The sequence below is a fragment of the Hippocampus zosterae genome, chromosome 4 (genome assembly GCF_025434085.1).
Source record: "Hippocampus zosterae strain Florida chromosome 4, ASM2543408v3, whole genome shotgun sequence".
NCBI lineage: Eukaryota > Metazoa > Chordata > Actinopteri > Syngnathiformes > Syngnathidae > Hippocampus > Hippocampus zosterae.
This window is the reverse complement of record NC_067454.1, coordinates 17,043,774-17,115,862: the sequence shown is the minus strand read 5'-3', so window position 1 is coordinate 17,115,862 and position 72,089 is coordinate 17,043,774. Positions and strand designations below refer to the sequence as shown.

At 42.4% G+C, this 72,089-nt stretch overlaps 1 protein-coding gene across 2 annotated transcripts; it reads right to left on the bottom strand.

The window, feature by feature from the left end:
• Window positions 1–24,137: 24,137 nt before the first annotated feature.
• On the bottom strand, window positions 24,138–58,771 carry lmo1 (LIM domain only 1). 2 transcript variants are annotated; one of them, XM_052063686.1, is made up of 5 exons: window positions 57,973–58,771; window positions 43,962–44,021; window positions 38,425–38,638; window positions 28,169–28,294; window positions 24,138–24,920 (listed from the first exon to the last, which is right to left on the bottom strand). In XM_052063686.1, the coding sequence occupies exons 1-5, from the start codon at window positions 57,992–57,994 to the stop codon at window positions 24,815–24,817; spliced, it is 528 nt and encodes a 175-aa protein (XP_051919646.1). In that variant the 5' UTR covers window positions 57,995–58,771; the 3' UTR covers window positions 24,138–24,814. The 2 variants fall into 2 exon arrangements, with proteins under 2 accessions (XP_051919646.1, XP_051919647.1); XM_052063687.1 differs by lacking the exon at window positions 43,962–44,021 and having other exon boundaries at window positions 57,973–58,761.
• Between the last annotated feature and the right edge of the window lie 13,318 nt (window positions 58,772–72,089).

Sequence of the window (72,089 nt, the reverse complement as noted above, 5' to 3'; positions counted from 1 at the left end):
TCTGGGAACAGCGAATGGCTGCCCTTGTCATTTTCCAATCCGATACTAAGTCTAATTACCGGAAATATAGTGAAAAACATACACACACACAACTAAAACAGGAAGCAATGTTTGTCGAAATGTTCAGCTCATCTGTTTAGAGTAGAATTTGTAAGTGCACATTAGACACACAAAAAGTAACAAACAACATCAAGGGAACAAAGAGCAAAACTGTCAAAGTCTCAACAGTACCGAAGTGGACCCGTCTGGTGCATGGTCACTGAAAATGTATATTCTCAATATTCTCAATTGTCTTAGCAACATGGGGATCATATCCTAAAATTAAAGCGTTTTATTTTTTTTCAGCGCAAGACTCGTAATTACAATTATGGCTCCTCCAATTGAAAACTCAACACATTCAGTGGATATAAAATGTTAACACAAAATTTAATTTTTGTAATCTTAGTTTCTTCATATCACAAAAACCTGACATTTATTTAGGCATGTGTAATTTTTTTTTGTCCAGTGTACATACAAAGCATAATGATAAAGAACGATGAATCAGATAAGCACTAATAATGTGTTATTAACATGAATCCATGTTCTGTGAATGAATCCATTCTGTGATTTTCCAAGAAAACAGGTTTTCTGTATGTGCCTGTCAACCAGGAAAAGCTTACAATACATTGAAATACACGTGTGCTGTATTTTGAAATTATAATAAACCAATGTTCTATGCAGCATTTAGCTTTTTTTTTTTTTTTTTTTGGATGGCAACAGTAGCACTTTTAACACTCTTTTTCATGACACCTCCCCAGCTGTTGTTTAACTCTTTATCCGCATGAAAGCAAAAGCAATCTTGAAAGCATCAATTTCCCGTGATGAATTGACCGTATAACTTGGAGTAATGATCCCATGTCTCCGTTGTATGGAAATTTGGTCTCATTACAATAATTTTGCCTGATCCACTCGCTAGCCAATATTAAGCGCAAGGGCCTACAGACATCGGTTGCATTATTGTGCTATACATCACAAAGTGCATTAGGCTAATAAAAGCTGTCAACAATGAGAGCAGAAAGTTTGTTCGCGTGGTTTGCTGGGTTCATACATCTTTTCACAAAGACCGACTGCATGTGTCAACCAATTTTCTTCTTCGCCAATAGCCTACAGATAGAGGATGGATATTGGAGCTTTCTGTAATCGACGCTAATGCTGATGAAGATTTTAGTAGACAATTCTGTAATGCACAACGTTGAGTTGAACTATTTATGAAGTTGAACTGCACATCTTGATCTACTGAGCAGTTAGGCAAACCTTACAAGCAGAAAAGACCACGGTAACTGGAGATGGTAAACTAAATATACAGAAAGGGAATTAAATCAAATCGGCTCCAGACTTTGCAGTGTCGTGTTGTCATAACACAATGACACCAATTTGAAAGGATGACATTCAGTCTTACCCCCTTCCTGAGCTTCCGATATGATTCCAAACTAAGCTAAAACTTTGCATAAAACACAGCTTTTGATAGCATCATTTTTATTTAATTTTTTTAATCACCAATTTTAGATGTGGGAAATATGGATCTCATTTTCCTGTAACTGACGTTCCTTGATGGAGACAAAGAGCAAACCCATATGGCCGGCAAATGGACTGTCCTCCCTGTTCTGAAGAACAAATGCAGAACAGAACTCACAGAGTGTAAGGTAATCGTTTAGCAGACTGCACGTCCAAGTGAATGCGTGGCGCTGAGACCCTTCTTTTTCACTGAGCTTCGAGCTCTGGAGATGGTTTGATGGATCCTGCAACAATCAATTACAATACATTCCCCACCCTGTCTTGGCACTAATAGCTCCTGTCTGTGCACATGGCGAATCATGCCCAGTAAATATACACTGTTTTCCTTTTAAATGTCTTATAATATGCATGGGGAACACAGAGACACACTAGCATGGAGAGGTTGAGCATCAACACTCAAGAAGCAATTCAGGCGAGTTTTTCTGTCAAAGAAATGAGAATGGAGCCATTTGTGGCTTTCCTCCCATTAGCCAGATTGAATTACTGTGTTTTACTTTTAAGAGCCATCTGTTCTGCTTTAAGTCATATTTCTAAATTTGCCATGTTGTGTGTAAAGAGCTTCTCTGATGGGTGGCAACAGCGGAGGCTTGAGATAAAAAGGGCATGTGGGAGGGGGGGGCGGGGGGTGGAGTCTAATTGGGACGGGCAAATGTTTCCTGGTCAAGTCATACGTTTGCAGGTAAAATCCCATTTGAAGATTTGAATGACAACCTTTAAATGAATGCATTCATTGTTTGTGTTTGTTTCTCTGGATATATTCATGGATCGTATTTGTGGTGCACCGAGGATGAGGTTAGATGTCGTGATTGATGACTTATACTGGGATGCTATTTCACTTGTGATTGAAACAGCACAATTGTCAAATACATTCACAGTCTGACAAAATTGAACACTTTTGGCGGACTGTATTGATGGTCGTTTGTCTGTCAGGCCACTTTCGGGTTCTTAGAGGATGCATTAGTGCATTTTTGAATATGATATTGGTATATAAAATAACTCGCATAACAGATGTGACTGCTCTAAAATCTATTCCTAAATGAAAAGACTGAAGTACTTTTGTATCATTAACCATAACATGCAACTTGCAATGACCAATATAGTACCGTATTTTCCGCACCATAAGGCAGACCTAAAAGCATTCAATTTCCTCAAAAGCTGTCAGTGTGCATTATATATGGCATTACAGTCTCTTTATATTCTCCATTGAATCGTTTCCCTGTAAGTGTGCTTGTGCCACCTAGAGGCGATTATTATCAAGAACCAATTGTAACCTAAATGGGTTCTGCCCGACACTAATTGACATGTGCATTCGCCAACACACACTCAAACAGACAACTACTGTGTCAGCTTTGCGCAGCCATTATGAAATGAAGATAATACCAAAAACATAGTTAAGTACCGATCAAACGAAGGAAGGAGGAGACAGGCAAGACTTCTAAGCAGCCCACGAGATTTGTGTGCATTTTTGTTGAATGAATTGTCGTCATAGCTTTTGTCTTTCATGTACTGTTTTGTCATGCCATTTGTATTTACGTTTCATGTCCGTGTTTCTGACCAGTTCTCGTGGCTTTGTTATAGTATAGCTGCAGCAGTTGTGAAGGCTCAATGTAAATAAAGCTGCATTGTATTCCCTTTAGTGTAGCTCCATCTAGTGGATGCGTAGCGCAACCGCAGCCACTATTGTAGCTTCTATGCACCTTATAATGCGCCCAATATATGAAAACAGTTTAAAATTAGGTCATTTATTCTAAGTGCGCCTTATAATCCGAAGCGCCTTATAGAGCAGAAAATACGGTAAACTATAGAACACTCAGTCGCTGTTATTGACGGCTAAAGAAGTCAAACATCCCTTTTAACTGGGCGGGCTGGCAGGAACTGAATTTTTAAGATCTAGTCTCGTCTAAATGATACGTGGTGAGTACTTGGGTAAGTGCATAATGCATAGGTGCAGTCAGTCACTCAGTCTCGGTCTCTGTGCAATGGCGTTTTGGTAGAGTGTAAGGAGGAATCGTTTATGGAGCTATTTTCCATCCATCTATTATCTACCGCTTATCCGGGGCCGGGTCGCGGGGGCAACAGCTTTAGCAGGGAAGCCCAGACTTCCCTCTCCCTAGCTACTTCTTCCAGCTCTCCCCGGGGGATCCCGAGTCGTTCCCAGGCAAGCTGGGTGACATAGTCTCTCCAGCGTGTCCTGGGTCTTCCTCGGGGTCTCCTCCCGGTGGGACATGACCGGAACACCTCACCGGGGAGGCGCTCAGGAGGCATCCGAATCAGATGCCCAAGCCACCTCATCTGGCTCCTCTCGATGTGGAGGAGAAGCGGCTCGACTCTGAGCCCCTCCCGGATGACTGAGCTTCTCACCTTATCTCTAAGGGAGAGCCCGGACACCCTGCAGAGAAAACTCATTTCAGCCGCTTGTATCCGGGATCTCGTTCTTTCGGTCACGACCCATAGCTCGTGACCATAGGTGAGGGTTGGGACGTAGATCGACCGGTAAATTGAGAGCTTCGCCCTTTGGCTCAGCTCCTTCTTCACCACGACAGACCGATACAACGTCCGCATCACAGCAGACGCTGCACCGATCCGCCTGTCGATCTCTCGCTCCCTCCTGCCCTCACTCGTGAACAAGACCCCAAGATACTTAAACTCCTCCACTTGGGGCAAGATCTCCCCCCCGACCCGGAGTAGGCATTCCACCCTTTTCCGACTGAGGACCATGGTTTCAGATTCGGAGGTGCTGATTTTCATCCCAACCGCTTCACATTCGGCCGTAAAACGCTCCACTGCGAGTTGGAGAGCCCTGTTTGAAGGAGCCAACAGCACCACATCATCTGCAAAAAGCAGGGATGTAATACTGAGGCCCCCAAAACGGACCCCCTCAACGCTTCGGCTGCGCCTAGAAATTCTGCCCATAAAGGTTATGAACAGAATCGGCGACAAACGGCAGCCTTGGCGGAGTCCTACCCCCACTGGAAACGATTCCGACTTACTGCCGGCAATGCGAACCAAACTCTGACATCGGTGGTATAGTGACCGAACAGCCCGTATCAGGGGGTTCGGTACCCTATACCCACGAAGCACCTCCCCGAGGGACACGGTCAAACGCCTTCTCCAAGTCCACAAAACACATGTAGACTGGTTGGGCGAATTCCCACATACCCTCAAGGACCCTGCTGAGGGTGTAGAGCAGGTCCACTGTTCCACGGCCGGGACGAAAACCACACTGCTCCTCCTCAATCTGAGGCTCGACTTCCTGACGGACCCTCCTCTCCAGCACCCCTGAATAGACCTTACCAGGGAGGCTGAGGAGTGTGATCCCTCTATAGTTGGAACACACCCTCCGGTCCCCCTTTTTAAAAAGAGGGACTACCACCCCGGTCTGCCAATCCAGAGGCACTCTCCCTGTTGAACATGCGATGTTGCAGAGGCGTGTCAACCAGGACAGCCCCACAACATCCAGAGCCTTAAGGAACTCCGGGCGGATCTCATCCACCCCTGGGGCCTTGCCACCGAGGAGCTTTTTAACCCCATCAGTGACTTCAACCACAGAGATAGGAGAGCCCACCTCAGAGTCCCCAGGCTCTGCTTCCTCCAAGGAAGGCGTGTTGGTGGAGTTGAGGAGGTCTTCGAAGTACTCTGCCCACCGGTTCACAACGTCCCGAGTCGAAGTCCGCAGCGCCCCATCCCCACTGTACACAGTGTTAGTGGTGCACTGCTTCCCCTTCCTGAGACGTCGGATGGTGGACCAGAATTTCCTCGAAGCCGTCCGGAAGTCGGCTTCCATGGCCTCACCGAACTCTTCCAACGCTCGGGTTTTTGCCTCGGCGACCACCGAAGCCGCGGTCCGCTTGGGCAGTCGATAATCGTCAGCTGCCTCTGGGGTCCCACAGGCCATAAAGGCTCGATAGGACTCCTTCTTCAGCTTGACGGCATCCCTTACTGCTGGTGTCCACCAGCGAGTACGGGGATTGCCGCCACAACAGGCACCAACCACCTTACGGCCACAACTCAGATTGGCCGCCTCAACAATAGAGGCACGGAACATGGTCCCCCGCCTCCCCCAGAACATGGGAAAAGCTCTGTCGGAGCTGGGAGTTGAAACTCCTTCTGATAGGGGATTCCGCCAGACGCTCCCAACAAACCCTCACTATACGTTTGGGTCTGCCAGGACGGACCGGCATCTTCCCCCACCATTTTAGCTTCAAACAGAGAAAAGTTTTGGGATGTTTGAGGAAAAAAAGTAGAGCGTTACAGCAACACAACAAACATTGTGAAAATGTCATCAGGCGCCGACAGGTATGGCAGCCTCGGTCACACGCTCCCTAGTATTATCCCTGTTTTTGTCATTTTCGTTTGTTTTTGGCGACCCTGAGCGGCTTACTTACACGAGGGAAAAGTTGCTGCGCATTGGAGAGTCTACGCTCGGTCTTTTTTCACCAGCACACGAAAATCCACAAGGTTTTTCGGAGCTAATCGCGAGCGGAGCGGCTGCGCTGTACGGAGCATGGAGACGCCGCCGGAGGAGGGGGAAGCGAGCCGGCGTGCTCGTCAAGCTCAGGCAGCGCGGATTTCGAACCCCGCTCCCATCGATCCATCTTGCTAATCTACGATCTCTGCCAAACAAGATGGATGAACTTCTTCTCCTCACAAAGACCAACAAAACATTTGCACGTTCTGCTGCGCTCTGCTTCACTGAAACCTGGCTCAGTGACCGCCATCCAGATCCCGCGCTACATCTACCCGGCTTCCGCCTTCTCCGAGCCGACCGCGACACGGAGCTATCGGGGAAATCGAAAGGTGGTGGGATTTGCTTCTATATCAACGAAGAATGGTGCACTGATGTCACGAAGCTCGACGCAGACTGCAGCCCGGACCTGGAGTCGCTGTCTTTAAACTGCAAGCCATTCTACTCGCCACGTGAGTTCACCTCCTTTTTACTAGTCGGTGTTTACATTGCGCCACAAGCTAACGCTAACACGGCGATACAAACGCTAGCCGAACAAGTAAACAAACTCGAACTAAAATACCCAGAGTCACCCCTGATCATTTTGGGCGATTTTAATAGAGCACATCTTAACCGTGAACTTCCCAGATATAAGCAGCACATAGACTGTTTCACCAGAGAAGGCAACATTCTAGATCACTGCTATACAACAATCAAAAATGCATACCGATCGGTCGCCCGCGCAACATTGGGTCTTTCTGACCACAATTTAATCCACTTAATACCTACATACAGACAGAAACTCAAATGTGTTAAACCGGTTGTTAAGACTGTGAAAAAATGGACAGATGAAGCAAAGCTAGCTCTACAAGAATGCTTAGACTGCACTGATTGGGGCGTCTTTGAAACTTCAACGGGCACACTGGATGAATACACAGACACTGTAACATCATACATCAGTTTCTGTGAGGACATGTGTGTACCAACGAAGTCGTTCTGCTCCTTCAACAATAACAAGCCATGGTTTACTCCCAAACTCAGGCAACTCAGGAAAGAGAAAGAGGCCGCATTTAGAAGTGGAGATCGGGCACTGTACAAACATGCCCGAAACCAATTGACAAAGGAAATTAACATCGCAAAGAGAAGCTATGCAGAGAGGCTGAAAAACCAGTTCTCTGCTAACGACTCTGCATCTGTATGGAATGGCCTGAAAGCAATCACTAACTATAGAATGCCATCCCCCCAAACAGTGAACAATAAGGGTCTTGCTAATGAACTAAACATGTTTTTCTGCCGATTTGAAAAGGACACCCCCATTTCCCACACACACACACCTCTACCAGAAACCACTCTACCTAGCCCCCCACCCTCTTTTTCTCCACTACAGATCCACGAACAGGACGTGAGACGGCTCTTCAAGCAGCAAAAGATCAAGAAAGCTCCGGGGCCCGACAAAGTGTCCCCCTCCTGCCTGAAAGTCTGCGCTGACCAGCTGGCTCCGGTCTTCACACAAATCTTCAACAGATCCCTGGAGCTGTGTGAGGTCCCATCCTGCTTCAAACAGTCTACCATCATCCCAGTTCCCAAGAAATCGGCAACATCGGAACTGAACGACTACAGGCCTGTCGCCCTGACGTCTGTGGTCATGAAGTCCTTTGAACGCCTTGTGCTGAATCACCTAAAGAACGTCACTGGACCCCTGCTGGACCCTCTCCAGTTTGCCTACCGGGCAAACAGGTCTGTGGAAGACGCAGTCAACATAGGTCTGCACTACATCCTCGAGCACCTCGACAGCACAGGGACCTACGCAAGGATTCTGTTTGTGGATTTCAGCTCTGCGTTCAACACCATCATCCCGGAACTCCTCACCCCCAAACTACTCCACCTCGGTGTGTCCCCTACGATCTGCCAGTGGATCCTCAGCTTCCTGACGGGACGGACACAACAGGTGAGACTCGGAGCAACAACATCATCAATACGCACTACCAGCACTGGTGCCCCACAGGGATGTGTCCTCTCGCCACTGCTCTTCTCTCTCTACACAAACGATTGCACCTCAACAGATCCAGCTGTCAAACTCATAAAGTTCGCAGACGACACCACGGTCATCGGTCTCATCAAAGACGGCGACGAGTCTGCGTACCGCCAACAAGTGGAGCAGCTGGAGCTTTGGTGCGGCCGACACAACCTCGGGCTGAACACGCTCAAAACTGTAGAGATGATCGTGGACTTCAGGAAACATTCTTCTCCTCAGTTGCCCCTCACACTATCCAACTGTGTCAAACGTCGAGACCTTCAAGTTCCTGGGAATCACAGTCTCCCAGGACATGAAGTGGGAAGTCAACACCATCTCCATCCTGAAAAGGGCCCGGCAGCGGATGTACTTCCTGAGGCTGCTGAGGAAGCATGGCCTGCCACAGGAGGTGCTACGACAGTTCTACACGGCAGTCATCGAATCAATCCTGTGTTCTTCCATCACGGTTTGGTTTGGGGCCGCCACAAAAAAGGACAAAATCCGACTTCAACGGACAGTTAGGACGGCAGAAAAAATCGTTGGCACCGCCCTACCCACTCTTGAGGACTTGCACACTGCAAGAATCAAGAAAAGGGCACGGAAAATCCTCCTGGATCCCCCGCACCCTGCCCACCACCTTTTTCAGCCACTCCCCTCAGGCAGACGCTACAGATCTATGCGCACCAAATCCAGTAGACACTTAAACAGCTTCTTCCCTCTAGCCATTAACTCCTTAAACAGTCACTGACAGTCACTCTTCTTGCACCACAAAATGGTACTTCAAAACTAGTGGTTACTCTAAAATGGTTCAATGATTTTGTTGTTTACGATGATACTAGTGCAGCGTGTTATACCGGAGACAAATTCCTTGTGTGTTCTACATACTTGGCCAATAAAAATGATTCTGATTCTGATTCTGATGTGTGCTTCCTCTGAGTCTCAACCCTGCACGATCCCCGCAGGTGGCGACTTGTGGGTCATTATGTCCATAATGCGAGCCGAGCCGAGCTTGTAAATCAAGCCGCTGAGATACCGGTCCAAAGCAGCATTGTGTTCATCGTAAGGCCAGCGTTCTCCATATGGGTTTAACTGGCAATTGAGCACCATGTTTGCTCAACTCCTTGGTCCCACTTGTTCTCCAAAGTGTATTTCGTGTCATCAAAAAAAAAACTTCAGGCGCTGCTTCTTTCACATCAAAAGTAGAATCCGTTGTTTCGGGATTAACATTATCCATTCAATGTCGCTGTGTGTATACATCATTGGTCAGTGTCGTCCAAAGTTGACACACATGGTTGTCTGGTGACGTGTTCCATGAACATGGTGGCCAGCTACAACATATTGAAATTTGTTTTTAAAGTTATTACATCTACGAAGTACATGAAAATGAATTAATTGATCAAATTCATTCCAGACAAAATATAAACTTTTGATTTCTGCAAGTGGCGTACGTATGTGAAGTATCCCCTTAATAAAAGATGGAATCAGACGAGGAGATTACCGTGTCGTTCCTTTGCTGCTGCAGGCAAAAACTATCCAGGTATAGAGTGAGAAATGTGGAGCATTAGCGGCCCTAAGCTGTTGCAATTGTTTGAACTCATAAATAGTTATGAAACGAAGTAAGAAAATCAATTCGTGCTTCAACAAATACTGGAGCTGCCTGAGCTAAATTTGGAGTAATAGTATGCGTATCACTGACATAATCCTACACTGGCATAAGTATACTGTAAATATGTTTTGCCATTAAACTACTGTTTACAACCTTTTGACTCATGTTGTCAATGTATGTTCCTCTACTAATTTGAATCAGCTACATTTGTTTTCTTTGCTTTTGGTTGTGTTGCCTTGTGTTTGAAATCTGCTATATACTGTAAATACATTTGCCTTGCCTTGTACAATTATTGTGGCATTCATTTCATTCATCAAACACTGACAATTTCAATTTAAACCACCCAGTATTATAGAACTATATAGTGTCTGACCGCAACCACAATATAGTTTCGAATGTATTAAACAAATAAACAATAACCAAATACATTACTCTGATGTCTAAAATTCTATATGATGCCATGATTTTAAGTGTACTACTTTTATTAGAATTACCAGATACAGGTGTACTTTCATAAGGTATTGCTATCATCAACACCAAAATGAATTTTACTCAAAATTGAAAGTGAAAGAACTCGATGGAAGTAGACATCACTAAAAATACTGCCTTGTTACTCACAATGTTGAAAAATGTTTGAGCACGTTATTTATATTGGTTTGTCAGTTGATATTTGCAGGCCACTTCCCAGTTCGCAGAGGATAACATAAGATGATGGTCCTTCATCAATTTTAGTTCTGGGTACCGGCAAATGTTCCATCGTGACTCTCGTGAGAACATGAGACAATGAATTCCTTGAACAAACGTGGAAAAGATCACGGCAGGACAACAGGGCACTTCCTGCTTGTTGTGAATCGGCGCAAAAAAAATAAATGGACTTGAATCTGTTTAAACTCAGAGATAGATAATTACATCTTCCTGGCTTTATCACAGATGGAGTGATTATATAAAGCTGTTCATCTCAGCGACACTCGTTCTGACAGAAACGTGTTCCTTTTTTGTTCAAATAGCAACGAATACATTGATGTGTAGATAGCAGGAGAGACTTGGTGAGAGAGATAAAGGAGGGATGCGGTTGCCTCAAAAGATGAAGTATATGGGAGATGAGATCTCACAGAAATGCAGTATGAAGAGATTATATTTCAAACGGCCAACAGAATTAATTACTTTGTTTCATCGTGTATTAGGGCTGGATCGAAGAACTTTTACATATTAATTAGACGACTGTCAGATTCTTGAAGTAGGACGTGTGAAGACATTGCAAAGTCTTTTAGGATGGTACAAGCACGGCCCCCCAACCCACACCGCTCCAAAGGAAAATGGATGTCAGATGTAATTATTGTCATACCAGAGAGTATTTACTCATACTGATGTGATTCAACATGAAAAAACATGATTTATGCCATTGTATTCCTTCCACGTTTCTCCAATGGTCCATTCCAACTTCAACATCTTCACTTCAATCGAGACATCTGGGCACGTATTTTCCACATTGCTAATATTCCCACTTTTCTAGAAATTTCCCCACACTGCCTAGCCCAATACCCCTACAGCTCCCCAACGCCCCCCCTCCAAAATAAATAACTAAAGTGAATGGCAAATTTTAAAAAATAACATCTTTACGATTCCAAATTCAAACCATCCATCTCATTCAAAACATACTGGAATGTGAATTATTTCCTACTCTTTCCAAATTCCACACTACTCAAAATTCCCAAAGTAAAACAATTACCGGATTTTCCGCACTATAAGGCGCATCGAAAAGTCTTCCATTTTCTCAAAAGCTCACAGCGTGCCTTAAAATCCGGTGCGTCTTGTGTATGGTCATTACGGTAATATGTCGACCTCAAGATGGATCCTTGCTGGAGACAAGCTTACAATGTTATAACTTGCTGTTGGTTCAGTGAACTGTGTCGCTGCTTTATTTTTTGTCGAAGCTCCGAAAAAAGGAGAGCTGTGGTGGTGGTTTTTTTTTCTAAACACACACTTCATTAATAACTTACATAACTTCAGTCTCAACAAATACAGGTACGTCTTTGTCCGTCTCCTGCCTTCTCTTCTTCTGTTCGACTCGAGAGCCGTTCACGACCGCCTCAGAAAAACGTAAATTAACGATTCCTTCAATGAAACTACGAAAATGGAAAATAATGCATAAAACCAGAAACTGAAGCGAGGAAATCACAAAATAAATTCTATAGCACCCCTACATCATTTATTTTATGATTTCCTAGCTCCAACAGAACGATCAGATGTCAGTAAAATGTAGGAGACTGGACTATCTCAGAAGTGTTTTTTATTCATTCCTTTGTTGTGTACTGTTTTCACAAACGAGGAAATGCCAAAATAAATGAAGGGTTCGGTGAATGTGCATATGAATTGGTTGTGTTAGTTGCCTCTAACAAGGTTAAGAACCACTGTTCTAAATATTTCCTCTTAATGGGGGAGCTTTAAAAATCAGCCACCTGTGGCCCCCGATCTTGTACCTATAACTTGATTTTTTTTTTTTTTTTGTGATATGTCTACTGTCTGAAAAATTACAAAAATGCTCATCCCCCATGATCACAAACAAAAGCAGAGTGAAGGGATGTTAAGCAACTGAGAGAATTTGGAAACAATGCAAAATTAGCAACATTTCTCAACGGGTGTGTGTATCACATTTTTTTGATTTTTTTTTAACTCATTGTAGCCTATATTCCTAATAATAGATATTCAAAACAATAACATTTCATGTCACAGTAACACTATTTTGAATAAACAGCAGCTATAATAAACTGATACCAATGTAGCGGCAGCCTTCGTTTACAGTGCTAATGCTAGCTTAGTATTACAAGTGCAATAGTGTTTGACTAATTATGATTATGCACTTTCCTAAGAGCATGCTATTATGAATGGCAGTGTTTGAGAAAGGTGCTGGTGCACATGAGTGAGGGGTGCAGCTTTGGTCAGAGCCTCGAGAGTAGGGAGGCATTAATGGAGTGAGGCTACTTTCAAATGATTTTTTAACAATGAAACCTCATCCTTAAAATGTTTCCAAATGTACTGAACTGATCTGAAGTGATCTTGAAGTGGACTGCATTTACTTTGGATGTGGAAGCTACTCATGTTCGGTGTGCTATACTAAGGCACGCATCCCAATGGCAAGAACTATTAATGCAGGAGCCGGAACCAACCCCCCACACCCCAACCTTCTACTTCCTGTTCGATTTTGAAATAAATCCTTCATGCGCATCAAGTCAGGACAAGAATAAGGCTTTTAATTTAATCACTGCTTTCAGGCATCCATTTCTGTCATGTCACGTTCTTTCCACTTTTCAATTTGAGATGCGGGCACTCTGCGGCGGTGGTCAGAAGATCTCCTGGTCCGCCATGCCGTTACAAAGTTGGAGGCATGTGCTTTTCAGAGGCAAACAATTTTCCCGCCGGCACAAAGAATCCCGAACAACCTCTTTGAGCCCAGCAGGCCTTGCACTGTCACACAGTCACGCCAATGAAATGAATGGTCCACAGACTACTCCATTATTTCTATATACCAGCCTTCCATGGCAGACTAAAGGCCTATTATTTGAAGGACCGCGGCCATAGGAACTTATTACACGTGCGACCTTTTAAAGCCTTTCACTGTGATGGATCTCAGGTGAGAAATTACTGGAATCAATTTTTATCTGAAAGCTTGATGCTTGCTTACTGGCCCAGCCTTGTGTGAAAGAGAAAAAAAATGAGCAAGAGAGAAGCGAAAGAAAGAGAGAGAGGATCGAGCGAGAGACATCCCCTTGACTACTGGAAATGGGCAACATTTGAAGGGAACCCAAATGCCTTTGTATCCTTTGCTCCCAGACTTTGAAATGGATGGCTTGAGGACGTGCTGTATAGTATTGTGCTTCATCAAGGTAGAAATATAAAGACAAAGCTTCACATCAAACAGAGCATCCCACTTTGTGAGCTATTGAATTTGTTAAAAACACAGATGGCAGGCTGCCGCAATTAATTCATCATATATGAGGCAGCCTTGCAAGCAAAAAGTAAAGCAGTCCAACAGAGATAATTTGCCACCAGAATAATTGCTCGGTGTGACTATTGCCAATTTTGGACTCACTCTAATGTACTTCACTTGAACAATGCTTTTTCCAAGTCCATTTTTTTAAACAATTACCTTTATGAGATTGACTGAGCACGGAGTACAATGAGCTCAATCATCCTCATTATGCCTGAGACACATCAGTATGTTTCACTCAAGACCTCAAAGAAACTGTTGTAAAAAATATCAAATATTTGTCCATCTCTTTGCAGGCAACTCAGCATAAATTGGTGGATTCTGTATGTTTCCTATCCCAAAAAGGTCAAATAAATCCATTACTTACACTTACTTGCCAGCTAGCTGGTAAGTAAGCGTATGGACTTGTTTACAGATGTTTAACTAAGAAAAAAACAAAATGATATATACTGTATACACACACACACACGGGGTATTCAGATTGAAAACTCCAAATTGTCCCTAGGTGTGACTGTGAGCCCGGATGGTTGTTTGTCTCTGTGTGCCCTGCGATTGCCTGGCAACCGGTTCACGGTGTCCCCCGCCTACTGCTCGAACACAGCTGGCAGTGTTCGAGCAGTAGTTGCTGGTTGGCATATTAGGGAGTTCGAACTCCATTTTTGGTGCTACGACTTCAGACCGGGGTCACTGAGACGGCGCAATGCTTTGCCTCCAGCAAGGCCCCCCACCCCCACCCCCAACCCTTGTGAGGATAAGTGGATTGGAAAATGAATGAATGATCGACTATAACATTTGTCCTCAATACAATCAAGGGCAAACCAACAAAAATCTCTCACCTCTGCATTTTCTCCTTTGGTGAAAGTAAAAACACATGTGCCACATCAATCAGTGTCCTAACAAACATTCTCATCATTCACGCAAGACAAGAAATTGTGTGATGTCAATGCACATTTTCTACTCTAGTTCAGAATTATGAACTAAAAGGTTTCAAAATACTCAAAGGAGGCAGTGAATGAAATCAAAATGGAACAATGATGAACACAACTTCTTGCAAGCTTTAGATTTTGTGACTGTTGAACTTGTGACTGTCTATCAGGCTATTTTTGTACAAGAGTGTGTCGTTAAAAACACAATGGTGATAAAAAGCCTGTAATGTCTGACCAAGAAAAAATGGACAGATTAAAACATTTAAAAAGGCAAAAGTCTTGAATTGGTCACTAAAGTAAAATTTAGTAAAAGTGTGTATTGTATAGTTCTTGTGCTGTTGCATATTCCACAATTATAACTGCTCTCACCTGCATCTTAATTATCTCGTCCAACCGAATGCCTTTTGCAATGGCTTTTATTTTGTCTTTTCTTCAGTAAGAGTCAATTTGAGAAAAGAACTCCAGCACAGGACCTTTCCTTCTTCGGTTCCACTGGTCCTTGACAAATGTCAAAGTCATCCAGGAAACCACTTTATCCTGCATTTGCCCACATTTTGAACTGCTTTTGTGCGGTTTTGCTGCCCTGTGGAGTTTTAGCTGAGATTTTCCCCTTGAATGGAACCATTATTTCATCAACTGCATAAGATAATTGTATTATGGCAGACATTATGCATATCGCACAAAGAAAAAAGGACAATGACAATTTTCCACCAAATTCCCCTTTGGACGTGCTTTTTTTTCAATATGATACAAACATTTTCTGGGTGTTTTTCAATGAATAATGAATAAATATAGAAGCAAGCAATTTAAAAGCAAACCGAGTAACATGTTTCTTCTGAACATAACCACCTGGGGGATGGATGGGATTCAGAAATTTTGCATTCTACAGTGCAATATGATAAATATCGTGTTGCTAATTCACCAATGGACCAAAGGCAAGATGCTTCTAGCAAATTTTTGACCGTACTGTTTTTTTTACGTGGCTGAATTTCCAAACTTTAAAATAGAATTGGACTCACACAACTCCACCAAAGCCCAACAGCCCATCAGTCAGTAAAGCTCCCATAGTTACAACAATCATCATAATTACAACAATCCCAGAAAAAAATCCATATTTTAAATATCCTTAATGAGAAATCCAGTGGATTTCTCAATATGGATCATTTTCAATCACCATTTCAAACAGTCACATCGGGTACACCTGCTCAATCCAATAACAAAATGAATTCCAATATATTTGGCTGCATTGTTGTACCATCACGGAAATGGAGGATAACTGTCTTTGTAATGGCAAACTTGTTTTGCAACTCATGCCCATTCCTTTATCATTCAAGGCAGAAGTGGGTTTGCTATAATTTAAAAAAAAGAATGGTATGGTTTAGTTTCATTGTTGCTATGACCTCAATACACCGTCTATAAAATCGCAAGATGCCATCCAACAAAATGACAGCAAGGAAACCAAGGGAGAGAGAAAAAAATCTGTTGTCCAATACATGCCCTTTCGAGATCGTCACCACATAAAAATGTGCTCACCTTCTATTTGCACCAAAGGAAGAAAATTAATGAAGTCCAATTTTATATTTAATTTGCAACTGCAATAAACACAAAATAAGCTGTAAATAAGCTTTTTTGGGGGGAGAAAAAAAAGCTGATTACCAAAGCAATTTATTGCCAAGCCGAGCAGGACTTTGCGAAAGCATGGAAGTGAAGGGGACCACATTCCAAATCTCCTCTCCCCAGAGCTTTTCTCTTTCGGTGTTATTAGCTGGCCCGCTTGTAGAAGGGCCAATCAGATCAATTGAACTGTGTGAATGTTGCTGCGCTAACAATATCAACCATTATAGAGATAATAATAATCATCCAGGCAAACGTATCCCACGATATTCCCCATCTCCTTTGCATAAACCCAAACAGTCCAAGCAGATTTACGCACAGTTTTTTTCTTCTCAAAACACGACTCTTACGCAGTTTCTGGAATCCCCAAAATTATCGGTGCAATAGATTTCCTGCCCCACCGGGGATAGTGTTTGACCTCAACTTCCACTCTGCCATCCCCATTGTTAACAATCAACAACACATTGTTTTGATCACTGAACTGAAAGCTCATGTACAGTTTGACTCCTATTGTGTCCTGTCACATAAATTGCCTCTCTGAACTATACAATATTTATAGGCTACTTGTTCTGTCAGAAGGTGTTCGAGTGGTTTGCGCGTCGGCCTCACAGTACAGATGTGGAGGCTTCGATTCCGGCTCCGGCCTTCCTGTGTGGAGTTTGCATGCTCTCCCTGTGCCTGTGTGGGATTTCTCCGGGTACTCCGGTTTCCTCCCACATTCCAAATACATGCAGGGCAGGTTAATGAAACACTCTAAATTGACCCCAGGTGTGAGTGTGGGCGTGGATGGTTGTTTGCCCTTGTATTCCCTGCAATTGGCTGGTAAGCAGTTCAGGGTGTGCCCCGCCTACTGCCCGAAGACAGCTGGGATAAACTCCACCACGCTCGCGACCCTCGTGAAGATAAGCAGATTAAAAAATGGATGGATGGAGGTTGTTTCAGATTAGAATTCCATTCAGACCTTCAATATGCTATTTTTACACCTTTGACATATTTTGCATCGGCTATCATCATTATTTACACTAAAGTTACTTTGATAATTGTCTTTTTTTGGACTATATAAAAGTAGCACTTCCTGAACTGACGCAATTGTTGCATTTGTCTCGATGATAAACACGCTGTTATGTTTTTGTTTCGGTTATATTTGGTTTTGTTCCCTCGTGTGCCCTTTTTTTTGTCTCCACCTGTTCCCATCATACGGGTCCCTTCTGTTCAACCAATCAGCTCCCTCAAACCTTTGTGTCAAACAGGTGTTTCTCGTTGTCTCGTCACTTGGCTTGTATTTAGTTCCCTGGGTTCTGTCACTCTTTGTTGGATGTGTGTGTCTATCTGTGTGCCTTGTTTTGTTTCAGCCATAGGTATTTGCTACTTTACTTCCTTGTCATTTTCAGGACATGGTTTTTGAGTATTTGAGTTAGTTTCTCCAGTGTACCCTGCAAGTGTTTTTTTGTTGTTGTTGTTGTTAAAACATTTTGTTCAGTCCACCCTGTTCCTCCTGCCTCCCTGCTTTTGGGGTCCTCCACCTACATGACAAAACGTGACTGCACTGCAAATGGCAATGTAGGCCAAAACCTTCTAATTCATCAGGTCAACAAAATTTTAGAAAATCCTTCCCATGTGCTATACTCCCAATTCGAGCGCCTAAACTCGGGAAGCAGGTCAGGATTCCTCTCTGCAAGTTAAACCAATATAAAAACTAATTCATACCGCGGGCTATCAGCTTAATTAACAAACAATTAGAGGGAGGCAGACAGACAAGTAGGATGATATGAAGGCAGTGTGGGGTGTGCATGTGCCTGTAATGTATTGTCCAATGTCTGTAGAGTATATATTGTCCTGTACTGTATGTATTGTCTACTGTATGTTGTGTATTGAATGTGGTATGTACGTATTGCCCAATGCATGTAGCAGCACAAAGGGTCTGTCGTCCGAGACAAGTTTCTCTTACGGGAGACTAAATAAAAGTCAAATTCAATTCAAATTCTTCGTCTGTCTGCTGTTTGTCCAATAAAGATCCAACGGCAGTCATCGACATTGTAATGAGTAAACTGACCTGACGCAATGGAATCATTTGGGATCTGCGGCAGTTATACTGTATATGAGCAACGTGTCTCAGTTTTGAACGTCATCATGTAAATTGCCTGAATACTGTCAGCATCTGGAGCACTATTGGACGTTATAATGCCCCCATCATCCGAAACATATTTGAACCTAACCTGCAAACATCTTTGTTCCTAAACTGATGGAACACAGCAGCGTTTTCAATTGCATTTTTGTGTGGGCCAAAATTGGGCCCAACAAGGGAGGCATTGAGGGATGAGCGAGTTAAAAAGTCTGCATACCAGTTTGGAATATGAATTGAGGCGGCGATGGCACAGGAGAAAATGCTATGTGGGGAATTTTCACAGTTATATAATGTGAGAGAAGAAAACCAGGCGCTTCTCATTTTGGTCACTTATCCCTCATTGTAAAGGCCTGTATATTTCATTGCTGGTGCAGCAGCTTGGGGGATACATTTCAAAGCAGCAAATAAAAATTGGCTAAACTTCCAAAATTAGCACTTCAAAGTCAAACATGATTTGAAGGGTTGGAAGCAGTGTGACTGTGAAAATGTGTGTTTGTGTGTGTGTGTGCACGTGTGGTTGTGCATGTGTGGTAGAGCTGATGTACAGAGTTCAGCATTAGCCCTTAGAACCAATTTCTAGGCAAATTGGTTTCGTTTAATAATGAAATCACAGAGTAAGCACCCTCTTTCAGGGCAAGCTCATGCATCCGTCGCTGGTGTGATTTCCGTGTGACATGCATTGCCTGCCACTGGCTTGCTGTTTTTGGATTCACAATATGCGTTAGCCATGTCCAGCCATGCTCGAAATGCATCTTGTTTACCTGTGAGGAAGTCAGACAGAATCACTTCCTTTTTATTGTTCCTTGACAAAACAATGTCAGCAGCAATTCACAATGTCGCTCGATATATTCCTTGAAGTTGTGTGGTAAAATCGGTGCTAATGAGAGCCACATGCAAATAATTGCCCTCCACACGTGCTTACACATAACTCAATCAGGCCTGTTAGGGAAATCTGTTGGACTTATAGAGAAGGTGTAAACGTCACCACTTTGTTCTAAAAAAAGGCATCATTACCGAAACTCAATGTGCCAATCGACACCCAAGTCTGAGGTAAGAATATGCATTCCATTTTACTACCAAGGCTTTTACTTTTGAGAAGATGCTATATCGTGCGTCTGCAAACCTAGCATATATACAGTACACTGACTGCCCAACGGCTGGATATGTGTGTCCCTGTTACATGACAACAGATTTTTAGGAACCTTGACATTCTATCATATTATTGGGTGGGGGAAAAAAAAGTGCCAAAAAAAAGTGCCAACGGACATTTAGAGGGCCTCTTTGTTGAGGTGTCGATCACAAACAGAGCAGATATTTTTGTATTTGATCCCGTGTGCCACGTAATTTGCGTTGCTTGGAAATCTGGTCAACTCTCACTCGGTTTGCAACGTCTCCTAAGCATTCAGATATGCACACGGTATCCTGATGAAATTACTTGTATTGGGTTGAAAGTGAAGTCAAGAAAATACATGCTCCTTCAAAGCAACCTCTAGATGAATCGTACACACAACATAAAGATCAACATAACTTCTGGATCTACTTATTAATTTCACATTTAAAATGTGACATAATTTCCATGGGTGGGTATGGGAGTCACATGTCCCGGAAAACCTCCACGAGTGTGCAAGTAAGGGATATAAGAAATTGACTGTAGCAACAGGAAAATATGTCCCTGAATGAGTGTGCATGGCTCCTTACTGTCAAAGGAATCTGATTCCTAAAGCTTCTGCTCTTTGACGGAGGTCTTGTATATTGCATACAGCAAAATAATTCTGCTGGTGAAGTAATCCCCCTTAAAAAAAAATAAACACTTGCGTGGAAATTAAGCCTCAGCTAAGTGGACCATTCCAAAATATATCACATATTGTATGAGGATGTGCAGTGAAGAGAAGCAAATTGGACTGCCATGTTTCAGCAGGGCGGTTGTGACAGATCAACGCTGTGACCGAGCTTAGCGGTTAGCTTCACAGTTGTAAAAGAAAAAAAAAACTAACAAAAAATGCTGCATGAATGGAATGCTTTAATTCTTGTCGACAACTCAGTGAACTGTTTTTGCTGCTGCAAAAAAACAAAACAGAATAACTCATCTGTCATTGTCATATTTGGTTTTGCTACTTTACTACGCCGTCATCTTTCCTTTACTGATTCAAGGCTAATAAAATCAACTGATTGATTAATTCATAAATCAATCAATAAAAGAACTCTTGGAACCATATGGGCAGCTCGATGGAGCAGCGTAATGCAGATGTAAATGCTGAATCGCCACTTCTGGACTCAGACTCAGTTTCTTCTTCAGTATTACTTGAAGATGCCGAAGGTTTGGCGTCACTTTCAACTCAAAACCAAGTTATAAATTATTAGAGCAAAGCGTAACTCCGGTTGATTGGAGACGGGAACGCATACGCGTGCCCGTGAGACACCGGCCGGTCAGCACATGCAAGGTAGGGTGCATTTTCTTTTATTATCTCAGGTAATAGGACCGACTATTGCTACTTAGTACACACTCTATATTGTTTGTAGGCCCCACAACGCAATATATTCATTGAGCAAACGACGCCTCTCACAGTGCACATTCTGGTGCTTTTAAAGTACCGGTAAACATGCACTGTACAAGTCAACAAGTCAAGTCAACAATATTTATAGAGCACTTTCAAACGGCCATCGCTGCATACAAAGTGCTGTACATGGAGCAATTTAACATCTTATATATATATTGCGCGTCGTCCCGCACGCGGTCTGTCCTTCCGTCTGTCCCTTTTCAAAACGTACCTACTGCGCCGCTCAGGCAGTGGCTCACTACGATCGCACGGGTATCTTAGCGAAAAAATGTTGTCTACCCACAAGCATTGCAATGAATATGTTAGTTATTTAGTAGAGCTAAACATCTCTTTATTTTCGCGATAAGCAATGAAGATGAACAAAAAGTTGAACCAAGCAACAACACTTTTGTGGGCCGAAGGCCCAACTTACCAGCCTTCCGCAGGAACAGGCTGATGAGCCGGCCGAAGGGCGGCAAACCAGCTAGTGCTCAATAAAGAGTAAGACAAATCGGTAATAAAGGCGGTAGAAAGCACCAAACAGTAAAATCAAGAATAAATCTAAGTCATGCTGAGTCAAATGCCAAAGAATACAAGTGAGTTTTGAGGAGGTACAGGTTAAAGCCTCATCACAGTACGCCCGATGACTATTTTACGGGACTAAAATATCTCCCACTGAATGGTTTTGCCCTGTTAAACTTGTCTCTCCAACTAACTGAACTTAGTGACCTGATTTTTGTGAGAAATTTGTGACCAGAAAAAATTCAATAAAGAGCAGGCCAGCGTGACAGTCGCGGCTGGATCCTCATGAAGAAAGATTAAGAAAAGTATGTTATTTACCTTGGAGTATAAACTTAAATGTTATTTGTACAAGTTTGCTTATAACTGGAATGTTGCTTATAACTGACTAATCAATAAGATAATTGATTCTTGAAAGATTCCCTCGCTCGGCTCGGTGGACCAGTGCTGAGCGCGTCGACCTCACAGTGCAGCAGTACCAGGTTCAATTCCACCTCCGGCCTCCCTGAGTGGAGTTTGCACCTTCTCCCTGGTCCTGCGTGGGTTTTCTCCAGGTACTCCTGTTTCATCCCACATTCCAAAAACATAAATGGCAGGCTGAATGAGCACTCTAAATTTTCCCTCGGTGTGGGTGTGAGCGCGCATGGTTGTTCGTCTCTGTGTACCCTGCGATTGGCTGGCAACCTGTTCAGGGTGTGCCCCGCCTACTGCCCGGAGACGGCTGGGATAGGCACCGTGAGCCTTGTAAGAATTAAACGGATCAGACAATGGATGGGTTCATGGAGATTCCTTCGTGACAGCCCAATACATATCACACATGCAGCAAAGAGAACAAAAATTGAAAAACAACAACAAAAACTTACAATTACTAATGATTAGTTCACCTTGTTGATGGGCCCAAAGGCACATAGCCTCCCTCTAATCGTGGGTGCATCCATTAGGAGTGCACACCACTGACATCTGGTCCCCATGTCACAAGGAATGTCTGTCAAGAGAGATTAAACGTCACATGAATCGAGGCCGATAATGAGCACCAGGGATGGGCTCTTTTTTTTTAACACCCCCTTGTGTGCAACATATGACACAGGCTCAGCTCATTAAGCAGCTGCCATAATGCAATCATCGGGAGCACAGAGGAGTTTGGTTTTCAAACAAACTTTGAAAGTACAACATTGAATGCTTCGGAACCTATGCACCACAGCAAGCAATGTATTTCACACACCTCTGCATGAGTTCCACTTGCAAAGTTCACACCCTTTCATTCTTATATATGTTCATTTTATGTGTTTCTGTGAGGGCAACATGTGAGAACATGAATTTATCTAACAGATTTGTTATTATAACATGAAGAACAGTGGTAACCCGAGCATCACTGTGCCTGCATGAACAAACCCCTGCAGCAATGCACTCCAAAAAAATAGTGGTCATACTGAGCTGAAAATGCCACAAAAACATTATTTTTGCCATAATCTCACATCTTCAAACGAGTATTGTAGCCACCCTGACATTTTTTTTTTGCCATGTTACGAAATAAAAGTCAGAAGATTACAAGAAATAGTGATGTATTTTTTGAGGATAAAAATGCATCATCTTCATCTTAAAATCAAAATGAACACTTGCCAGCAAAAAGACGATCTTGTGAAGTTGTAGTTCCCAAAGTTTGCTTTTCACAATTGAGCTACACATAATAAAAATCAAACAGGTTCTTAAGATTAGTAGCTCATTAATATGAGGCAAACATCTACTGTCACATCTGGCAGTAGTCACTCAATCTGGAAATTTTAACAGTAACTATTTCACAGAAAACCCCATCTTTTTTTCTGTATTAAGGCCTTATTTTTGAAACCGGAATACCCAGAAAAAAACCCACGTAGGCATGAGGAGAACATGCAAACTCCACACAGGAAGGCATTAGCCGCAATCGAACCCTGCATCTCTACACTGGGAGGCCAACGTGCTAACCAGTCGACCCGCAGGCCGCCATAGCTTTACATTTTTCTCAAAATGTTAACTTTTTTGTCCGCGTGGCCCTTTTGCTCCTTGTTCCTTTGAATGATTTTTTTTCAAAATTAAAAAAAAGTGCATGTATAAAAGGTTAAATCCATGTCAGAGTGTGAATTCATTGCTCGAAACAGAATCGCGCTGTTTCCTCATTAATTCCCTCCCAACCCCAAGAAAATGTGCAATCAGCCTCATTGCGTGGCTGCTGATTGTTTTCCCCCTGTAAATCAATCGACAAATTGCAATTAAAATGTTCTCTTACGTGGTATAATGGACGCCTTCCTAATCCTTTACTTAAACACCTGGTGGTGGGGCTGAATTTTTAATGCATTTCTAATTCCTGCTCTTTACACCTTTGATTTACGTGTGAGCAAATTATATTGCTGTTTTGCGGCGTGCTGGTAGAAAAGTCCTACTTGGGTTGAGGTGAAGTTTGCCAGCTAGTGTCTTTAAAATGAAAGAAAGATCATAACAATAATCAGAAGAGTTTAGAAATACTGAATTGTTGTGTCCCTTCACACCTAAATTGTGACATATACTCTAAATCTCAGCTTTCTTCAGGCAGTAGGCGGTGTACACCCATAACCGGAACACACACACACACACACGCACCAGGTCATAATACTTCAGCGCTCCGCAGTTAAGGAGTTTCGCTGAACTCAACCTTTTTGCCTCCGTCTAATGCATTTCCTCTTGTATATATCCCCCCCCCCCCCCCAGGCTGATTCATCTTCATTATTAGGCAGCAATTAGTAATGCATGAATCATTGAGAGCAACTCAGTGACACGTTTCACCACAACAACACGGATTGGAGAAGTATTCTTTTATTCCGAATAAAATATGACTTCATTTTCAACAGTTTATCGAATTCCATCAGAGTTCTGTAAAATGTAACAAAACACGTTTTGTTGCATCATGATTGCAAGAAAGACTTGAAATATAATTTCTCTTGCAAGGCCTTTTTACACCATTGCCGTTTTGGAGACACAATTACATTTCAATCAAGTGATGGGCTCCCTTTCCAACAACTTTGGTTTTGGTACAAGAGGAAAAAATCAACAAAAAAAACCTCACTATGAACATTTAAGAATCTTTAATTCACACTAGTAATAAAATTGCATTACATTTCATAAAATAAATGTTCCAGTTTATATATACAGAGAAAACAGACTGTACATACCCTCCAATTAACCATTTCTAAAAGAAAACAAACCGGGAACCGGTTTCACAAAACATACAAGCAATGTCGTGCTCAGCTAAGCAGGCACAACTGTACATCAAAATTTGTAACTGCTCAGTGTTGGGGTGAGGGAGGGGCAAAAAGTTGAACATTTACAATAGAGTCCTCAGGAACTAATAAAGGGGTCTTAAAAAGTATTGCAGGCAAGCAGACAGACGCTTGTCTTTTTCCAAGTGCAGCAGAACATCCATGGTGGTGTGGAACTCGTGGAGCTGATTGTCGCTGCCACGGTACGAGGCTCCCCACTATTGGACCTGCGACTCGAAGCTCCCGTTCAGCTGACCCTCCTCATAGTCCATTTGACACAAAATCATGTTGTTTTTAAGGAAAAACTTGTCGCCCACGCAAAACCTGTCGAAAGAGATAAACGGCAGATGATTAGTGACTACGATGTGACTAAGCGATGTGTCGAAATGTTCCCCCCTCAAGCCCCCCAAAAATATATTTGAATAATTGTGGCTGTCTTGGAATGAGATAATTTCACCATCATAACAGTGAAACATTGGCCGACCCGCCTCCCTCCGCTCCTCAAATGCCTTATCTGTCACCCCTCCTGCCCTTTAAAACTCGCTACCTCAACACATCCGCAAGTGTGCTTACCTCCCACCCTTCAAATCATTTCTCAAAACTCACACCTGTTTTCTGTGACCCTCTTTGCGTATCATTTCTTGCTTTTTCTTTTCTTGACATTTGTTTGTTTTAAAACTTGTGCCTATTAAGCTTGAAACTGCCGTTTCTCTTAATTCTTGTTAAAGTGTCTTTGAATACTATGAAAAGGGCTTTTAAATAAAATGTTTTATTATAATCATTGGGCGGCCCGGTAGTCCAGTGGTTAGCACGTCGGCTTCACAGTGCAGAGGTACCGGGTTCGATTCCAGCTCCGGCCTCCCTGTGTGGAGTTTGCATGTTCTCCCCGGGCCTGCGTGGGTTTTCTCCGGGTGCTCCGGTTTCCTCCCACATTCCAAAAACATGCGTGGCAGGCTGATTGAACACTCTAAATTGTCCCTAGGTGTGGGTGTGAGTGCGAATGGTTGTTCGTCTCTGTGTGCCCTGCGATTGGCTGGCAACTGATCCAGGGTGTCCCCCGCCTACTGCCCGAAGACGGCTGGGATAGGCTCCAGCACCCCCCGCGACCCTAGTGAGGATTAAGCGGCTCCGAAAATGGATGGATGGATGGATATAATCATTATTAGCACCCAAACAAGAATTTAATATTGGCGGATCAGAGGCCAGAAACTCATCTGAAGTTCATCTCACAAGTCCTAAGTGGGACTTCTGCCCCCACTCAAAAGTGGGAATCTTGGAATCTTTTAACAGGTGCTGTGTTAGCCTAGTGTATGCAAAAACTGGATGGCTGTTGGATATTATGTCATAGCTTATACTGTTTGACAAACTTGATATTTCACTGGTTCTCAAACTTACCAAAATAATGATCACCATTAAAACTTCAATACAACTGAATTGCATTTAGCACACTTGGCGTATTTTCCGCACTATAAGGCGCTCCGGAGTATAAGGCGATACTAAAGGGAATACAAAACAGCTTTATTTATACAGAGCTTTCACAACCGCTTCAATTGTAACAAAGTGCTTTCCAGAAAATTTAAAACACTCCATCCAAGAAATCATAATATTGATCCATATATAAGGCGCACTGTCGGCTTTTGAGAAAATTTGATATTTTTAGGTGCGCCTTATAGTCCGGAAAATACGGTACTATATTGGATCCAACAACAAAAAAAAAAACATTTAAACCACTGAAACCTTCTGGAGTGTTGGAAGAGTTAATTCAGTGATTCTTTCCTGCAGCACTTTGAGAAAAATGTTCCTTATATGACAACTAGACGGGAACTAGTTCATGGTACAAACATTCACATGATTCATTAATGCTGTGAAAGAACAGAGTGTCATTAATTGAAGTAACTTTGTAACTCAGGGTGCCAGATTCACAAGAATTTAACTGTACATGACAAGACTGACACAACCTTAATGATTACGCCATGTCTGAACAGAATAACACATTAAAAAGCCTTGCCAACAGGCAAGGGTGATAATTGTGACTACAGCTAAGCATGCTGGGAAATGCCTCCTACTTTGATTCCCTCACACGTCACTGTATTGCTTTTAATGACGCTGATGAAAGTACAAATGCAGTGCAACGGCTACGCTGGGAAAGATCGTCTCCCTGCGATGATTTTGCAGCTCTGTTGCATATTTGCTCACACGTATCCGCGTTAGCGGTTGTTCTCTGTGATGAAAATGAAGCGAACAGCACATCGGTTTCAGTGATAAATGGCCATCCTGACAAACAACAAATGTTCCCCCAAATATAAATACTGTAAACACGTTGCCAAGAAAAGTATCCAGCTCGGACAAAATGGCATCAGAGCAAAGGAATTCGAACTTTCACATGAATGGGAATACCTGGAATGTTATTTTGACAAGTATTTTTATGAAGAGCAACATATTTTAATGTATTTTAAGTTTAAGATTTATTTTGAAATATTGTAAACATTTAATTTTTGTATGTCCTAAAATTTGTATAAATATATAATCCTGGTAGGCCCAAAACCTAAAGTATGCTTTCGCTCGTGATGTCTTCAATGCCAACCTGATCCCCTACCAAGTCAAATTCAAACTGATATCAGCAATACGAATTCACTCATAATATAATGCCTAATTATAATATATATATATATATATATATATATATATAGCTTGTTATAATGTGAGTTGAGTCACCTGCGCCTACAAAGTGCTTATATCTCACGTTTTCACGTGCCAGTCAAAGCAAAAAGCCGGCCGAATTCCATCTCGTATCTTGAAAAACTCCTAAATGGTATCTCAAGGCTCCACCGTATCTGTTTATGTGACTTCATGCAGTCAAGAAGAGCAAAACTATAGCGTAACACCGGTTGGCTTTGGTTACGTGCCATGCTGTTGAGACTGTCATTACTGTGCCAGGTGACGCTGTATCTTCCAAGTGAGAGGAGGGAGAGAGAGTACGGTCATAATTCCCTTACAGCAGGTGTTCACTATGGTAACCGAATGTGGCCCGCACAAGGTTAATGGGTTTGTGCTGTGCAGAAGAACAGGGTCACAGCACCCCTGACAAGCATGCAAAGGACATTCTGCTCCCAGACTGGCGCCATTACCAACAGTATTCTAATGGGCGAAAAAGCAGTATTAGGATATGTCATATTCTTTGTAAAGGCTTTGTGTTCACCCCTATTTGATGCTTGTTTCCTCACTAAGAAAAGAGCCTTTTACACCTGGGCCCATGCAGGCAGCGACAACGGCTGCCTCTGAAGAGTTAATGTTGCTGCGCCCTTGCAATTAGATTCACAGATCGAGCTGCAAACTGCTGCCAGTGTGTGACAAGAAAAATAATTAGCAGACCATTACAAGCACAATGCGGTAACCTTTATTTTTACAACAGAATTTCACTCTGGATTCTGCCGGTGCGGCCTGCGCACTCGGCAAACCAGACAGACAACTGGGTTGCGCGTGAAGAGAGAAGCTATTTCTGCATCTTCTGAGGTTGAAAAGCGATCAACCGTCTGAAAGCTTTTTTTTTTTTTTTAATGCCTATTGCTTACCTCTGGTTACAAAGCTGACAGGCAAAACAGTCCAAATGGTAAACATTATCTCTGGCTCTCATCACCATCTCAAAGGCTGGGATCAGTTTACTGCAGGCTGCGCAGTTTCCCGTCGTACCAAAGAGCCTGCAAGACAGAGAGCACAGACACAGATTAACCTAGCTTCCCTTTACCTTGATGGAATATAAGAGCAGAGAAAATATACTGACAGCGAGCGTGACAAAAAGAGAACTTGGAAAGATGGAGGGGGGGCGAGCGGGGGGGGGGGGGGGGGGTTGGGGTGAATGGCAATATGCTACATGAAATCCACAAATCTTTCCTGGCGCCTGCTCGGTGTTGGAGTTAATGAGAGAAACAAACATAGATCTTAATTCTCGCCTAATGATCTAATTAAAATGATCACATGGCTTTAATCGCCTTCAAAGCATACAGTATATCCCTTGCACAATGCAAAAACAACAAAAACAAGTCTGAGGTAAATCATTTGGGCTGCTCAAATTGTTTTCCTTCTCCCACATGAAAAAGAACTAATGTGTCGATCTGCAAAGCAAAGCCAGCTGGGTTTTGTGCAAATGTCTTTGTTGTATAGTGAAGCTGCAAGTTCAAACATAAAAAAAGTATTTTACATGAATGGACACCCTTTTCTCACTTTTTATTTTTTTTCTCAGCCATAAACATGTTCTCTTTTTACACGGATTACTCCCCCAAAAAAGGAGCAGATTCTGATTACAGTGCTTTTGACTTCAAGAATGTTCCTTTTGATAATCTTGCTTTCACATCAATTGGAACCAACCGCATGCACATGATGTCCCTTTTGTCATACGTTTCCCCCTCGAATATCCAAGTTCATAAAAACTCGCTGTATGTATTGATTTGCTGCAAAATGATGCAAAAATGGCAAATTGAAAAACAAAACAAAACGGTGTGTTCTTATTGCTTTTTCTTTGCTGTTAAGAAATGATAATCTTAATCTGGTAATTACTGCAATTAGCATACAAGCCACTTAAGTGACATTGACATTTCATTAATGAATTTACTGCAAACGATTTTCACAGCACAGCGGTTTTAAAACACGATCATAATCAACGTGAGATGCCCAGATTCAAACTTTAATCTACTGTCTATTCAATAGATACACTAATCTCGACTCCAAAGTGACGCAACACCGCCATCTACATTGATCTGTTAGCCATTACAGTTCTTTCACAGACGTCAGCAGCACGAGACGTTTGGATTTCAACTGACGAATACCATTGTCCTTGTCAGTGAATGAGTTAAGTATCTGCGTCATCTATTGAATTGATCTCAATGGTACAATGTCAGGCAATCAGCTCCAAGCATGCCCTGTTGGTCTTCACCTGTTCGACAAGTGTTTTTAGTTCTGCTCTTCTGTGTTGTTCATGCAGCAATGTTGCTGTAATTTTCTTTTTACAGATGTGAATATGCTCTTAGTGCCTAAATGTTTTTGCTTCAAACATACCCAAAATTAAAGGAATTCAGTGGAACAAGACCCTTTTCCTATATGCATTGCAGCTATCACATACCAAGCAAGATATAGATAAGGCTATTTTAATGCTAAAAAGAAATAAGGCCGCACATACTTTTCACGTCTGTCTGTATTCACGTTCAATCCTTTTAGGGACAGCGGTCACTACAGTGGACAGCTTATCTTGTAATCAGGTTACAGGGTGCATGAACGGGTTAAAGTTTTATAAGTACGGATAGATTTATATAATCAGTAGTCAAAATGACTGCTTTATAGCTTTTCAGGACACAATATTTAATCCACATAAAAGTATACTCCCTAAATTTGTAGGGCCCACATTGAGGAGTCACAGTGTTAATGTTTTCCTTGTCTATGTTGCTCTCATTCTGCTGCGATCACCTTGTTAAAGAAAATATCCGGTCGGCAGCCTCGCTTCTAATTAGAGGCCACTGGCCCAGAAGAGTTGCAGCGAAGAAACAGGAGAGTGAAAGAGCTGTTATGTTCACCCAGAGGGATTCGTAGGGTGTAAAGCAGAAATAGTGTGACAACAACTTGGTGTTACAGTCAATGGTTTACTACGCCGTGTGTACATGTGCGATCAACAGGAGAGTCGAGATGGGGTTTTTCCACTTTCTGTTTGCAACGTTTTGGACACATGAGAGTAGATGTAGGAAGACACAATTAGAAGTATAGTGTACAGCGTTACGTTGAAGACCATGCTGTGCCGCAATGTGCTGGGCAACTTGGAGCTCTACTGGATGCGGCATAATTAAGGGAAGAAGCAGAAAAGGTCCCCTACTAAGCAGAGAGAGTACATGACTGAGTTTGGTTGAACATTTTGGCTTTGAAATATACAATGTTCAATTCTCTTTTGTTGTGTGTGATATGTGACTTAGAAGGTGTTTGAACGTTTCAAATTACCTTTGCCTTCACGCTCATTTCTGTGAACCATTTAAGGCGTTCGACATTGTGTTTTAGCATTAAGCTAACAGACTTACGTTAATATGTAGTTTGGTTGAACATTTTTGTGTTTGGAGTATACATTTCATTCACTTGTGTTTTACGTGTCAGTTTTCATGAATCAAAATTCAAAACCTTACATCATCTGTCATCTTTCCCCACTGACATAAATGGAAGTGCCGCTCTGTGTGGTGCACGTTGTTGTTTTAAATGTGAAACGGGTAATTCTCTTTGCTTTATGTTTAGTATTAAAGGAAACTCCAGCTGGTGGTGGCAATGAACAACTTGAAGCCTTTTTTATTCACTGTTCTGCTCAGCTTCTGCTGCTTGTTGTGAGTTGAGATTGCTGCCATCATCTCGCACATCCAATTTTTTTTTGCTCACAAGTTGACGCCCAAAAAAAATAATATATATATATATATATCAGTTTTTCTTATCTTGAAAACTGCACAAGTCAGGACACTTCCAAGTCCAAGCACTAGTCTCAACAACTTGAAGCAAGCACGCTGCAGTTCTTTTTTTCTGAATAAGAGGGAGAACTAAGAAATATTTTTAAAAAGTACAACTTATATCACATTACAAACACGAATAACAAATAGTTAAAACTTGTGTTGTAATAATGGTGGGTAAAGAGAGTCAGTTTCAATCATGTACCAGTTTAGTATGATCTTGCATGAATATAGCAGTTTGGTGTGTGGCCATGATGGTCAGATGGGGAAATAAAACCATTTGAAGTACCCATTTGTATTTCCTGATTTGGTTGAGCCGAGTCCACTGTAAACTCTCAAATAACCCCAAGTTACACAATGCTCGGTAAACAAAAAAAGGGGATAAAAAAAAATGCAGTCACCTTTTGCATTTATATGCAGTGAAATACACATGCAGTTCAATGATGGCACAGGCCGTAAGCATGCCATGTCCCTCTGAATAACCTGACTGGTTTTAAATGATGAAGGATCTACTTCATTCTCGCTAAGCTGATCTGCTTCTCAAATTTATTTGCTACATGGCAGGCAAATACCCTGCCCATTTTGTTCTCTCGACACCAACAAATTGAGAAGCAAAATATATGAAATTGTGCTGATCTGACAGTGCGCGCCGTATTTCCACCAGTAAATGATGAGTCCGGGTTATAACATCAGCAGAGGTTCACGGTCCAATCGGGCTTTTTTCCCTGCTAAGAGGAGATAAGAGCTGAAGAGATACATTCAAACACATTTACATTCGGGTGAAGCTAAAAAGCTTCTGGAGTTGAAATGAAAATAAATAAATAAGTAAAACACTTCTGCTCTCGAGTGGAGCCTGATGGGAAGCAACAGTACACCGTAACAACATTGCACAATGCACAACAGTATGTCAAACATCAGGCTCCAAGGTGTGGATGTTTGCTGGGACACAGACTGATAATAAATAAGAATTTATCTTTAAAGTGGCTAAATGAACAAATCTTTATCTTATGGATGCATGCACATTACTCTGATTAAAAATCCATGGATGACAAATGAAGATTTCGCTTGACAAAGCGATTCTTAACTTGCCAAGTGCAGTGACGAACGGTGTTCTTACAAATCTTGTGTGAAATGATTCCAATGATTAAGTGTTTATGATCATAATTGTATTCAACCAGATACAACAGGAGTAGCTCATCCTGGTCAAATACTGTCGTTCTTCAAATTTGTAAAACTGTACATCATATCGCAACCATACACCACCGTGTCTGTGTGTGAGTGTGTGTGTGTGTGTGTGTTCATCATATATAAATAACATGTTGAGCCTTCATTGTAAAAGTGAACACACGTGTCATTTAATTCCTCTTCTTATATGGACAGAATGAATCAGTGGTCTCCAAAGGGATGTTCCTCGTTCTACCTAATGTTCATGATGCCATGTAAAGTACATCTAATTACATTCCAGGTCATCTGAATTTGTCAATCAATCGTCTGCACTATATTGAAGTTTGAAGTATAAAAAGCTCATTAAAACGAAACACTTCTGGGATTCATTTATTTGGATTGACCTGAACAGATGTGACAGTGAAATTGCTTCTTTCAGTTTGTCACTGACAGTGCACTCACTCGATGTAATATTAGACACAACTACACAATTAAATGAACCTCAAATAAAAGAGCAGTTTGAAAAGGGTAAATTTAGTTTTAGAAACGCCATTTGGTGTACTGCAGCCCAGTTACACATCACTGCAAGCTATTAAGCATATTAATAATCACATTTTAACTGAACCTTGATCTAAATGGAGTATTATAATCATTGTAAAGGCTGAATTTGCTCTTGTACAGGATGTCATGAGATGGTGCAGGTGTACCTCATGCTGTCATGGTATTTGTGACAAATACCACGTGGCACCTGACCTCTCGATTCACTACAATGGCACTGTTATGAATGATAATACTGTGCTAACTTTTTGTTCTTTTCATTCTGCATTAGCTTTCAGTCACTGCCTTTATGCCTCAGGAAACAAATTTTTTAAGTTACATAGTAGTAGTTACTTAGCGTATGGACTAAATGCAGAGGAAATAACATTTTATGCGGTATCAGAGATCAGAAAATCCCAGACTGTGTCACTTGCATGTTCTTAGGAATGACACTGGGGTTAAAGGTCATCCTGTCTTCTCCACGGATGTGGTCAGACAAAAGGCTTCACACCAGCAAGGGCAAAACCCAGCAGAATATAAAATACCACCATGTTGGTTTTAAAGCCGGGAGACTCAAATAATGACCCGGTAATCTGTAAAGTAAAGTATCTGTAAAGTCCTCGAGTGTGGTGCCAGAAGGCTTTAATTTATGTGCTGATGTTGGGTAGCAGTAAGAAATCAGAGAAACTCTGCTCTCCCTCCTCTATTGTCAAACTTCAACGAGCTGAAAGGAGTGCTGCCTTTCGTTTTATCAGTGTACTACTTTGCTCATGTCAAAAGCTTTCATCTCCCACAATGGCTCCGTACATTTCCTTCTTTTAAGACCGGACTGCATATTACGTGAAATGCTTCTGTGCGTACCGATTCTATTTTTAGACGGCTACGGTCAATGTGATGTCCCCCACAATGTGGGCCCCCACAAACTTAGATTTCAGCACCTGTGGATTCACCCATTCCGTTTTTTTTTTTTCAATACCTTTTTTGAGTTTTGGGTTAATCATTTGTTTTTGTGTGTGTTTTTGGTGGGGAGGAACCAACCTTTTTCCATGGAAAACACTTTATGGTGGTTCACCCATTTTTTTCAAGAATTCTTCAGGTTCAAAAGATTATTATTTTTTAACTCTCTTCAGTGCATTTGGAATGGCCTTCAATTATTATTTTTGGTCCGGTACACATGCATTGTACACCATAGTAATGGTTGAGTGATTGAGTGCTAATTTTTTATATGCTTAATTTTTTTTCTCATGAAAATACACATAAAATTTTTTGATTGGGCGAGGTTCTTGGTCGATGGGGTCAGTTGGATTAAGGTGATCTGAGAGAGGAATGATATAAGTTACAAGTGTGGTCCCGAAACAAATGAAACTAATATCTTAAGGCACCACTGTACTTTCATATCGCTTTCAGGTACTTTCTTCAAGTCTGCCATCAGGACATGACAGATTTGAAAAGATGGACACGCCCAGCTGGAGCTATCATCCCCATCAGCAGTTTGTGGATAAATTGTACTGTTCATTATCTTGGAAACATTTTCCTCTTTCAGTTAATTATGCTGCCCGTTTGATAAGTGGATGACTATTAGGGCCTCTCTTATATATGAAACAGGAGATTAAATTAATTCGGTGCAGATGATCAAATCACAACTAGATTGTCAAGCCTCGGGTGGAGTCAAATGATACAGGGCCCTTGACATAAATGAAACACCTAATTAATATGTTATTATCCTTTAGTGATAACGGTGGGGTCTAAAAAAAAAAAAGTGTTGTATTTGTGAACTTTCTGTCGTGCAATCATTTGGAGGGCAGTCGGGGACCGTGGCACAGATGTGTGTACGTGTGTGTTGAAGATTCGGGAACGCGTGAGTGCATTCAATAAGCTGCTAATGCCACTGAAGGACAATCACAGATGGAGCTCCTATAATTAATGGGAGCATGGCAGGGTTCCAAAGCCTGGGAAATAACCAAAGTGTGTTTGATCCACCCGCTTGTTTTTAATGTAGTAGAGAAGCCTAATTCAGTGCACGGATTTCGCTTCATGACTGCAGGTAAGGGATGCCTTCATCTTAGTTCACCGAAGAGGAAGCAAAGAGGAAGAAGGGAAGGAGATGGTCGACGTCAACACAATCGGCGCGATACCCAAAGCGACGTTTTTAATAGCAATTAGTCAAGCAGCTCTGGCCATTGTTGTTTCATTCTGAAGAGCAGGCACCCCTGACCAAAAGCGGAGCGTGAAACCCACTTTATTTTCAAAAATCCATAATTTGTTGTTAAGAATTCTTGATTTTCTTCAGCCGTCTCCTTTTTACACCCCATCTCTGACCTCAACATCTCGCCCGGGGTTAATGTGCACAAAAGCGTTTCATATTTCCTCCAATGTGCCAGCAATGCACACACAGTGTCCTTTCAGCCGATATATTTTTTACACGCGAAACTCTGCGCTTCATGATTTTTGCCTTCACTTGTTCATATTCCCATTTATTATTACTTCGTATGCACGCCTGTCCCTTCTGGAAGCAACATGGGGGTATTAGCGGACGGAGCTCTCACTGGTTCTTTAAACAATTAACTAAGGGTGGGATCTAATGGATGGTAATGGTCTATCTTCGTGTAACATCACTAAGCGCCTCTGGAGTAGGCTGTGGGCTCCTTGTGGGTCCGGGGAAAATCTGAGATGCAAGAAGAATGTCACGAGGGTCCCTGAGTGAGCCATAGTGGATGTAAAAAGTCTACGCACCCCTGTCCAAATGTGTTCCCCAAAAAAGAAGTCCAAGATGAATCATTTAAAATCTTTTTTCCACTATTAATGTGACCTATACAACACAGCTGAATTTTTAAATCACCTTTGCGAGAAGGGAAGCAAAAGTACAATGATGTAAGACAAGTGCGCACACCCTCTTATACCTGGTGTGTGTTTATGCTCGGAAATCACATTCAAACCCGTGTTAAACGGGCGTCGCGCACAACTGCCACCATTTTAAGTGTCTCTCATTAACCCCAAATAAAGCTTAGCTGTTCTAGTAGGCTTTTTCTGACATGTTATTGTTTTCTAGAAGAAGCCCAAAGGCTTTGTGCTAAATACTGCTTGCTATTTGGAACTGTTTGTCCAACGCCAAAGCATGATGCTGCCACTCCAATGATTCACTTAAAGGTCTGATATTTAGCAGGATCGGTTTCGTGCCAAAGATACCTTTTAGATTCTGCCCAAAGAGTTCAACCTTTGTTTCGTCTGACCAGTCAAACGTTTGCCAAGTGTTTGGGAGATTTGTGTGTGTGTGTTTACATTATTAACCTTGGGTTGATTGCTATACTATTAAATGATAATGGTATTTTTTTTCTCTCTCCCGTACCTTAGCTGTTTTAACGCTTGTCAGAATAGGCCGGCTCATTGAAGCGTATCATGATGATATTTTATTTGTCGTTCTTTGAAAATGTATCCCCATGAAAATGAGTAGCGGCACAAAAAAGTAGGTTGGAAGGTGGTTGACGGGTTTGCACACTTGCCTCACAGTATTGAGGTTTAGGGTTAGATTCCAGGCTCTGACCTTACTGTCTGGAGTTTGCATGTATTCCCTGTGCCTGTGTGGGGTTTCTCTCTTTCTCTGTCTCTCTCTCTGTCTCTCTCTCTCTCTCTGTCTTTATATCAAAAACTAAAAAAGAAACAGGCCATTTGAACAATGGGGTGTAGACTTTCTTTTACCATCTGTAGGTAGGAGGAAAGAGTTGATGAAGATATTCTCAACTAGAATATTGGTGGTGATTTGAAATGATGAGCGCAGTTGGATCATGTTGCTCTAAATCAGAATAATGAACTAATTAAAACCTGTAGGAAGAAGGTTGAGCGTGTCAATGAGGGATTGGACAGACGTCGGCAGAAGGGGAATTGGTGAATGGGGGAGGACTTTGCAGGGGAGGGGGTTTTAAGAAGGAGGGGGCGGGTAGCAAGGGCAGCGGCATCTCTAAGTCAGCCTCTGGGGGATTCCCTCACGGATAAGTGGTCCGATCTCATTGGGAATGTGACTTAACGCTCAGGAAATGGTCATGTTTAATTTAACTAGCAGATGGTAGGGGCATCTGAAGACTGTGTGTGCGTGTGTGTGTGTGTGTGTGTGTGTGTGTGCGCGCACGTGTGTGTCGGGGGAGACAAAGACCCTGGTGAAGCAACAAGGCCACCTTGAGGTTTCGTTCAGCTCACTTGACATGACATTCGTCGCGCACTAGTTCATGTAAACAGAAAACAAAAGAACCCGGGACAATGAATACCAAGACAGCTAACATTGATTTGAGTAGTCATCTGTTTGCTGCAATCATGTCAGCTACTGAAAGCCTTCAAAATGGCAGGTCTTTTGCTTACAAGGGCAAAGTATATGAATCGTACTGGCAGCTACTAACAGCTTTCTTGAAAACATTGTGATTTTCTACAGTGCACGCACACGCCATGGTGACCCCATATTGCTTTGCTATTATATTGGTGGAATAGACACGTTATGTTGTATTTACTGTAGCACTAACACTGATGCAAGTTAGATGAACCTTTCGGTGACAGAGACTCTTCACGATTTGCTTTTTAGCCATAGTTAAATATAACATTTTCAATACGCTTAAGACTTTTTGTGAAACATAATGCATACAACACAACAGGAAACATGTTTTTGCTGTGGAACCTCATGTTATACGAAATGGCGTTCGTTTGGCCGATATACAGTACCGTGTATTCATCTACCAGTCAAATATCAAATTGCAACAAAACAATTGCTCACTGTGCTTTTGGTCATGACCGGTCACAATGCTCAGCGTATGGACGGATTTACTGTTGAGAGTCGTGTTCGAGCAAAACCTTTGCGGCATGTGAAATAAAATAACACATTTAGTTGATAAAGCTACACTTGTGTTTGTCCGTTTCATTTCTTTGCTTGGCTTTTTTCTTTAATTATATTTATCACTGGAGCTCATGCGCACATTGCACATACTGGAACTGTAGGGGGCACAAGAGAGCATTAATGGACAATTGTCCATGGTTATATCTTCTTTTTGGGGGGATTTGAAAATTTCATGTAGACGGACGGGACTAGTGGTCAAATCAATAATGGACTAATGTACATGTCAGGCCACAAATTGGTGATGTCTCAAGAAAAAGGTGTTGAATACTAACACACAAGAAAGCCACGGCAGGATATGTATGGCATTGTGAAGTGGAACTAATTTGTTGGGATTTTTGTTTAGCTTTGACCTTGATCTTTTTGGAGTGATTGCTTTAGAAAAAGGCAAGACAAATGTCAGAATTTGAAAAAAACCCATCCTATTGTTTTGAGAAATTGTTTTTGAAGTTCTTGTTGTTATTGCTTTTCCACAAAGGTAATGCGTTTCATGGGAGATGGAATGCCATTGTCGAAGAGGTTCAGATGTAGCTTAAAGTATTAAAAAGCCGTCCACTACTCTGCTGAGTGTGGCTTTTGCCTGGATGGATTCCACGATATCAAAAAAATAAATAAATAATCTTCAGAAGTTCCCATGAATGGAGCCTCTGGTAAAAGATGCACCTGCTACACTCCACTTAGCGGCACATAAAACTTTGGTGATCCTCTCACATAACGTGTACGGCGTTGTAATGCCGTCCTTTGTGTTTGCAGCGACTGCGGTGAAGTGATTGTGTGTCTTTCTTGCCTCAGGTAGTCCCGGCGACACAGGATGAGGTTGGCTTTCGTATAAAGGGTGGAGCCCACCTCCCCAAGGCGGCAGTCGCAGCAGGCACATTTGAGACAGTCCTCATGCCAGTATTTGTCCAGGGCTTTGAGTAGGTAGCGGTCTTTAATCTTGCGATTGCAGCCAGCGCACCCCTTCTGTTTCCCTTTGGGCTGGACGGAGAGCATCGGCACACCTGGAGTGATAAGGAGACAAATAGCGAGGCATGATTTACGGCCGCGGGAACCCGAGTGACTTTTCATGTTCTCTTTTTGATAAGCGGGCTGATTCCGCGGGCGTCTAAGCATGGCCTCACGTGCAACGGAGGCGCAGCGCCGACCTGCTTCATATGCATTAAAGAAAACACTCTTCCGTGTACAGTAGATAAACACGCGGGTCACATTGGACTACCAACCCCTCACTTGCTCGTTCCACCAAGAACACGCTGTAACACTCCCGCTACATGATCACTTGCAGTACCGAGTTTGCACAATACGTAGTACATCAAATCTGGGATCTATTTTGCTTCTTGTGGTACTTACAGTGGGCCGTGTAGTGCATTAGTTACCTTTTCATCAAGCCCATTTCACTCAACTGTCCAGAGCTGTAAAAGCTCCTCATGGGCTTTGTTTGGTATAGATTAACATTAACCTTTTAAAAAGCCTCTGACCGCAAAACACGCTGCTACCAGACCCCAGTGAGATATGTTATGGCCTAAGTGCCTTTTAGCATACACTCACTCTTATTCGCACACACAACCACACACACACACACAGACACGGCTGCAACAGCCTTTACACTTATCTGTGCTCATGTGTCTGCAATGAGCGAGCCCAAAGTTACCGAACTCGCAAATTGTCCCGGTGTCATGCAGGCCCCCTTTAAGTGAGCCTTTTAGCCTCCGAAAGGACAAATAAAGTCCATTTAATAACTGCACTAAACACTAATAGTCTATGTGTGGCTGACATTTGTGTTCGTACTAAAAGCCCCCCTCAGGCCACTGCTGGTACCGAGGCAGGGGCGCGCAGCACTCCTCTGCAGCACTAACAGGTCTGCCACAGCTGAGAGCACCACACAACAGCTCTTAAGACACTCTCTCACACACTGAGCTATTGATCCATCTAAAAGAACACACAGTGGACGCCACTTGCCACTCTCTTTCAAAACACCCCCCCCCTAAAAAAAAAAATAATAAATTGAACACCCAGAGGAATGGGGGTATGGTGGGTGAACAGGGGGGTGCTGCCAGAATTTGGCATGTGGGGCAACCCACCTATAAAGGCTGAGATGAATGAAATCGAGTTCTGTGGGTGTCTCTGTTTTTATGCTTCAGAGATAAGTGAAGGGGAGCAAATGTCTAGTGTCTGACTACCACGCGGCTGGTGTGTTTGATTTTGTTCACGTGCTGTTTGTGCTTGATGCCCAATTGTAAACGCAGCTTCACTTTGCGCACTGTTTCTCTCTGCTTGCCATGTTTGCCCTTCAAATAATTATTTTGTGTGTGTGTGTGTGTGGGCGCGCACGTGTGTGTTCAGGCTATGTCTTCCTTAAAAATAAATAGCAGAAATGCGTATGGCAAAGATGGGACACTTGAAAAAATTTCCTTGGACAATTGAAGTGTGACGATCAATTTGTTCATTTTAATTGGAGGAGCAAAATTGTCAATAAGTGTGATTTTGAAATTTTTTGCTCCAAATAGTTTGTAGTTTTTGGAGAGGTATTACATTGACATTTGTTCAACAAAATAAATGTTGTTCACAGCAGTGCAAAACTGCGTACAGAAAGGCAAATTATTCTGAGGCTCCAAGCTAAAGAACTTCACAGTGTCAAACTCAAGCCAACAAAAACAAACTGTAGCCTCTACATTTGTGTTCACGAAAATGAACTCGTTGGCATGTAAAAATTGAGCGGATGCATTGTGTAGCAATACACTACCTTTGCCAGTCTGGGGAACCTGAATCCATTCGCCTGTTGGTTTGTTTCATTGAATATGCCCGATTTCAAATATCATTCGTTTTGTTTTTGTTCAGAAATTGCTTTTACCAAATTTTGCTCACTCCCTGTTGACCATTCGTTTGTACTTCTACAGCAGCTATTCTGGGCACCAAATTAATTGGTCTACATTTTTTTTTCTGCTGGTTGTTGAAAAGTAGTTTTAGTAGATTTTGCACTCAGACTCCAAGAGGTGGCAACTACATAACCTCCATGATATAAAATCAAGAGCAAGAGACCTGGGGGATTGAAAATTCATTCTTTTTTTAAAATGCTGCGCATTTAAATCAGCCACTTAAAAAAAGTTTAAGAATTTTATATATAAGCATGTTGTCTGGTGTGAAGATGTCTCATTTATTTATTAGATGTTGAAGCGTAGAGGCTAATTGGTCTAGTTCTGCAGTGGAATCCATCAATTAGAGTTTGTCCTTTCCTGCATCCCACCCTCCTCTAAACAGGCCCCTTGAAGTTGCTGCAGTATGATCACAAAAACTTGCTATAAATACCAATGTTAGGTGCAAATGAAGGAAAAAAGCTTCAAATTCAAGTGGCGGTGGTTGAGGGCAGCCTCTTCTACTTGCATTTCATGCCTTGTTAGGGGAGCTCTCTGCAGGTATGCCAACCATCGTCCTCTGACAGGCTTCCACAGAACTACAGAGCAGTCATAATGAGGAGAGAGAGAATGACTGTGTGTGTGTGCGCGTGCACGCGCACACATGCTTTAAAGTCTTTTCAAAAAGAAAACATTTAAGTCCCTTAGGGATCACCAAACTCTTTTAATTTGCCTTTCATGACAACTAATTAGGAATTCCATTCAAAATCTTTGCTTTAAATAAGATTACTAATTATATAAAAAGGTCGTTCCTCCACCGTTGGAGAACTACTCCTAATTGGTTGAGACGACCACATTCTCCATATACATATCACGTGTGTGTTTTACATCCTGCTTGAAAAGGCCAACGCTTCCAAAGATTAACCTATCTTGGAATGACTGGATTCTGCCTCCGCTGGATGCCTGCTCGCTTTAAAGCCCCGCTCAACTCATCAATGTAAAACACTAACACCGACTTTAGTCTTTGCAGTCAGTCGCATATTCATTTTGTCCTGCAAATACCCCCAGTTGTTGGGGAGGTGTCTCAACTGAGCCTCAACCTTCAAGAATTTAGTGAGAAATCAGACGATGTACATACAGTACGGTGGACCTTGGCTATTTGCTCGGGATAGGGACCAAGTCCGACCACGGCCAGAGAATTTGACGCGCACTTAAATGCGATGATATGGGGACAAACAATTTTAAAAATTAATTTATGAACTGCAGAATTTCAAACTCTTACAAACATCTACAAAACATTGCTGTACCCTTAAAAAATGCATTGGACAATTTACAGCTGGTAATGCAGATGCATCATGTACAGTGCCTATAAGTAACTTCAATTCTGAAGATTTTGTTGATAATGATGATGAAAAGTCTTTATAAACGTGAGATAAACCCCAACACCAGAGAGAAAAATAAATACATCAATTCTAAATATATATATATATGGGGGGGGGACAATAAGAACCCTTTAAAGACTACCATTGGCCCATTTAATCCCACCGGTCACATTTGTGAAGGACAACAATGATTTAATTTACAGGGCTCTAAAAATATTTTATTACTGAATGACACTTGATTTTGACTTTATGTCTAGGAAAAATTTGGGATTAAATGGGTGAACAACCATGGTCTCAACACAACGCGAAAATAAATAATTCTATTATTACATAATAATATAAGATGAAATAATGTCACACTGCGTTCAATTTAAAGTTACCGTTGAAAATACTGGTAATTAGGTTTTTAATAATTACAAAAAGGTATTTTTAAACATGCGGACTGAAGACAGTAAACGGATATCAGCAGGTAGAGTATTCCAGTTACAGGGGTGGGGGGCGGGGGGGGGGGGGGTCAATGACTTGAAAGCTTTCTTGCCTATTTCTTTCGTAGCAAAGTGGGACTATAAAGAAAAACTGGTCTGAACCTCGTAATGTGTAATTGGATAATCGCGGAGCAAAGTGTTGTTTCAAACAATGAGGGAACTAAAAAACGAATTCATTTAAAAAGAAACTGAAAGCAGTGAAATTGTCGTCCATTCGCTCAAGAAAGCCACCCTAGTGGATCATGATGATGATGATTAAGAATCAGTGTAGCAGGGCAAGTGTGAAACAATGAACATTTAACTGCACAGCAAAATGTGGAACATCACCGGTGGGTACTGTGGAGTGGCATCTCCTGATAGAAAAATCTTGCATGAATCTAAAATACCTAACACTTGGTTGTTAACTGACAAGAAACCGCTGAGTATACAGTGACAAAACGATCTGGCAGTCAAAGATAGGTTTGGCGATGTTCGGCTGGTTTGGAGCTGTTGAGCTGGATGTCACTGGTTTTGATCAGACAAGACAAAGCAGCAAATATGGGGGCTGCCATCTTATCGATCTATTCCCACTGAGCGTCACTCACAAAACTCACACTGCTTCTGTTAGATTTCTGATTGGATGAGCGCAGGAGGTCTGCCCTCTGCCGCAGAGGTTTTCTTGAACAGGCAATTTGTTTTTCTTTTTTTGGGGGGTGGGGGGACATGTTTAGGATCAACAGTCACCGTTTATTGTCTCAATCAAAGAGACGGTACGATCCACTAAATATGATACATACTGAGAGCAGGGGTCACAGACGTAGTGCCTGTGGGCACCAGGTAGCCCCCAACAACCACATAAACAGCTCACGGGCCTGTTGCTAGAATCGCTCACCACTGATGGGACATTGTGATCTACGAGAAATGTTGCATCAGTAATCATTTGAAAATGTAAACACTGGTGGTGAGTTATTGAAATAAAGAGTTGCATATTGGTATTTATGTTTCCTAATTACCGTGACAAGTGATTAACGTGATTTACGTCTTCACAGAAATGAATAAGAAATATTTATAATAACGTAATATTAACATATGAGCAATTTTTTAAATTTCAGAAGCGTGTATCAAACTGCTACCCCTTCGCATTAGTCATGAGCCAAGAAGGAGCGCTCAGCTTCAAAATGGTTGAGTCCTGTTGTACTGTGGACATCATTTTCTTACATTTTTGTGCCACGTAACAGAAAATCGCAAATAAGTAACGTCCCCGTACACAAATAACGGAGGATACAACAAAACAGAAACATCTGCAAATTTGTGGATGCTAAACTGCGACTATGTGGGACTCCACCGTAAAATGTTCACACTATGCTTGGTGCACGTTGTGTCCATAAATGCCTGAAGATGTGCTTTGTAATACAATCGTAACTTCTTGTGAGAAACCCACAAAACCCCCCCCCCCCCAAAAAAATTAAGCTTATGAGGAAAACGAGTCACATTTCACTGACAATACTCTCATGAGTTAAGCGAGTAGCTCACTAAGTCATTAAACAAATAGTACTGACAAACAATTAATCTATCATCAAGAAGTTTTGTTGTTGTTGTTGTTCTACAAGCCGAGAGACATTTTCTTACCGCTCAACACACTTGGAGTGTCAATTTGGGTAGAACACAACCTTCCCATTGGCACCATCCCTGGATGAAAAACAACGCGATAGTCAGGCAACTAGATCACAGATGGAGAGAAATAAAATGACCTTTTGTTTAACTGAAGTCACAATAGGTACGAGGTGTGTCAGAAAGGTTCCAGGACTTCTAGGAACCCCTTCTTCTACTACCTCCAAACTCCAAATTTACCTCGGGAGTCTAACACAATTTCTCTGCCATTGTCTTTATGTACTCCTCGAGGGATTCATCCAGGATCCTCTGCATCCCCGTCATCATGTCATCCATGTTATCAAAACGGATCACTTTGATGACCCTCTTGATATTGGGAAAGAGGGAAAATAATCACACAGCCAGGTTGGGAAACTTACGAAGATTGCTCACAGCAGTGAGCAGGTGCATTTTCTTTAGACATGCTGGCCCACATTGAACCATGTAGTTTGGATTTTATTGTTTGTGTGTGTGTGTGTATAAGAGAAATACAAGTCCTGGAACTTTTCTGACACCTCGTGTGCATCACCACATCCCTTTTTATTTTCAAACAAGAAACATTTTGCACGTCCAAGCTGGGCGACACAACTTATCCGTCCTCAGAAGGAATTGCAATGCTATTAGTAGGATTTAAAAGAAAACATATTCCACGGAGCACTCAACGGAAAAGCTTGAAAATGGAGAAGTAAAATGATCACAAATGCGTGACGAGGCTTGCGTGAACTCTTTCAACAATTATTGATGAAATAAATTTCTAAGGTACTGTTAGCATTTTGAAATAATTGGCATCTCTTATTTTGGCCACTGCGTTGATCCATTTGGGGTCCTTATTTATTTATTGAATTTGCATGACTTTTGTAACCTAGCCAAACCAATAAGAGACAAAGCAACACTTAATATGCTGAAATATGCAAATAGTTAGCATCTTAATGATGACCGGACTGATAAGTGAAATGGCACCGTAATTGCTGAATAATTTACGGTTAATTAGCTTCATTTGATGAACGAATCAATCATTTGCAGCTCTCTTTTGAGCACGCCTCATTGTGCACTGGGTACAATTGAAAGGAAATGCATGCACACTCTCAATATCCTCCCACACTCGATCGCAGTGGCACATCTGTTCTTTACGTCACTCAACCGTAATAGCGGAGGGGACAGTTGCCTCCGATTGTGAGAGTTTGTTAAAGGCCATTTTTGATCACGTAAAAGCCACGACGCAATGCCCCCTCTGTCACTTCACGGGGAGCTAAAGGATCTTGATGAAACTCGCTCAGCCTTCCTGACACATGGGGAGAGGGCGGTGGTCTTTCAAGGAGGTGGAAGCTGGCCCCGGGTGGGCTTTCTCCCAGGGGCCCCCAATAATTCCTCGTCGCAGCTGCGGCAAATATGAGCCACACGCCATGGAGATGCTTCGCAAATTACACGCCGCACGTTACAAAATGGGTGCATACAGCCGAAACAAAGTGCATTTGTCATCATTATCTTTCACATGTCCGACCTCAACATATTTGTAAAACAGACGTCAGCCCTGCATTGATTAGTCAACCACCACCCCACAAGCCATTTTATATGTTAAACACATTTCAAAATCATCGTGCCAATATTGCGACTGCCACTCTAGAAGGAACACGGGCTAATTTGATCCTTTTAAGTTTTTGTCCCCGCTGCCAGAGGAACATCTACAGGAGGACACAATCCGCGGACCTGAGTGTCTGCTCCCAGCGTTAATGCGTTGCACATGCAGATGTCTTGCCATTGTGCGCATGAATCAGCGCCTTTCATTGGGCTTCTGTCATTGCTGTAATTGAGCCCATGGACACGTTTCTCTACTGCCAAGACAAAAACACGAGACATCTGTTAATAATATCTGCTGCAAAACACATGGCTGTTGAAAGCAGCCTGATGAGTGCGTTTGCAATGATAAGTCAAATAACGAGTACTGATTCACTGCGTGATTCATGTTCCCATCCTTGGTTGGGGCGTGTGTGAGCTCCGAGTCAAAGAGCAGAAATGCGTGAACACACGGAGGCAATCACGCTGACACACACTATTAAATTAGGCCGTTTCTCACCGAGCCCAAGTCAATATTACATTTCATCCTTTTTTTTTTTCAAACGCAACCCTGTGAGAGCCCTCTATGTTACTGTACGGCGCAGCTACATTTCCAGATGGTGCCGTATGAATGCCGGGGTCTGTGAGGTGATTTCTGGGACTGTATGCATGCTACGATTACAACATAATTAACACCCACAGTAAGTGGGAGCGAGCAGACAGGGCTTGTGTGGATGAGGAGGGGACTGTTCATTAACGAGATGCACTCTCTCAAACTTTGCAGCTTGCTGTGGCTAATAAGCCCCGGTGAAACGGAGCCCAGCCGTCCCTCGCATTGACCCTGGCGCTGCCTGGGATAAGGGAAGGTTTTGTCTCCTGGAATAATTGCTCTTTTCACATGTTACAAGTGTCCTGACCCCCACTGTCTGCAGCCACTTTTCCTACCATAATTACTCCTGATCCGCTCCAAATGAGTCAGCCGCATTAGGGCTGCAATAACACTGGCCCGGCTTCAAGCGCGGCATGGGGAGTCTCAGCAGAGCAGCCTGGAACAGGACTGCCTTTTCTCCCGGCCCACGGTCATTTCCATCACGTCAGAGGTGCATTTCTTACACTTGAAGTCAGCACGAAGGCCCTGGGCCCTTTTTTCTAAGGCTTACAGGCGGCATTGTTAGCTCCTGGTGTTCACAACACATTGTGGTTTGGCTGCAAACTCCGTCCCAATTAACGAAAAAACTTCATTAGGATGGTGGGGTTTTTTTTTGCCCCCACACTTTTCAGCCCCCTATTATTTTTAATTTATTCACATGGGGTTAATTAAAAGAAATGTATCACAGAGATATGCAACAGCTTTCTAATTAAATTCACTGCTGCCTTTTTTTCACACGTGAAACTGTCAGTTTCCAAATTATAACAGAAGGGGACTTGTTCCTCGCTCAGTGGAAGGGGAAGATTATGGCTCAGCAAGGTAAGCTGTCAGGAAATAAAAAAGAGTGAGAGAGTTTGAGACGGCACTAGAAGAAGCTGAGGAAGGGAAGAAAGGATGGCAAACATTTATTGTACACGCCTCTCAACAGATAAATCACAAGTCCTTGAAAGATGGAGGAATTCCCTGGTCCAAAAGGCAGATGAAAATTGAGCAAATCTTGCAAATCCAATGTTTTGATTTTGGTCCTGACTTCTATCCCACTTTTGTATGGTGCTGATGAGGTGATCATAACTCCTATTGACTACTAGTTTGTACTATAAGATAAGATAAGATAAGATAAGATATCCTTTATTCCAGCAGCAAGAATATAGGTAGAAAGAAGACAGAAGAAAAAAGAAAAAAACAAACACCGTTCAATTAAGTGCAATATAAACACAAAATGGATAAATCGCAGTGCTATTTACAATTGTCTTTCACATCATTTAATTATTATTATTATTATTATTGTTGTTATTTTTTATTTAGCAGCCTGACAGGAGTCTATCTGTTGCATAACACAACCCTGTCCACGAAATGTGGTAGAAAACTTTCAGGGTTGGTGTCACAAGAGAAAAACAGTGCTGCTTTGAGATGCGAGTGACCCTACTGGTGAATTTTCTAAGATAGGAGCCGTTGTTTGGATAATGTGTTTCACATTGTGCATTTACATCAACATCTCTTTGCTTATTTGTACACAAATTGTGAAGCAACACAATAATATAATATATTATGATCATACTCACATGCATCTTTTCTTTGTCCTCTGTATAGAACAATTAATATTATTGTGACTTACTGCGTTTTGACCAGCCCCGTGTGTCTGTATTATGCTGCCCCCATGTAGCGAAGTCGCGTTCACCAGAAGACACAGAACTGGGGTATTATGTGACAAAAACAGTTTAAATCGTTGCATTCAAATCAATCAAATCTGTACTTAAAATGATTACTTAAAAGAGCATATTAAAGCATGTTTTTTTTTTCAAATGAATTAATTTCCATTGACTTCAATGGGGAGAGTTTTGAGAAACAAGAGCTTTGAGTTACGAGCGTGATTTAAATTCAAATTTCAAGGCAGAACTGTATTTCAAATCCAAGCTACTAGTTTTCCCCTTCAGAGTGATCATCCTGGAGTCTAACATAGTTTCCCAGCTTTCTCTGCCACACCTTCAGACACTCCTGGATGGATTTATCTGACATCCTCCCCAGCTCTGTCATCAAGTCCATCTTGATTTTGTCCAGAGCTTCAAAACGGGCTTCCTTGATGACACCCTTTCCCCCCCTTTGAAATGAGCAAAAAAAAAGGGAACCTGGTTGGGTAAGGAGGTAGGTTGCTCCATCACAGCAACGTTCTTCTTGGCCAGGATTTGTCAGATGCTTGAGATATTGTGAATAACCACGTGCTGTCCTGCCACAAACTCAAAACATGCCTCGCGCATTGAACAAAGCAAACGCCAAATGATATCTTTGAAGACATCTACACGCACATAGAAGGGGAAAAGTTGTATTTTGGGTTTGAAATATATTGTATATCTTGACACAAATCCCGGAACTTTTCTAATAGCACCTCATAAACTACAGCAAGCATATACGCAACTCTGCCAAAACTATAAAAGTTAATACTACAATGACTAGGGCCAAATGTGTTTTATTCCACATTAAAAATGCATTTAGGGAGCAATGAAATGGATCCTTCGAAGGTTTGTGTCACTCAGGAGGTCGAGAAATAGTGTTCAAAATCCTCCCTAATTCCCAGCAATTACTGCACACTTATTACTGCCAAGAAAATGCTCGGAGACAGGTGTGTCATTCAGGGTCCTCATTGTGTCAAAAATGGGTTGGGGAGGGGTCGGGGGGGGGGGGGGGGTAGGTTAAGAAGGAACACCGCATCGCAGTGCACCAAGGGAGGCACTTTAATCCTGAATAATGCAGATTCCCCACAGGGGGCAGTTATCTAACTGCACGGGCTTCTAATGCCATTCGAACACGTACTTTCACAACTGGTGGGGTAAATAATGAGGAAGGTCTCTTGGGGGGACATTTGTGAAGATGTTCAAGAAAACAAGGGTGACATGGAATCTGTCCAAATGATGACCTTGTCTGAAATTTGTTTTGACAAATTTATAGGTATTCATCTATACGGGGGGATTTTCCCCAATGGTCAAGGTGCGTATGGGAGCGGGGGTCAGTTTGCGGATTCCCGATCACAAAACAAAGTTCATTCATACTGATTGAATGGTGTCCATAATATGGATGGCAGTGTCATACTTGACCCCGCACATCCAAGTCTGCACGTCACTGGCTTGAATCAATCTTAACACCCTATGCCTTGTATCATCTATTGCCATTTCATTTTAGTTGTCTTTCCCAGACTGTTTGCGTAAGAGCCACTGAGAAAATGCACATATACCTCACACTGAGGGGAAATATACTCAGTCATAATGTAATTAGTGCTCTCAGATCAAATCACATGACAACGCAATGAGAGCCAATGTTCTGTAAGAAAAAAAAAATAACCAAATGAATGTGTGAACATAGACCCAAATTCCTAATTTAGAGTAATGTGTGTTTTGTGGTCATTTGCATACAAATTTGTACGTGGCAAATATAATATGTTTAGCGCTGATTAAAGCAGCAGCTTCAATTTCCGAACGCTGGTCGACTCGTTTTAACAGGGTCAAAACTTACATTTTAATCACCATTTTTAATTTGTTGTTTGAGACTTGATTGAGTGAAGGTCATCCTGTGAGAGATTACTTCTCAGCATGTTTGCTTTTATATGAGCCATGGCACCCAAGGGTGGTGTATTTGCCAAAAAAAGATGGCTGTATGATTTAATAGACGTAGGATCCCACAGTGCTCATCACTTTAATTCTCATTAGAAATAAACTCTGAATGTGCCATTCATCATTTGAAGAAATGAATTTTCCATTTTGTTTGTCTGACTAAGATGGAACAGTCATTTGATGTTGGAGTTAAACTCCAAGGGATCACGGGGTTCAGTGCGGGCAGGGTGGTTTCAGTTCCCACTCAGTGATGGTGTGATTGTGAGTATGAATAGTGGTGTCCGTTTCGTTATACGTCCTGCAATTGACTGGCCACCAATCCAGAGTGAAGTCTGCCTTTCAGCCAAAGTTGGCTAGGATAGGTTCTACCTCTCCGTGACCCTCAATAAGATTCTTAAGCAGTACAGAAAATGGATGGAACACAACAATGGAATGGCACTGATGCAGCCCTGCTGGCGGCACCTAGAGGTAGTGGGTAGTCAGTGCAAGTAACGCGGCAGATGCCCTTTTTCACGGTCTGCTATAGTCAATTTTTTTTCCCCCTTAACGCTGTTAGGTATGAAAGGCATTGACTTGAAATAGTTAGACCCGTCCCACCAGTATTTGGACTTTAGTGGGATTATCACTGATATAACTGTAATCGAGGCACCTGTGGGGAATACCGGAAAGGTGAGAAAGGGTGTAAAATTTCACAATCACCGCTTGTCTCCCGCAATGTATTTGAGATGTCAAATCAGATGCCGATGCTGTGGCTATGCTCTTTCAATTTGATGACTTTTGAGAAAAAAATTGGGGAGGCTAAAACGTTATCAGGATTGCACCTCTGGCTACAATGCGACATGGGATTTTAGTTAATGTAATTTCTTTTAAGGTTTAAAAAAAAAACTTTAATGTAGTTATTATCCGACGTTTCATCAGATTGTCTTCATCTCATTTATATATACAGTATATAAAAAATAAAAAATCCTCGTCTCACCCCTCGGGTGATGTCCGTCCCCCATTCAGCTCGGGTCCTCTACCAGAGGCTAGGAAGCTTGAGGGTTCTGCGCAGTATCCTTGCTGTTCCCAGCACTGCGCTTTTCTGGACTAAGATGTCCGATGTTGTTCCGGGATCTGTTGCAACCACTCTAGTTTGGGGGTCACTGCCCCGAGTGCTCCGATCACCACAGGCACAACTGTCACCATTACCTTCCAGGTTCTCTCCAGCTCCTCTCTGAGCCCTTGGTATTTCTCAAGTTTTGGGTGTTCCTTCTTTCTGATGTTTCCATCATTTGGGACCGCTACATCCACTACAACGGCTTTCCTCTGCCCTTTATCTATGATCACGATATCTGGTTGGTTCGCCATTACCATCTTGTCAGTCTGGATTTGGAAGTCTCACAGGATCTTCGCTCTGGCATTCTCCACCACCTTCGGAGGTGTTTCCCATTTTGACCTTGGGGTTTCCAGTCCATACTCCGCACAGATTGTTTCGGTAGACTATGCCAGCCACCTGGTTATGGCGTTCCATGTAGGCTTTCCCTGGCAGCATCTTACACCCTGCAGTTATGTGTTGGATCGTCTCAGGTGCCTCTTTGCACAACCTACACCTTGGGTCTTGTCTGGTGTGGTATATCTGGGCCTCAATGGCTCTGGTGCTCAGGGCCTGCTCCTGAACAGCCAGGATGAGTGGCTCTGTGCTGTCCTTCAGGCTAGCCCTCTCTAGCCACTGATAGGACTTCTTGAGCTCTGCCACTTCAGTTATGGTCCGGTGGTACATACCGTGGAGGGCCTTGTCCTCCCATGATGGTCCCTCTTCCAGCGCCTCATCTTCTGTTCCCCATTGTCTGAGACATTATCTGAGTACGTCATCTGTTGGAGCCTTCTCCTTGATGTATTCATGGAGCCTGGATGTTTCATCCTGGACAGTGGCTCACACTCACTAGACACCGGCCTCCTTGCGTACAGTCTCAGGGTGCTGGATAGATTTTTATATATATATATAATATATATATATATATATATAGGCGGCCCGGTAGTCCAGTGGTTAGCACGTGGGCTTCACAGTGCAGAGGTACCGGGTTCGATTCCAGCTCCGGCCTCCCTGTGTGGAGTTTGCATGTTCTCCCCGGGCCTGCGTGGGTTTTCTCCGGGTGCTCCGGTTTCCTCCCACATTCCAAAAATATGCATGGCAGGCTGATTGAACACTCTAAATGGTCCCTAGGTGTGAGTGTGAGTGCGAATGGTTGTTCGTCTCTGTGTGCCCTGCGATTGGTTGGCAACCGATTCAGGGTGTCCCCCGCCTACTGCCCGGAGACAGCTGGGATAGGCTCCAGCACCCCCCGCGACCCTAGTGAGGATCAAGCGGTTAGGAAGATGAATGAATGAATGAATATATATATATATATATATATATATATATATATATATATACTGTATATATATATATATATAATCAGTCATACCTCGGTTTTCGACCGTAATCCACTCCAAAAGGCTGTTCGAAAAGCGATTTGTTCGAAATCCGAAACTATTTTATTAGCCCATGATTAGGGGGTAATACACTCTGCAGAAATAACATAAAAACTGTCAGAGTTGCATAAATCCCAACAAACACGTCTGCTCACAATGAACACTACACGAGGAGGCGGTTTTATTTTGTTTGTTTGTTTTGTGGACATGACATGACCCAAGATTGAAGGATAGAAAAATGCTCCATTGACATCAGCAAAATCAGTCTAAAAATTGTTGAGACATCATCGTAAAATGACACATTATATTTGCCCATTAGGAGGAACATTTTCTCAGGTTTTCTCGTTGCCTGTCATCCTACATCAAGTTATTTGCTGCTTCACGTGACTTTTGCGTCTCTTTGTCCTTTTAAAAACAACAGTTTTCAGGAAGAATGATATAAAAGTGTGTCATTCCTAGCCAGGGCGCAAAAAACTAATTGCAGAGCATGTGCATGAGTGAAACAAGTGAGTTGCTCAAGTATGTTTTGTCCTGTAGAAGCATCAGTACAGTACTAATTATTTCCCATACTAACAGCAACTGGCAGAAAGTAAATCTAAATGACAGTGAGTGAACCATACTGCCTGGCTGCCTGATATTGATAAACACTTAAAAAAAATATTTTAACACTAACAATGGATGACTCACATATTTTTAGTGGGGGATTTTCTGCTTGCGCAACATCGACATTCCTCCTGAGCGTGTCTGTGTTTGTTGCAGCTCATGCTGTAATAAATCTATCACCTACAACGTGCTTTAATTGTGCTTTAAAAGTAATGAGTCATCTCCCCGTATATCAGCAACCTCCACCAAAGGAATATGATCTTTGTTTCTGTGTGACATTACGTATACACAACAACATTTTGGAGGAGGGGCGAATGGCCAAGCCAAGAAAGAGACCATTACAGTACTGCCTTGAAATAAAATCGCACGTATCTCTCATTATTTTTCCGGTTGAAATGGATGTTAATGAGTGGTAATGCTGTTAATCTGTTCTGGTTTTTTTTTCTCTCTATAAAAACTGTGTAGTAACATAGAATGTAAAGAATTTGTTTGTACAGCCTAATTTTAGGTTTATGCTCTCAAATCAAAGGAAAAAAATGAAATCAGCGAAATGATTGTATCTCAAGGCACCACTCACATTTGGCTGTTTGGCAGTTGTCAAAGACTCTCCGACGTACATTATTGCCACCAGCACGACTGCCATGAATATTCTTGACTGTAACTTGCACTTCCAGAGAGTTTTATTACTCGCCCTACATCCTGTATTGCAGGGGTGCCCAACCTTTTTTGACCAAAGATCTATTTGTCAAGCAGCCGACCTCCCGCTATCGACCCGTTACCGCATGTGAATGCAGTCACAGAGGTGCGCGTGTATACACGTGTGCATTGATGAGCAACAGCCATAAAGGATGCTAACATGAACAAAACAGAAAAATAAAGTAGGTAGAGTTTGTGGAAAGGAATTTTCTGCCCACCTTTGTCGGAGACCTGACACATAGGCGGTGATGCACGTTTGTGGTGTGTTCAGTACAGAAACATCACGATCATAGCTTGCGTGTACCATTTTAAAATGCTTCTCCTGGCACTCCAGATTGCCATGCTTTGACAGTGCCATTGGTGAATTACAGATCAAACAAACTTTGAATGAGAGGGAAAAAAAAATCACTTCAACCGGCTCTGATCGTTAGCGGTCAGCAATCTGCAATTGCAGCTAACATCTACTAGGCCGCCGTAGGTTAAAGGTGACCTACTTTTTGATTTATGTATTTTTTATTCTGCTTATTGTGAAAGTTAAATTGATAGGATGTTTGGGTTTAGCATGCATGAGAAAAATATATATATATACATACAGTATATATATTAATTACATGACATACAAATAATTCCGCCCCCCATTTCTCTCTACACCCCTCGCAGTCGAATTGGAACGAGTGCTCGGACTACCGGTCAACCACGATCGACTGGTTGGGAACCCCCTGGAGTATTGTATTGTTTCTCTTTGTACAATAAGTGGCAGGTTCTAGCATTTGTAGGAAGAGGGAGGGTAGCAACACAGGGAAGTGAAGGATATTGGGTTGGTGGTTGGGGGGCATCATTCAATCTGCGGACAATACATACTGGAAGGAAGGAAACATGCCCCTACCTGCTAGTATTCTGTAGTCCACTATTCTGAGTGGATTGATTTACTCTTGTGATCATCAGAGCTCCGAATCGTCCTGTTGAAACTGTCACGACTCTCAAAGTGCCAGTGTAATAAAAACCGTGGACAGTGACAACATTAATTGGAATGGTTGGACAAAACAGAAGGTTGGACAACGGCTGCCGTAGGCCTCCCTGAGATCATGTGTCCCTCGCCACACACAGACGACAGCAAGCCTAACATCCAGCCTGAGGCAATAATAAACTGGATGCTCTCACAGCTCAAGAGTGCATAATTGAGTTTTTGCATCTTGCTGATGAGTGCAGCCGCTTGCATCTGCGGCGAGTGAGCGGGCGGGCTCACTCGCTCACACGTGCCTCAATTGAGTCTCTTTAAATTCTTCCAAGATTGTGGGAAATGAATGATACACATCTTGAGCACTTGAAAACCCGAAACAATCACCAATGATGGGGATCAAGAGGTTTAATGGTGACAGAGGAAATTACCTCCAATGATAATTCAGCGGAATTAAACACATACTGCTCACAAAAGGGTGCACGTGTGATTTCCTGACAACAGCTTTAGGATATGAGTGGCAGTCAAAACGCTGAGAGCGCAACTCGCTTGCAATGGCAGAAGAGAAAAGGGTATCCTGAAATGGTTGGAGATCAATCCCCGTATGATTAAATAAATGAGAAACTTGCACTTCATGAATAATTTTAAACGGAATACTAAAGAGTTAACCCGGAATGTAAAAAAAAAAAAACAATCCTGGTGACTTGTGGGTTTCTAATATCATTCAGGCCCCAGAGCTCACAAACCTGATGTACTGTAATTTCAATATTTGAAATGGGCAAGTTTAATTTTGAAGTTAGCGCAAACCAATAAGCTGAGAAAATAGCAAACACCAGCGAGCAAATTACATTCCTGTGGGAAAGTGAAAAGACTTAAGCAACATATAAAAGTAATCTCCAACTGGAAATTAGAAATCAACCCTGAGAAACCAAATAACAGAAAAGAAATATTACTGTCCACTTTCTGAATCAATATAACATCGCTACAAGAAAGTATTACCATGGTAACACCGGTAAAGAATGAAGCAATTCTTATTATTTCAAAATAAAAATGTGAGCCTGGAGCCCAAGGTTTATTACAGCAGCTGACAGATCACCAGTCTGTGTTCATCTGAAGGATTGCTTTTCAATCACACGCTTTATGAGTGTACACATTTTCCAGGACAGTGTGATAAGGGAGCCGTAAATTAACCAGCGCGAGAGAAGCAGAAACTTATCAGTCGCTGGAGGATTTGGCTTCTGCTTAAGGTCAGTGTACACCTGACGTGCCGCGGTGACAGAACGGCTGAATATTTGCCCCGCGCGCGCACATTAGGCGGTTTGGATGAGTTAAACATTACGATTTTTACAAAGAAGTTTGATGCCTTGCTCATCGTGCCTCAGTGCCTGCGCCGATCGCAGGGTGGTTTTCAGTCACGTTCCAAACTTGCGAATCCGCCACCCTCGTCCGCACCTTTACAGGCTGAACTGATGAGTGGATCAACGCTCAGAACACTCTCATTGCTTCAAAGTGAATTTGGAAAGTGTGTGCAACACGACATGTATCGCGAGCAGGCGCTAAAAAAGAAGAGTTTGGTGCCAAGAGACGAAGTAAAAGACGTTGGCCACATTTTGTGCTATTTTCATGTTTTTCAATTTTGTCAACACCGTTGTCGTGTTCATCCGGAGTTTCCGACATAAGGCGCTTTTGGAAGGCGCTGTGCGGATTTGCAAGAATGTTTCGTTTAAAAGTTTAAAAAGGGTGATATAAATGGCTACTTTTGAGCAATACATTTTCCTTGTTGTTCTTAACTTTGATAAAAGTTAGTGGCGGTGGAGAAAGTGTTCCAGGGTGACCCATTCGAACCACCGCAGAACGTTGACAAACATTGGCAGGGACCTTCAGCCAATTCAAAGTCAGTCGACATCTGTCAAAACCAGCACGCCGCACCTCTTAATGCTCCGTATGATCAGAAAAGCGCAATTCTAATGAAGACATCATTACAGGCTGTCATTATGTGGCCACCCAAAACTGCCCCCTTCCTCGAGCAAGTGCTGAGCGGATGCATTACATGCGAGAAGGTTGAATTGACAAGGCTATAACTTTACAGCCAATAAACGTTAAGAGGCACTGTAATGAGCGAGACCAGATCGGAGCAGCTCTGTTGCCAAGCGGGCCGAAATGCTGGAGGCGCTGGCCGGGTCCGGCAAATAAAGGGTGAAGCTTTTAGGCAATGAGCAGCAGGTGATCTCAGCTTTTCTGCAAGTCCTAATGCTCCTAAAAGCCACTCTCCCTGGTTCTGTAATTGGGCATCAGTAGTTAATGTAGTATTGACTGCATTACATGCTCTCGTGCATCCTTTCCCACTAATGCCATTTGCATCACCTTGTACATTTACCATATTGCTTAGCCAATAACGGTTAAAAGCAATCCGGATCATGAATCATATAAGGAAGAGACATTCAAAGCAGACTATTTACAGTTCAGTTAATTTGGCTACATTAGCGGCACGACATGGGGAGGCCAATTTATGTCTTTGCTTGAAAAGCCGAATGCTTTTGTGATGTCTAAGTGAAAAGATGGGCGGCTAAGAGATGGGAAATATCAATTTTCTAACCTAAATAATGGGCTCAAAATGCATCCATTACTTGCCGACTGAAAGGAGCAGAAGCCTTATAACACAAATTGTTGTATATTTTTGGGTACATCTCTGCAGGTGGTCAGCAAAAGAAGCTTAGAGAGAGAGAGTCTTTAAAAGTGTCCCAAGAAAGAAAACTTGGTCTCAGACCTCAAAGTGCTCTCCCACACGGACATATGTGGGGTCTGCTTGAATATTAAAAGCATAACACATTAATGGATTGAATGCATTCACAGTACACTGAGCATCATTTCGACCTGTGGACCAGCATGTGATAAATGCACTGCACGTCTTCACGTCAGCTTGAATCCAAAATGGAACATCATTAGAGAGGCGAGTTTGATTGAAATTAAAATTAATTAGATTTCCTCGCCCATTAACCCAAATACATTGAAATAGATAAGTAATGCAAGCGGGCCTATTTGGATGGGAAAAGTGAGTCAGGGCTGCGCGGCGTTATCCATAATTTGCAATCAAGTTAAAAGCACTCTGCTGTCATGTGCCATCCCGGGGAGGTTGTCAGAGGCTGGCTGCCTCTTAGCAACTTCACCCAGGCAAAAAGCACTTAGCGGGAGACTTCAAGCTCTGCACATCAAGTGTAAATAAACATTCCATTCTCTTTGTGCATTTGGGAGAGGAGCTCGGCTTGGGTGCACCTCAACTTCGCGATGCAGAGTGTGTGTGTGTTGGGGGGGGGCGTTATACACAAGCACCGACCGTCAATGGTAGTTTAAAAATCGGTACGAATTGAAGGAGACTTGATGTGGTTCGAGGAAGCTCCAAATGTGTTCGGAAAATGTCAGCGGTTATCAGCGCGAGTGTCCAGGATGTGACATCCAGGAGGCGGGGATGTTACTCACCCTCTTCCTTGTCCAGCACCATCGTCCTGAGGAACGAGGAGTCCTTCCCCGGCCGATCCGTCCTTGGCTCCAGGAGGCTGCGCGGCTCGCTCCGCTCGGAGCTTTTTACCGTGATCGTCTTTCTGTCGTTGTGCACCGCGAGGGCTAGACGGCGAAACCTTCAAACTCAACCAAGCACCTTTCTCAAAAAATAAGAACGATAGTTACGACGCTGACTGCCGTGGCCGGATGCGCGTCTCCCCACTTGAGCTGCGCAATAAATAAGCCCAAAGCGCTTCGAATCACTTCCATGCGAATAAAAGAGGCGAATAGGCGGCGTGAATCTCGACTAAACGTGCCGTGCGTTGCGCGCTGGAAGGCGGATGAGGAGCGCACCGAGCTGGCTTGAGCTCTCTCTTCTCCTGGATGTTAATACGCTTCCCCTCTCGCTCTCATTTGCTCCGAGATGACAACTACATTCAAACAAATCCAATTGCAAATGTGACAAAGTGCTCCCGCCGCCTCTGTGCCCGCGTCTGTGCGCGCCCCGCTCCGCTCTGAGCAATAAATGCGCCGCGCACGCTTCTTTGCAGCGACCCAAGGATTCCCTTGTTAATTAAATCAATTCATTATGCTCAGATCTGATTAGCAGCCCTTCCCCCCTCTTTGAATCAATTATTCAATACACAAACATAATTGCTTGTGCCAGAGGTGTCTAAGTATTAGCTTATTTAACTCCAAGGACACTAATTACCCCTAGGGCAAGGGAACTTTTCTCATTAATTCTGACAAAACACAAAAGCACAGCTAAGGGAAAGAGAAAGTGTGTGTGTGCCCGCGCGCGCGCAAACACACAGATACACGCGCGCGCGCGGGCGCGTGATGGAAATCACGCACACGCATGTAAGGCTGTATCGATGCGCTGGTGCACGCGCGCGCGTACGTCAAGGAGGGGGGGGGGGCAGAAAGAGAGATGTTGCTTCGTCCTACACAATGAAATGCTTTCATTGTGCTCTTCTCCTTATTTTTCTTGCAGAGGAGAAAATAAAGTGTCTAATTGTGGTCTACTCAGCAGTTCATTAGCGTCGGACACGCTTTTATCATACAAGCTGCACAGATACACGCAGCAGATGGGCTGACTTTTTGATTAGTGCCTAGATAGGAGGTTCACTTTCAAATCTGCTAATATAATTGTTGCCTGTCACTGCCAAGATGAAAGTGTTGCTGTTGCATGTCGGCGCCTTAAATAGCACCACTTTCCCTTGCCCTGCAGAGGCCCGGTAAGCAATTAATGGTGAGATCCAAGAAAGATTAGCCATTTAGGAGAGTGGGAAGGAATAGAAGGACAAGAATGTTGGTTTGTCAGCAGCCAGCAGGCCGTCTATGGTGTGAGCTTGCTCAGTCTGTCCATGCCGTCTGTTACATTTTGCACCACATATTTTTTGTTATCAAGAGTTACTCTGTGCACACAAAGAAACATTTCCAGAAAAGTAATGTCAACTTTTTCTGTTTGTTTTGAGGGCAGTTTGGGGTGCTCCTTGTCATTTATTATAAAGGGAACCCTATTTGGTCGTTTAAAGGGGAAATGTTATGGAAAATTGACTTTTTAATTGCTTGTATTGTGTGTCGAGTGCCCAGCCACACATTAAGTGTGAAACTGCACAACCAAGTCGATCTTTGCTGAGCTGCTTATTTCGGAAAATGGGTCTATGAGTGAGTCATTTTCAATTTCGGCAAATTTACATAAAAACACGACCAGTCTGAGTTTCTCCACCCATGACTTCGTAACTAGGCTGCTTGAAGTTCTGCCATTTTCAAGCAATGGCACTATGATTTAAATAAGATAAAGGCAAGCAGAGCTGCATATTTGGATGCACATATTTGCATTACTGTATTGTAACATCGTTACCTTCTCATGAATGGAAAATTCAGTCAAACCTTCATTTATAAATTTAATTTGTTCAGTGACTTGGTTCATGAACAAAAGTATTTGTTCACATTTAAGTGAATGGGAAATATGAGGAATCCGTTGCAGCCCTTTGAGAGTAAAGTTACAATACCCTTGTTTATATAAGTTTAGTTAAAAACAGATAGATTGGCTGGCAACCAGTTCAGGGTGAACCCGCCTACTGCCTGAAGACTACTGAAATAGGCCCCAGCACGGCCGCAAACCTTGTGAGGATAAAACAGTTCAGAAAATGGATGGATGATAAAAACAAATAAGTAAATGAACCTTTAATTGTCTCTTTTTTCCCCTACAAACAGTACAGATGGTAGATTTCACCAACCAAATTGTAGATTACGAACTGCAATGATCCCGGTTTTCCTGCTGCACACCTGGCATCAGAATTATTGGGACTATTTAAGGACCTCATGGACCCACGTCAAGCTGTCGGATAATTTCGCCTTGCTCAAGTGATTGTTCATACGCATTTTGTCTCGATTCTCTCTGATTGCTCTTGTTCCGTTTTTGGCTCATCCCGTGATTTGTTTTCTCCGTTTTTTTGGCTCTTGCTTTTGCGTATGTTCTTCGTCATTCAAGCAAGTAGTTCTTGGTGTGTTTAAGTGTATCCATGGTTTATTCTCCACGCAGTTTGGTCTTTCTTGTACTTTAGTTCCAAACTATTTTAGTTTGTGGTTTTTTTCCTTGCCTTGTGCTTTTTTGTTTTCTTTGCTTTATTCCTCGCTTGTTGTCCAGCGTCATTATTTGTACTTTGCTGGGCTTGCGCCTATTTTTTGTAAATAGATCATTTTGTTAGATCAGCTTTCCTGAGTCTATGTTTGAAGAGTTAGATTCTGTTTGAAACCTTTCGGACGCCTGACACAATTGCTCGTGTTTAGCTATTTGTCAACAACAATACAATTGGGGTTTGTACTGACGCTTTGAGAATTGGAATTTTGGTGGAGGTGTTTGGGAATCTGCAAAATTAAAAAAACAAACAAACAGCGACTTCAATTTGGTCATCGTAACCTCGCCCCCTCCCCAAGCCATGGACGAGGGGTAGGAGAGATAATAGAAGTGTCAGTCAAACAGGCCATCAAGTAGTTTAACTAAATGCGCGAGTATATAAATATAAATAAGCCTTTGTCGTGTTTTAAGCTTTTCTGCTGAGGTAGTGGCTTTGATATCTGTGGGTAGAACATTCCAGGGCACAGGAGCCCAAATAGAAAATGCTCAAAAACTTGCGGACCTCTTTTTGGCTCTCGGGATCACTTAAAAGACCATCGTTTAGCGAGCAAAGGCTTCTAGGCGAAACATACAGTATCACTAGGTCAATGAGATAGGAAGGTGCTGGGCCGTGTCATATTTTACAGGTACAAAGTAAGCCACGACAGCTCTCAAGTTGACCGGCAGCCAATGCAAGTTGGTGAGTATCGAGGTAATGTGAACAAACTTTCTCATCCTTGTCAGGAGTCTAGCTGCAGCATTGTGTACGGACTGCAGACTTTTAATACTAGACAGGGGAATACCAGAGTGCAATACATAACAATAATCAAGGTGAGACGTAACAAATGCATGGATTATGATTTCTGTGTCACCAGCAGATAGAACTGAACGGATTTTCGTGATCCTGCTGAGTGGAAAAGCCTAAAGAACATTTATCATGTCTCAGAGTGGGGTCCTTAAATGGTTGCTGATGATGAGCAAGGCCAATTGATCAACAGCTCAGTTAAGAAGCAAAAAACTGAAAGACATGCATTGTTTAATACAGAGGTGTGCCTCGCTGAGATTAAAGAAATTGCGCGTTTTTTTAATTTCCAGCGCCATGTGAAATGTTATTGTGTACCATCTGCATAACAGTGAAAACTAATGATATATTTACGTATAATGTGACCAAGCGGAAGTATGTCGATGCTAAACCATAAAAGACTAAGTACCGATCCCTGCGGGATTCCACAGCGTAACATTACAAAACTCAGACGTTGCATTGCCGTGAATTACTGAGAAGTACTTTGAATTAAACCAAGAAAATGCTGAGGCTGACACACCAACTTCAGGTGTCTGAGTCCATATATTGGAGAAGTTCATTAGTCACTTTAGCAAGGGCCATCTCTGGTGACCAGTTCATGGTGCAGTCTGCCTCCGGCCAACGTCGCCGGGAGAGGCTCTAGCACCCACCACGGCCCTGTTCAGGATGTCTCTTCAAGTAAAAAGATTTACAAAGGATGAATGAACTAGTATGTATCTGTCAATGTATCTGTCTGTCTGTCCGTCGGTCCGTCGGTCCATCTGTCCATCGATTGTTCTAGCTATCTATAAATCTGTTTTGTTAGACCACTTACCAGTTATACTTCATCAATCACTATTATTTGTTCAACCAATGATCAAGTATACATCAATTTATAAAAAAAAAACACACAATGTGTCTAAATTAATTTGAGCATGTTGATATTTTCAGCGTGTACAGTCTGAGATTATTTATTTACTGGACCAAATATCAGTTCCGATATTTATATTTTAAAAATACATATTTTTATTGCTACAAATATGGCTCAAAGGCAGGAATCTCCTAACCTTACGGTATTTGCCTAGAAAGCTGTATTCTCGCAGTATTTGTGAGTTAAGAAAACTCCAAGAATGCATCCTGTTCTGAGCCCTTGCTAGGTTAGGGATCTCCCACCAAAGCATCGAAACATTCAACATTATAACCCATACGATAGTGTTAAAGATCCTCCTCTACCAGCTATACTTGGGCATTTTGTATTGTCCTTTTAAAACATCAAAAATATGAATAAATACGAAATGCCGTATATTCATCGATCCATTTTATTTACTGGACCAAATTTCTTCAGATTTCTGAATCGCTTAATCCTCACTAGGGTCGCGGGGGGTGCTGGAGCCTATCCCAGCCGTCTTCGGGCAGTAGGCGGGGGACACCCTGGATCAGTTGCCAGCCAATCGCAGGACACACAGAGACGAACAACCATCCACGCTCACAATCACACCTAGGGACAATTTAGAGCGTCCAATAAACCTGCCATGCATGTTTTTTTTTGGAATGTGGGAGGAAACCGGAGCACCCGGAGAAAACCCACGCAGGCCCGGGGAGAACATGCAAACTCCACACAGGGAGGCCGGAGCTGGAATCGAACCCGGTACCTCTGCACTGTGAAGCCGACGTGCTAACAACTATATATATATATATATAGAGAGAGAGAGAGAGAGAGAGAGATGGTACTGTATCTTTTTTTAGCAGGCTCTCTGTCATACTGCAATGGTTTGATGACTGCTTTAGCTGCTGCCCTGTATTGAATGCTTTCTAATATCTTTTAATATACCGTATATTACATTTTGAAAGTAACTTGCCCATCATTGGTTCAATATCATCAATCCAATGTTTCCGCATTGAAAAATCATCAAAACACCCATGCCTTTCTGTTCAATTATAGTACCCTCTTCTATAACACTTGGAGTGGTCAGCCCATTCAGGGATCATTTGGGCTCTCAGGTCATGGTATGGTTGGGCTGGCCCTGAAATCAGTGAGCTGATTCCTCGTCTGTCCAGCTTGGTGGCTGACATGCTTGACTTTTCATCTCGACGGTCACATACGTAGATTGATGACTTATGACCAAGAGTGTATGTTTGCTGACCTCCAGCAAAGTGAGTGACACGCAATTAATCCAATCACACAGAAGAAAAAGGAAAGGAACTGGATCAACTTCAAATAGCCGTCAAACAAGAAGTGGGAAAAGGCACTCTATTATGGCCATTCATAAAGGGGAATGAAAATAAGGCGTGTGTGAGAAATGATGGGCCACAGCGAGGCAAGGGCTGTGAATTTACCACAATTACCTGACAAGAACACCAAATGCTGGAGTCAATAGCGTCAGAGGCTATAAATTATGTCACAGAAGATGCTTCATGTATATTTGAATCTCAGTGACATTTGAGTGGAGAGACATTTGGAGTGATGGCACCGCTCACACCATGGATCTTGATCCACATCCCGTTTTAGCACGCTTCACGATGGTGGAGACACAGACGTGGTTGCATCGTGGCTCTCAATCAATGCGCTTGTCATGATTGTAAATTGGCCATGTTACCTTTGCACCAAGACATAACATTCTCGATGATCCATGGCTCATGTCTGTGTGGCTGTCTTGGGCGCAAGCCCTTTCCCACTCCACATCCAAAAGTGGGGTCAGTGGATACTAGAAACAGGCCCCTGAGTATGCGTCTCTGATACACAGTTAATTAACATTCATTTCTGAGCATGCATTAGCCATGGCCGTCTATTTATGGGTGGCTCTCAAATGCAGCCACTACAAAACAGCGCTCTGCAATTAACCCCACATAATCAGATAGCGGGCTAGTGTTGTGTTCCTGTTCGTCCTCCGGCACATGGCCATTGGACGGGGGTTTCGGAGAGAGGATGAGCCCATTCTATAGTTCAGAATGGCTAAGCAGATTAAAACCTCATATCAAACATGATATTTACAGGCAAAGCTCGGAGGAGAGTGCCCCTTTTATGTAGAAGGGGGGTGGGGGTGGGGGGAGGCTCCGGGCTGGGCTTTTAAAGCCTTGTCCCTTAATTGTATTCTGGCTAAGTGGGATGAATGGTGCTTTTTAATCAGACCACTGACGGGCCCGTGTGTTATAAAAGTAAAGAGATGGTGTCTGATGGTTAAGATGCTGAATGATATGCTTTTAGATCCAATATTCTAATGCATTGTGCTCGGGAGTGTGAAATGCCCTGATGTTGCAATTTTGTGCTCATGTTTTTAAAAATAATCATAGCGACTATGCTTAAGAATGCCTTTCCATGATTGCTTTTAAGTGTAATTGGGTAAACATCTTTAACAATGCTGCATTATAACATAGGCCTCACTAGACTCAAAGAGTCAAGGTTCAGCTCCTCCTAGTGGGTGATCTTTGCTATGTTTCTCCATCGCTGGTCTGCACAGCAGAGGTTTTAAACACATCCCATAGTAAATTGTTGCCACTTTTATATTCCACTCGTAGCGCTACTCCTGGTGTGGTGGGTGGCAAAAAGAGTAAGTGAAACCTCTCTGATGTAACCCGACATGCTCACCATATAGAAAGTAATCCAGACCCTATAAGCCTTGCTGTTGAAATCATTCAAGTCCATTTGAATTTCATGTCAAATCAAATGGAGACAAGGTGTCATTTGGTGGGCAGGGAAGAGGGGAAGAGTGAATCCCTTTTCCCAAACAGTTAATCCAACTTTAATCCCAGTCATTAGGAATTAGACATGCAGAGCTGTCCGGCCGTGCCTCTAAATTACAATCAAATGGTTAGCAATTACACAAATTATTGATGGGAGATCCTTTTTTTTCCAACTTGCAAATTAAGGCTATTAAGGAAGGCTCCTTTTTAATGCAAAAGTGACTAATTAACCACCGGACGGGAAATCTGCTGCCCAGATATCAAAAAAAGTTCTCAGCACACATTGCAGAAACACAAGGGAACCAATTAGTTTAATTATCAAAACAGCTAATTAAAATTGCACAGTTCCTAATTAGTTCTTTGCTTTTGCCTCTAATTGACAGCATGGAGATAAATGGGCTGCCGATGGAAATGGGGAGAGAAGAAAAACAGCCGAAACTTCGTTGGAATATTTATGCTGACTTTATCTCCGTCTGTGTGGCAGCCCTTGAAAGTGGAAAATTAATGACCTTAATTCCCAAACTGTTTTTCCTCTAACAGTGCTCCCCTCTGCGCTCCCGGTGCACGCTCCTTTGTATGGGCCTGCCACCCTGCCAACTGCTGGAATGGGGAACAAGGGGGTACTTGGGGGCGGGTAGGAGCCACGATTCTCCTCCTAATGTGACAGCTCCTCCTGAACAATGAAGGGAGATGAAAGAAAAGAGCAGATGTAACCACTGGGAGTGTTGCATCATGGAACTGCAACTCCGTTGGACTTTTTTTTTAGGCATTTCTGTCATCAATGAAAACACAAATTTTGAACTGCACAGGAGTAAAGATAAAATGCGTGTGATGTCCCAGTAGTACTTTGATTTGAATGTTAAATGAATTAAAGCGTTGACCCAAAGCACCTGCAACTTTCTATGAGCCCTTTTGTTGTTTTGTTCATACCACTACTGCAAACACATTGTTCGACCGTGTACCTGTATGGTACGACAAAACTAGTACTTGTGGCATGTACTCGTAGCAACTCTAAAGTATACAATTTGCCTTACACGAGTTTAAATGTGCTGTAAAGTGAAAGTCGAGATTTTTTTTTTCCAAATTCATAATACGTGTTTTAAGATAACTTCTGAAAATGTAGAAAGACTATGTAGTACCAAACTGTGGAGGTAAAGCATTAAACAAATTTTGGGACTATTTTCCAGATTTTTTTGAGGCGTGGCTAAAACTGAGCCTTCCTTAAAATCTTCCCTTCACTGCTTGAGGGCACCTCGTTGTCAGCTGTCAGTGTGCACACCTAACATTGAAAAAGGTGGAAATGTGAAGAGGGTAAAAAATGGCACACTTAAAAATATGCAATGTTGAATTTACTCAATTTTATTTTGCACCAAATAAAATCAGGTGGATCCAGATATATTACTTATAAAATCGTGTGCATCCAGATTAATTTTTTTATTATGCAACAACTTGAAGAAATAAAGTTATGGATTTTTTTTCTTTTTCAGTGCAGGTGACGAAAAAAGGCCTGATTTGACATCCAGAATGTGGATCGGGGGATCACGGTGGTGCAGTCTGGTGACTGTCAAGATCCTTTCCTGGTTTGCTTTTTTTCCTCAGTCTCCAGCGGGAGAGTGGGCGTTCCCTTAAGAGCCGCACCTGACACAAATATGGCCTCGTTACCGACTGCCTTTAAAAAGCCACGCCGTGCCAACTGCTGCTGTCTGATTAGCCTTGCTCACGACTCTGTCTCCAAGTGCTCAATTTACTAGATGATCCTGAATGTTCTTTGTCTCATAGCTTTTGCATAGTTCTTCATAGTACTTTGGTTCTCATAAGTATTCTTTTGTACTCTTGTTGCATGTTCATTGTGTGTTGGATTCGCTTGTCCTTTGAACTGATGAGCAATTCATATTTGTCTCGTTCCTTGTCTTTTGCGAGCGGTTTTGGTTTGTTCTTCACTTTTCCTGGTTCTTTGTTACCAGCGTCCTTTGTTGACCATTGTCAGTCTTGCATTTTGGTTACGTCTTTTTGATCATTTTTTTTGTTTTTTTGTTTATGCCTTTGCAATCCTCATTCTGTCCAAAATTGTTCCGGACAGCCACAATATACTACTTCGAGGTCACCTTGGAGCGCCTCATTGGCACGTTGTGTTAAAGCCACCGGAGGGTTTAAGGCTTAAAAATGTAGTTTTGTGGTGAAATCAGAGAGATGGCTCAGATGTTGGATGATTAATAAAAGGCGTCACCAAACATGAATTCACTGATTATTTTTATTTTCCTTTAATATCGCCACCAACACCATAACAAATGTAACACTTTACTATGGTCACTATGGTAAGACTTAAACATGGAACCGACACCACAAAACAAATATAAAGTACATGGGTGAAATGAGCAGCACCAAAACTGATATTTTGTCGTTGTAACAATAAACATGAAGCCACCATCTTTTGTATTATTCGCATCCTCCTGAAATGCGCCAACATAAGGCACCACGGAACAAATATTAAGTCCGTGAATTAGTCACCATAAAGGCTAAAACAAGAGCAGCTCGCCGCATATTGTGCGGGGCGAGCTGCGTGCGTGGGAATCATTTCACCGTAACTCCGTATTTCAAGGAGGTCTCTTGCTATTGTCTGTGAAATGCACCCTTCTTCTTCTTGGTCATAGGCTCTTCTGTTGTCTCCTCACTGAGCCTTTTTCCATGTTGCGAAGAAATGTGCAAATTTTGTTTGTTGTTTTTTGTCACTCATTTGACTTGCTTGTGGGTTGTAATATTAGCGTTAGGCGATCGAGAGACATAAGTAGACGTAAGTACTTAAAAGGTAGTGTATTTTTTATTTTTTCAAGTGTGTGGCAAAAGGTGGTTGGGGACCATTGATTTAAAAGAAAGGTATTTTCACTTTACAGGGCCTTTAACTTTACTTGACCCGTGCTGTCATTTTCCCGTGTCGCTCATTATCCTTTGCCTTTAGCCAGCATGCATGTGACATATGTGCCTTCTCTCGGCACATTAATTGATAGCGATCAACTAATCAGTTTACGTGTTAAAAAATAAATTACATTAATGTGCAAATGATGCATCAACCCGGGCCAGATAGGGCAGACCAGAGGGCGCATAATGTCAGGATCATTCAGTTAGGTCTTTGTGCATGCAGTGTTAATGGACTCTGATTTCCCCTGCTCTGGTTCCGATGCAGTGTTATACGTCAGGAAGCCGGCGTAAGTGCAAGAGCCAAAAGCCTTTTTGCAGAGCCCCATTAAAGCCAGTGAGGTAATAGCGGCCTTTTGCATGTCTTTTGTCTCATCTCGTGGAAAGGGCATCGGACGCCATGCGCATTTTAACATTTGGCTGAACTCCCGGTTGAAAATGACTAGATATTAACCTGGCCTCCATCTATACAGGCAGAAATGGATTGCCTGAAGAGATTTCAGAGTTGAAAATGTGACGTGAATCCACATCTCGTCCGTTTTAAAATTACACCCCGCAGTGACAGAGGCTCCAAGCCGCTGCCAGTGGCCTAACAAACACACATCTCCCACTAATTGATTGTCTCGTGTTTTATTTATGGCTCCGTAGTAATTAGCGGACAGTATAATGTAAGCCATTCATTAGCACCTGGCTACCGCTATGGATTTCATTGCTTTGTCTCCTTTGCACACATCATTAGGGAGAAACAAAGGCTGTAATTTATTAGCATGGCTCCTGATAAACATTCTTAAAGTCGGTGTGCCTTTAAGGAGGAACACAAGCCTGTAAAACTTTTGTCAGCATTTGCCGCAGAATATGTTAAGGAAGAGCTGTATAAATTTAATTTTAATTGTTTTGTACACACGCCAGTGAAAAGGAACTGATTGGATACAGTTCACAGACAGTATATTAATACGTTATTTTCATATGTTAATTGCTTTGCATAATCTCTCCCCTTGCTTGGTTTGGAAGTACCTGGCAATGAGAAGGTAGCTGAGGAGAATAGACTCCAATTTACATAAAACCGGCTCCTCTGAACATTAAATAATAATGCATCTGGAAGCCGAAGGTGTGTTCAGTTAGCAGAAAGCGCATTTATATAATTTATAGTCCAGCTGTTTCAGTGCTTTCGAGTCCATTTTCCTCCCTGCCTGCTTTTAATGAAATCTTGTTACCGGAGAATTGACTGAGTGAATTGAGATTTTAATCCCATCGACGTTCCCGCATGAGAATTCACACTGGTGGGAACTTTTAATGGTGTCTTGTGTAATCAGACGACACTTGTATTCAGCTCCCCGCAATAATGAATCTCATCAAATGTTAAAGCTGAGGCCACGAGTGAAGGGCTCAAATTTCAAGGTTTTTTGACCATCGCCATTTGAGAAATTCCTCGGGGAGTGTGCGATTACTCAAGTTTAACAGTTTATTGCCTCATCTTTCAATGGCCACTGAAGCACAAAATTCTCATCTAGGTTGCTCTTTTTTTTCCCCCTCCACTTGAAGAACAGGCCAATATAGACTGCGGAACAGCTGCTCAGATCCCGAGGAACTGCTGTTGGCACTGCAATGTTATTAGCTGCCACGATCATTGTCCACTCACTGTGTCATTTCAAGAATGAAAAAGAAATTATGTGACTCAAATCACTGGACTGGTTTTAATTGTCGACACTCGACAGTTTCTTTTTTGATTTTTTTTTTTTTTTTATCACCGCAAAATACGACTCTGGTTTCACTTTTTACATTGCAGTTACAGATGTGAGGTAAAGCCTGTATAATAAGGAATAATGACATCTAACTCCCCCCTCCCCCGCCCCGCACGGTTTAGAAGTTCAATTAAGTGCCTTGCTGTTGTTTGCACTGTCCAAGGTAAAAAAAAAAACATCAAAGGACCAAGATATTCTTTCAAATTGTTATAGAAAATATAAACTTTTTTTCTGTCCTACTGCAAAATGTGAAAAATTCACATTTGCATCATGAATCTGATGGTCAGTGTGCATATACTCAAAACGTATGCACAGCGTTAGAACTTTTATATGCATTTATTAGCGACTGCAACCCAGGGCGCCTTGCTAAATCGATAATCGATATGCAAAACCTTGCCATGGTTTTGTTTTGTTTGTTTGTTGTTGTTTTTTTTAAACGTTTGCATTGTCTTGGTTCAATTTATTTTGATGGATTATCATGTTTTCCTCACATGACTTTTTGTTTCCCAATCAGCTCCCACCAGCTGTTCGTGTTGTCCAGTTGCACGTCATTGTCTGTTTGCTTAGTTTGAGTTCCCTGTTTTCGTCCGTTTCGCATCATTGCTGGCGTTAGAAACATTAATAAAGTTAGGTTACGTTCCCTTCAGCTTTGAGTTTATTGCTTGAGTTTCTTGGTCGTAGCTAATTTGGTATTTTGGTAATTCCGTGCGCTTTGTTTTGTGAGGAGAGACCGTCAACTCTGAAAACAACAATAACATAATGATACCCTCAATTCAGAGAGTTATTGTCAAAAGTATCCACTCCAATACTTGTTTTCAAATATTTTAAGGCTACAAACCAATGTTGTGACTAATTACAGTGTGGCTATGGTTTTTTCCAATTCAACATAAACCCGGACAAACAAAAATCCACACGTTATTCTTTGTAGGAAAAAAAATATTGCTAATATTTAACATTTGTAGGAGTTTTGTTGGAATCTATTTCAGGTCAGATGTGTAATGCGATGCTGTTTTGTATTTGAAAGACACAACGTGACCTTTGAGATTAGAAGGGGCGGTGCTTCTCGGGGAGCTGAAGAGAAACCCTGCTGTCGTGCACCTCTTGTCTCTTTGATTGCTCTGTAATGAGACGTTGTGGTCACTGAGCACACTGACACGCTGCTGGAGAGCCACCAGCTCTTACCGCCTGCTACCGGAGGCAGGCCTGTGCATGTGTGTCTCTTAAGTACAATTGACAGCTATCTGTGAAACATCATGACGGAGGTGTGCACGGAAACGCAAAGGCAGAAAGCAATGTGTGTCGCAGCATATCAAAAAGTAAAGCGACATGGCAGTGATCACATTGTGTTGTGGTGCAGTAAACTGTCACCTCTTATTATACGGCGGTACCTCGACTTACGAGTGCCCCGATTTAATCTGAAGGTGCTTTAGCAGCTAGCAGCATTTTGTGGGCTTCAATCAAACCCTAGGTCATTTTCCTCCCCGGTGCAGTTTACAGGATTTGGTCAGGTGTGAACACAGTAACTAAATTGGCAAGTCCAAGAACATTTAGATGAGGTTTTAACAAGCATGGTTACATAACTGCAGGCAAGAAACAAAGTAAACCGATAACATAGCGATTGCGTCTTCAATTTAGCACATGAGCAGTTAGGATGTGTTCTTTTCACCATGTATAGCGTACCGTACCGTAATGTGCCTTTTGTACACAATACGGTGACAAGCCAAAGAAAAATGTGAATGCCCCAATTTCTTTGCTTTTTTTTTAATCAAAAAAACAACAGGATAGAAAGGACAATTTAATCCAAAAGAATCCTCTAAAAGACCAAATTTGTAGAAAATAAGAATTTCGCAGGAAATTGTACAAAAAAGTCAAAGGAATGTTTTCTAACAATCGCCACAGCATATTAGCTGCAGCTGTTGTGGAAGCGCGTTATTAATAAAGGTGCCATTTGTTGTACTGGGGCGGCACGGTGGTCGACTGATGAGCACGCCGCCCTCACAGTGCAGAGACTAGGGGTTCGATTGCGGCCCCGTCCTTCCTGTGTGGAGTTTGCATGTTCTCCGTGTGCCTGCGTGGGTTTTCTCTGGCTACTCCGGCATTCCAAAAACATGTGTGGCAGGTTAATAGGGCACGCTAAATGTTCCCTAGGTGTGAGTGTGAGCATGGATGGTTGTTTGTCTCTGTGTGCCCTGCCATTGACCGGCAACCGGTTCAGGGTGTCTCCTGCCTACTGCCTAAAGACAGTTGGGATAGGCTCCTGCCACCCTCGGGAGGATAAATGGATCATATAATGCACTCTATTGTGTTGTATCTTAAAAATATCTTACTTTCAGTGTGAAATCTGTCTCTATTG

What these genes read in the sequence shown, in the direction of transcription:
- lmo1 (XM_052063686.1), bottom strand. Translation starts at nt 57,994, where the DNA reads ATGGTGCTGGACAAGGAAGAGG. An exon ending in GGTGCTGGACAAGGAAGAGG is followed by an intron (nt 44,022 to 57,972) that starts GTGAGTAACATC and finishes TTTTTCATCCAG; the next exon opens with GGATGGTGCCAATGGGAAGG. An exon ending in CACTCCAAGTGTGTTGAGCG is followed by an intron (nt 38,639 to 43,961) that starts GTAAGAAAATGT and finishes TTATCACTCCAG; the next exon opens with GTGTGCCGATGCTCTCCGTC.